Here is a 57,933-nt window from a genome sequence, read left to right as displayed (position 1 = left end):
CTGTTTGGAAAATCTCTTTGTCACACAAGATTAACCAACACGTAACTGTGCCTTGACCTCTTGGAGGTAGAGGGCCAGTTCCTTCAATTGGCGACCCCGACGTGATCTTCGGCATTGAGAAGCGTGTCCAAAGGACGGACAGACCGGCGAGAGAGAGAAAGGGATCCCTGAAATCTTAAAGGTAAGCAGAACCTGTTGTATCGAACTCTGCAAATTGGCTTACTCTAAATCATCTCTCTTGTTGTGCTGAATCTCCTTTGTAGTGATAAATGTTGCAAAAGTAAAGACTTTCTGTTGAAAACTAAAAGGAGGGAAGTTGCCCTTTTAGTAACGTCTGGGACGTTAGTGAAGCAAATTGGTAAAATGTAATGTGGTACAGATGGCTGCACAGTCAGCCTTAGGTAGCCAGACAAAAGCCACCCACGCAAAAACCGCTGAAGCAAAACCACTAGCGAAACCCTCACCCAGTCCTAGCGCACCCCCACCACCAAACCCACATCCTAGCCAGCCGCCGCATTACATGTCCCTCCATCAGCAGTACCCACCTGGCCCATATCCCGACCCCCCTCCTTATCCTCCTCCTACCCCTAGTCCGGTACCAACCCCACAGGACAGTGATTATACAAACGAAGTTATGGCACCATTGTTTCAAGTGTTAGGTGGTATTTTGGAACTAGAAGAGGAAATAGAAAAAGAACGAGGAGCAGGTTCAGCCTCAGAGGCGGGTAGTATGTCTGATGTAACCAGAGAAACAGACAGGCTAAGGGAAGAACTGAGAGATCAGGCTGAACAATACAGGTTAGGACAAGCCATGTTACCACCAGACTTGCGTAATGGAGGCGTAAGAGGGAGAGCTCAATCTACCCCTAAACCCCACACAGAGAGTCCAGACATAGGTGATTGGATGCAGAGAACTGAGAGAGCCACAGAGAGACCCCATGCAGAGTATCAGGATGTTCACACTAGTGGAGAGGTAGATGAGGACGCTGATGACGAGGCTAGTAGAGCAGTAGAGGAGGGTGATGATGATGAAGACGAAGACATTCCTATCACTATAGAGGGAACCATGAGAACGCACCCCAAAGGAGGAATACATAGGAGACGGGAGGGTGGGGACGAAGAGGCGAGACCATATACACCCCCCAAAACTAGGTCACGTAAAGTTTATGGAATGTACGAAGACAAAGGTGACAAACAGATGAGTCAGTGCGTAGGCATGTTTCCCATTGTGGCCAAAAGCAACGGCAGAGACGAGTACCAGCCGTTCAACTTAGGTGACGTTCAAGCACTGAGTCAGCTCCTCCCAGGAATTCAAGAAGGAGGCGGAGTGTGGCTCACGAGCCTGTATAGCAGGACCCAAGGGAAGACTTTAGCTATGGGTGATCTCAGGGCTATTCTAGGTTTCTCGGTTTCGGCCTGGGCGCTAAAAGAATTAGAGGAGTCGGCCGGAACAGTCCAGGTGTTAGATAGAAGCCCACTCAACCCATATGCTACCTCCTTCGGCAATGCTATTAGACAAAAGTATCCCATACCAGCGGTAAGCTCCACAGCTTGGTGTTTAAGACTAAGAACGGGGAGAGCGGACGCACGTTCATAGAAAGAGCAAAGACAGAGTGGGTGGGGGCTACGGGGGTGAACCCAGATAAAGACACACAGCAGTCTCTGTTCAGACTAGCTCTGTTAAAACATGCTCCGGAAGGAGTCAAGAGAAAGATGCAAGAGAATCCAGATATGGCAGGGGCAACACCATCAAAATGGGAAACACATTTCTGCCATCATCAGGATGCAGAAACCAAGGAAGAGGAAGAGGAAAATGAGTCATTAAAAGAGATGGTAGCTCAATTGACTAAATTACAGTTGGCAGATGCACGGACTCGTGCGACAGATAAGAAAAAGGGAGGGAAAGAGAAAGATACCCAGATGGCTCAAATTGTAACACCTACTCCAGCCCCACCCCACAACCCTTATCCACTGCAGGGCCCGCCACAGGCTATGTATCAACCCCAGTATCAGGTTCCTTATCAGGCTGCCCCATATCAGCAACCTCCTTATCATGGGGGCCAGAACAGAGGCAGAGGGAGAGGAGGAGGCAGGGGGAGGGGCTCTGCCCAACCAAGAGGAGGCAGTTGTTTCATCTGCGGAAGCCCGGATCACTGGGCGCGTGAATGCCTCCAAAATCAACAACAGCAGATGAGAGGGCCCCCACAACAGTCATATCAGCCTACACCACAGACACCACCAAACCAACAGCTTGCTCCAATGCAGGCATACAGCGGGTACTCTGCGCAGGGACCTCCACCTGGTCCATATACACCAGGAATGTTCCCATAGGGGTGCCCGACGGAGATGGAGGGGCAGGGGCTGGCAGAGCCCTGTCTCCAGTTGACAGTGAACGGAAAACGAAGATGGTTCATGGTGGATACGGGAGCACGTTACTCCACCTTGGCTGAACCTATGTGTTCCCTTTCCTCTCACTATGTTTCCGTTTTGGGATTTTCCGGCACTGAACAAAGACTGCCTTTTACTGTTCCCCTTCCTGTCCGGCTTGGGAGACAGGTGATGGAGCACCCCTTTTTGTATGCACCTGATTGTCCACGTGATCTCCTGGGAAAAGATGTTTTGGCAGCACTGGGGGCTTCTGTACATTGTTCACCAGAAGCTGTGATAGTGAGTTTCCCCGGAGGAGAAGAAATGGTGTGCTCCTCCCCCTCCAGTGCTGATCGCATGTGCATGTTGAGTCCTGATACCTCACCTGACGCCCCATTACCCTGTGCAGACATATATTGGGTCCTGCTAGCCGACAGAAACCCTCTGATTGACTTCTATAACATGTGGCAACCATGGATTAGGGCTCTACACCCTTACCTCCCTGTTCCCGATCCTCCCCACTGCACTCTGAATTATGACAGGAATAATGATCTTACGTATCAAGATGAGTTCCAACAGAACCTGTTAGATACAACCTGGGGGATAGGAGTAAGAGATGTTTATATAGCACCAGCAGGAGTAGCAGCCGCAGTAAAACTAACCCCAGCACAAGAACAATGGTATCGCATGTCAGAAGAAGCTGTTCCCCATGTGTCCCTAGCCATAGCTCCAAAACATCAGGCTAAAGACTTAGGCCCCATGGTTAAAACAGCAGCCGCTCTGACAGACTGGGTTCCCACTTCCCTTTTGGGGGTTTCACTCTCACCATCCTCTAACATATATAGACTCTCCTTTTTCAATGCGGTGTCAGGTATTTGCAAACATGAGTTACTCACACGCCAACACGGTAGGGAAATGTTGGATGGTGAAGGAGCCACTTCCATGTTGGCAGCTCTCCCTTCCTCATTGTGGTCTACGGGCCCCTTTGATGTTGGCAGGTGCAGCATGGAACCGGTAACTTTCGAGATGAATACTTACTGCCCTATCTGGAGACCTCAGTATAAGCATAAAGTGGAAGCAGCCCAGGGTATTTCCCCTACGATTGAAGGACTGCTAAAGGCGGGAGTATTAAGAAAACCTTACTCTCAGTGGAACACTCCCATTTTGCCAGTACTCAAACCCTCCGGTTCATACAGAATGGCTCATGATTTAAGAGCCATCAATGAGCTGGTTTTGACCCCTGTTACACCAGTACCTAACCCCCACTCTGCTCTCTCAATGCTCACCCCAGCCCATACTTCTTTCACATGTATAGATTTGGCTAACGCCTTCTTTTGCCTGCCCTTAGCAGATCATTTATAGGACATTTTCTCATTTACATATGAAGGCCAAAGGCTGACATATAATGTGTTACTACAGGGGTTTATACTCTCCCCCTCTATTTTTAACGAAACCTTGAGAACTCACTTAGCCGGCCTTGAACTCCCTGAGGGGTGTTTTATTGTACAATATGTAGATGACTTGTTAGTGGCCGCACCCTCGGCTGAGGTATGCCTGTCACTAACTCATGCATTGTTATTGAGGTTACATACAGTGGAGGAAATAAGTATTTGATCCCTTGCTGATTTTGTAAGTTTGCCCACTTACAAAGAAAATAACGGTCTATAATTTTAATGGTAGGTTTACTTTAACAGTGAGAGACAGAATATAAAAAAAAATCCAGAAAATCAATTCATATAAAAGTTATAAATTGATTTGTATTTTATTGTGGGAAATAAGTATTTGATCCCCTAGCAAAACATGACTCAGTACTTGGTGGAGAAACGTTGTTGGCAAGCACAGAGGTCAGACGTTTCTTGTAGTTGGTCACCAGGTTTGCGCACATCTCAGGAGGGATTTTGGTCCACTCCTCTTTGCAGATCACCTCCAAATCCTTAAGGTTTCGAGGCTGTCGCTTGGCAACTCGAAGCTTCAGCTCCCTCCACAGATTTTCTATGGAATTAAGATCCGGAGACTGGCTAGGCCGCTCCATGACCTTAATGTGCTTCTTTTTGAGCCACTCCTTTGTTGCCTTGGCCGTATGGTTTTGGTCATTCTCGTGCTGGAAGACCCATACACGTCCCATTTTCAGTGTCCTGGCTGAGGGAAGAAGGTTGTCGCCCAACATTTCACGGTACATGGCCCCGTCCATCCTCCCTTAAGATGCGGTGAAGTCGTCCTGTCCCCTTAGCAGAGAAACACCCCCAAAACATAATGTTTCCACCTCCATGCTTGACGGTGGGGATGGTGTTCTTGGGGTTATAGTCAGCATTTCTCTTCCTCCAAACACGGCGAGTCGAGTTGATGCCAAAGAGCTTGATTTTGGTCTCATCTGACCATATCACCTTCTCCCAAGCCTTCTCTGAATCATTCAGGTGTTCATTGGCTAACAGACGGGCCTGTACATGTTCCTTCTTGAGCAGGGGGACCTTGCGGGCGCTGCAGGATTTTAAACCATTACGGCGTAGTGTGTTACCAATGATTTTCTTGGTGATTGTGGTCCCAGCTGTCTTGAGATCATTAAGAAGTTCCTCCCATGTATTTCTGGGCTGATCCCTCACCTTTCTCATGATCATCAATACCCCACGAGACGAAATCTTGCGTGGAGCCCCAGACCGAGGGCGATTGATGGTCATTTTGTGTTTCTTCCATTTCCGAATAATGGCACCAACAGTTGTCTACTTCTCACCAAGCTGCTTGCCAATGGTCTTGTAGCCTATACCAGTCTTGTGCAGGTCTACAATCTTGTCCCTGACGTCCTTGGACAGCTCTTTGGTCTTGCCCATGGTGGAGAGGTTGGAATCTGATTGTGAACAGGTGTCTTTTATACAGGCAATGAGTTGAAACAGTTGTCTTTTATACAGGTCACGAGTTGAGATTCAGAGTACTTTCTTAAAGCGAGAGGACTAATCTAACTGGTCTGTGGGGGCCAGAATTCTTGTTGGTTGCTAGGGGATCAAATACTTATTTCCCACAATAAAATACAAATCAATTTATAACTTTTATATGAATTGATTTTCTGGAATTTTTTTTTTTTATATTCTGTCTTTCACTGTTAAAATATACCTACCATTAAAATTATAGACCGTTCTTTTCTTTGTAAGTGGGCAAAATTACAAAATCGGCAAGGGATCAAATACTTATTTCCTCCACTGTAACTGTGGTTATAAAGTCTCAAAGGAAAAACTTCAGTGTTGCCGCGCCCAAGTTTCGTTCCTAGGTAGAATGGTGTCAACAAAGGGCACCACAATGTCTCCAGCTCATCGTGACTCAATACTCCACCATCCGAAACCACAGACAGTAAAAGAGATGTTATCATTCTTAGGGCTGACTGGGTATTCAAGACAATACATCCCTAACTACGCAGGCGACACTCAATTGCTCAGACAGATGGTAACCATGGCTGGAATGAGAAACCTCACCGCCGAGCTAGAATGGTCTACAGAGGCCGAGGAGGTGTTTATCAACCTCAAGCAGGAAATGGCAGAGGCTGCAGCACTCGTTCTCCCAGATTACTCTCAACCATTCCATCTAGATGTCTCAGAGCAGCTTAGTACAGCCCATGGTGTCTTATATCAGAAACACAGAGGAGCTAGGAACGTATTGTACTATTGTAGCATTTTGCTAGACACACAAGAACAGAGAGCCAGCCCCTGTGTCAGGTATGCAGCTGCTCTGGCAAAAATTGTAGACAAAGTAGGTCATATAGTCATGCACCATCCTCTACAGATTCTGACCTCTCACAGCACTGTAACATATGTCACATCCTCGTGTTTCACTCTCACCCCCCTCAGACAGACCAAGATCTTACAAGTACTCTCAAAACCACACATCTCCTTTGTACATGAGGGCTGTAATATGGCTGACAATATGACTGATGGCGAGAAGCACTTATGTCCAGAAAAATTGCTGCCCTTTGTAAAACTAAGGCTGGACTTAGAAAACTCCCCTTTAACGGAAACTGACCTTAGCTTATTTACAGATGGTTGCTGTTTCCGTCATCCCACCGAAGGGTTAAAAGCAGGTTATGCTGTGGTGTCTATGAATACAGCAAAAGAGGAACCATGTACTCTCGGTCACGGTCCTCTAAATGGGAAACAATCTGCTCAGGCAGCAGAACTCAAAGCTGTGGTTTGTGCTCTGCGGTTAGCGGAAGGGAAGGCAGTGAATATTTTCACAGACTCTGCGTATGTGTGCAATGCAATTCACAGAGATATGTCTGGCTTGGTGCAAGCGGGTTTTAAGACTAGTCAGAATAAACCTATGGCTCATGAGGAGTTGATGAAAGAGTTGTTGGAAGCAATCCAGTTACCACAGATAGCACAGGTAGCTGTGATCAAAGTGAAAGGACACAGTCAGGGCACTGATTTAGAGAGTATAGGAAACGAAGCAGCGGATGCAGCTGCTAAAAAGGCGGCAGGGTATTTACCTACTATGATGGTCATGACCACAGCAGATCTCGGTTCTGAGATAACTGATTTCTCCATCATACAAGCTCAGGAATCTGCCACAGCAGCAGAACGAACCATCTGGGAAGATAAGGGAGCTATAGAACAGTTTGATGGTATATGGTATAACGGAGATCAAATAGTTATGCCCCCATGTTGGATGTCCTCAATATTGACTCAGACTCATGGACTTGACCATAAAAGCCACAAACAGATGTTACGAGATCTCCGCCACTGGTGGATTCCCCGGAAACATGCTACTATAACTGACTTCTTGACTAAGTGTGAAGTATGTAGTGCATGTAACATCAGACCTACCATCACTCCTAGGGCTGGAAAACATCCTTCTCCCACTGCCCCGGAACAGGAAATCTTTATGGATTTCACAGATATGGGAGTAAGGGCTGGGGGGAAAAGATTCCTCCTAGTAATTGTGGACGCATTTTCACGTTGGGTGGAGGCCTACCCTACGGGAAAAGAGGACGCAAAATCAGTCATTAAATGTCTGGTGAATGAGTACATTCCGAAACATGGGTTTCCTAAATTGATCAGGTCAGATAATGGTTCACATTTCAAAAATAAAGACCTGCAATCTGTTGAAAAGGCTCTGGGACTACAACACAAATTTGGCACTGTGTATCATCCACAATCGCAGGGAAAAGTTGAACGAGCAAACCAAACCATTAAACTAAAGCTGCTAAAGATCGTTCGCACAACTAAGCTCCCTTGGACTGAAGCCCTGCCCATTGCACTGATAGGCATCAGAGCCTCGGTCAATCGGTCAACAGGATTCACACCATTTGAGCTTACGTGTGGCCGACCTTTCCCAGGGCCGTCCCAAAACCCCTCTCCCCTTCCTGACCTCGGTTACAGACCATACTATTTGAAGGTTAATGCTCTTGTGTCAGCTCTCTCCTATACAGGTGACAAACCTGTCACCCCTGTCACAGAGGACGTTCCAGGACCTGACCCTGGACCCCCGGAACACCTTTGGTTGAAGGTGTTAAAGAGGAAGTGGTCGGAGCCACGTTGGACAGGCCCACACAAGGTTCTGGCCAGAACTGCAACAGCTGTGCAGCTTGCAGGAAAAGGACTCAACTGGTGGCACCTAACACAGTGCTCCAGTAGCAGGACAGGACCAGAAGCAGAGGAGGCAGGCCCACAAGGAGCAGCCCAGGCTACGTGAAAAGAGGGTCACGTATGATTTTTTTTTATTTTTCATATACTGTATAAACTATGACTGTGATGAGATACACATAAGGGAAAGAAGGTTACAAGGTCTTGCCTGTATTTACAGTTAAATCAGGCTAACATGGTTGTTTAGGTGGACTCATCTAGGTGGTTTTTGAAAAACATTATATATCACATTGTATTAAAACTTGTTGCTTAGAATAAATGCTAAATAGATAAAAAGAGGAACCAGGGGTGGGGAGAATCCACCAGAGAGAAGTTTCAGTTCCTTTTCCAAACCAGTATAAAATAGGACCACCCGGGTAAAAGTTTTCAGTTGCGCGCAGGAAAACAAACTAGAAGCATCATGCAGTGCGGCAAACTGCTAGTGGCATTTGCTGTAGCATTTGTGTTCACCTCTTTTGTCCTTGTTCTTCTGGACAATCCTCGACCAAAAAAGGAGAAACCAGAAGGAACAGGGAAGAATATAACGATTAAACTAGCACCAAACGACACCGAGGCACATCAAAATCGCACTGAAACCGTAAATACAACTGCACACCATAGATCAAAAAGGTCCACGTGTCCTGAAGCCAGGGTCCAATTAAATTATACGCTGGGAAGTAATACCAGTTATCAGGTAGACTTATGTGATATCATTGACTGTTCAGGGGGTGGGGGTAAATGGCGGGGGTATGATGTCTATCTATGTGGTTTCCGCAGAGGGCACCAGTGGTGTCCTTCATGGTCATATGTATGGTCATATACTGGTCCTCATTGGGATCCAGATGGTTCCGCAGCCACTAGTACTCAAGGCTCGGCTCCCCTGAAGGAACACATAACCGTTATGCGAGGCTCACTAAGAAGGGTAAAGAGAGGACTACGCCAGGGACAAAACCCTCTTATGATCACCATAAGCAACCTACAAAAGAACCCCCTACCAAATTCCCCTTGTGGGAATAATGAAACCGCCAACATGATTGTGGGGGTGGACCATTCAGGCACAGACACCATGGGTTTGGTTAAAATTAATTTTAAACCCAAGGAAATCTCAACAACATCACCACCCCCGTCAACACCACCTCCTCCGTTAAAAAGCTTGGTACAGAAAATAGTTGAACTAGACTTTACCCAGTTGACCACGAATGATATAGTAAGGATAGCCACAGGATATGGGGATAAAAACATCTGGCTAGACTAGATGATATACACAGCCAGAAAACAGAACCAGGGTAATTGTATTGCCTGTTCTACAGCCCGTCCCTCCCTGTTCATGGTGCCAGGACCCGTACATTTGAATGATACCGATGGCTTAGACTGTTTAACTGCTATGTACACACCTGGTACAAATCTCACTAACTGTACTGCTCTGCTTGAAGTGTATCCCCTGATTCCCAACACCACCATTCCCCCCCTGTTTGTACCCAAAAAAGGACATTACGTATGTTTTAACAGAACAGGGGAAATAAATATGTCACTTGGGAATGGTTCATGGTGTGACAGTATGGTAGATGTAACCAATTGGACCAACTCCGCCAACTGGACTTTAGCTAGAGGAGACCTTTTCTGGTACTGTGGGAAGGGTACCCTGACAGTAGGCCTGCCGGCCAATTGGTCAGGTGTGTGTTCCCTAGTTAGACTAGCTGTCCCGATGACCCTAATTGGCTCAGAAGTGCACACCCGAAAGAGGAGAAGTTTCGATCTCCAGCTTAACAATCCTACATACGTCGATGCCATTGGAGTACTTAGAGGAGTCCCTAATGAATATAAACTAGCTGACCAAATAGCTGCAGGCTTTGAAAACATACCTGTAATAAGTGCTCTGTTCCCTATCACTCCTAACAAAAATGTTGACCGCATTAACTACATCCACTATAATGTTCTCCGTTTGACTAATCTAACCCGTGATGCGATTGCCGGTCTAGCTGAACAAATGGCTCCTACGTCACTGATGGTGATCCAAAATAGAATGGCATTAGATATGCTGCTGGCAGAGAAAGGCGGTGTATGCTCAATGTTCCAAGACTCATGTTGAATTTTCATCCCTAACAATACAGCGCCGGACGGGACTGTAACTAAGGCGCTAGAGGGGCTCCGGACGCTGTCTGAATCAATGCACGATGACTCAGGTATCAACAGCCCCATTAACAACTGGTTAGACCGTACCTTTGGGAAATGGAAGTCCATGGTGGTATCTCTATTCTCCTCAATCCTTGCTGTGTGCGCATGCTTAGTATTATGCGGTTGTTGCTGTATTCCATGTATTCGCCACCTCACTGAGCGTGTGATTATTTCTGCTGTGCAACGAAAGCATCCCGATGCACCTCCTCCTTATCAGATGGCCATGTTCCAAGCGGAGAGACAGGGTCTCCTGGAGATGGCGGAGGATAGTGAGGATGTCGACCCTGAAGAGGTTGTGTAATGATGCTTATAATAAATACATCTGTATGTAACATTATCTGTAGGTGAACTTAGTTAAGTTCAAAAGAGGGACTGTTGGATTTATTATGTACAAAAGTGCTTACAATGACCTGAAATAACCTGCTTATAAGGGAAGCTGAAAACTGTTGTATTGTTTCATGATTGCTCAATAACTGTCTCTCAATTATTAGCTTCTAAGGGCATAACTCAGGGTGAAGGAATGAAGGACTTGGGGCTGTTCAGTTGTTGTTGCACTGTTTTGTTCCTTGAGGAGGTGATTCGGTGACTGTAGATTTCTATATAGTCACATTGTAATAATCTCCGGCAGCATTTGGAGAGGCTTTGAACTACTCAAGGGCGAGGACAGAGGGGAGGCACATGGGACTGCATCTTCTGTTCTTTTCACAAGGTCACGGGAGGATGGAGTCAGAAGAAGAAACAAAAAAAAGAAGATATGCAGCAAAAACATCACGTGCCATAAGCTCATGACTATTGATATTGTGTAAACCATAAAAACGCTGGATCAAGGACAGCTCGGGGTTCAGACTTCGCAAACTGACCCATGCATTGTATGTTGTCAGGGACACGTTGATTGGATCCAGATATCTGTAAACTCTTTTATTTTACTTATGCAACATTGATTGTTCGGAATAAATTGAACCATTATGCTTTAACCCATCTGTTTGGAAATTCTCTTTGTCACACAAGATTAACCAACACGTAACTGGGCCTTGACCTCTCGGAGGTAGAAGGCCAGTTCCTTCACACATTAAGACACCAAGACCTTGAGGAACACCACAGAAAAAGCCATGCTGTGATTTGGTATCAAAAACTTTTGACATTTGGAGATTTCTGCAAGAATTGCATTTTTCGGCAATTAGATGGCGAGCACTTCTGTTGTGTAAACTGCTCAGAAACCCCCTTATTGTCAATCTACCTAGTAAGGCCATCCATCCTCTGAATGCTCTAGGTCGCTCACGTGTGGCTACGCTGTTCAGACTCCCTGTGGACACGTACCATCAGACTCCAACACCAACTACACGGAAGCACCAAAACCTCTTGGTTGTATCTAGTGAAGCCCGTCTTGCAAAACAGTGTTGGCGGTGGTCATAGTACGCGGGGGAGACCGTAGCTTTGGTCTCCAGGACCGGAGTCTCTGCTCCTCTGCCTGCTTGCCTTCACTCACACACCGCGCTCGTTCTCGCTCCACCTCTAGACGTGCATGCGCGCACACTACACACTGCAGGAGAGTTAGTAACTCTGAGAATATCTAATAAATGTACAGTGGACGTTTGTGCAGAAATAAATGCTGCAGCTCCTCCAGACCAACAGAGGTTTTACGTGTCTTATGAAGTGACGGGGCTCCGCAATGAGAAACACTGTCGTCTCGTTACCGACCGGGTGCTAGTGTCTCCCTGCTCTCTCCGGCTGGGGGCGGAGACAATAACGTTACTTGCTGCGGAGCCGCGCTGCCTGCGCTGAGGCAGGAAAAGCCAACACTAGGATCAGCAGTGATTCACGGAGAGACCTTAGTCTGGTCAGCTAACATTACTGCCAAGCAGGTGAAATATAGAGTGATATTGTGGTTTTAGCTGACGTGTGTCGCCTCACTGTGTTGACCGATGCTCGTTCATGTCTATTTAGAGCGAGCACAAGCGCGAGCCCGACGCTGACTTTTGTTGACTTATGTGCACATGAAAAGCTAGAAAGCTAGAATTACAGCGATGTCCATGTAAAGGTAATGTTACCAAGACTGTCAGAATGACAACACAATTAAACACACACACAGTAAATGCATCCACCTAAATCACATAATTTTACTGCATATAATCATAAAACATATTAAACACACATTACCTTGTTCCCGTACTGGCTAGGCGCTTAATTATCAGTTTATGATAACAATATAGCAGCGAAAATTGCGTGCTCTCCTTCCTTCAGTAAGTCTCCGTAGCAGTATCCTTCTTCCGCCAGGAGGTGGCATCAAAATAAAAGTCACGTAGAGTAAAAAGGGCGACTATCAAAATAAAAGCTTGTAGAAAGTAATTACCTTATAAACGGACCTTAATACACATTTAGGAGTCATTTACAACCAGTATGCAGAAATATTCAAATACATGTATTTAGAATACACGAAAATAACACATGTATACTGCACGCAAATAAAACTACATGGTTTTTGCCCCAAACTGCATGTGATTATCATAAAGTGGTTCATGTCTGTAAAGGGGAGACATAGAACCCATTTTCATTCACAGATCTTGAGGTCAGAGGTCAAGGAACACGGCCATGACAGTTTTTCCTCACCAAAATGTATCCCAACTTTGGAGCGTTATTTAGCCTCCTTCCCAACAAGCTAGTATGACATGGTTGGTAACAACTGATTCCTTAGGTTTTTCTAGTTTCATATGAAATCTATATCTTATCTCGCCGGTCTCAGAGGGTTAGGTACTGTTGTGATCTATTTTTACTTTACTTGAATATTTCTTTTTAATGTTACTACTTCTACTCCACTACATTTTGGTGGCAAATATTGTACTTTTCCTCGACTATTTTGACATCTTTAGTTACTACTAGTTACTGTAAGATTAAGATTTAATACAAAATATAAATCAACTAAGAAATGATGATATATTATTATAGGTTAAGCTACCCAGCAGTATCTACAGTACTTACAGACCCACCTTTACCAGCTGCAACTTTGAAGTGATGAACACATGAATGCATTATTAATTATAATCCAGTGATATATATATTATTTGAAATACTTGCACCTTTTATACCTTAAGTGTATTTCTATGTTTTTCTTTGTTATTTTACTTAACATTGACATTTGAATGCAGGACTTTTACTTGTCACAGTATGTTTTACACTACTGCTACTTTTACTTACATAAAATATCTGAGTACTTCTTCCACCATAGTATTATATTGATGTCTCTGTGGTAACGCACAGCCTTGAAGATATTTATTGGCATTTTGTGCTGAATGCTGTGGCTCCCTCAGAGGCCACACAGCCCCAAAGGAAACATTGATGTTGTGAAATGATCGATCGGCTAATTTCTATATCAACCACATTAATCAAGAATTGTGAAACCGGCTGCAGCTAGTCAGGTTTCATGAGCTAGATAGCTACTGCGTAATGGTCTATGGGTGCCGATTCTGTCAGATCTCAGCACAATAACCAAAGTTGATGATTAAGAAATTGATTGACAACATTTTTTTTGGAGCAAGTACAAAACTGCCATTCACAATGATGCTCTCACTTTAACAAACAGCAATTCTGCAATTAATTTACTGCACAATAGATTTGAAAGAACTGACCTCATCATTAATGCACATTATGTTAAGGCTCAACCTCATCCCTGCAATAAAATCAGACTATCAAGCCTCTGAGACGGTTATATGATGAATGTGTAGTTCAGATCAGCAGCCTGGAGTCACTACATGTAGTACAGACACTTAAGGAAATCTACTGTAACAAAGTAATAATACTTTGTTACAGTACTTTTTGGGAGTATCTGTACTATAGTTTTTATATTTCTGTCAACTTTCAATCTACTACATTTCCTCAATAAAATGTGTACTTTTACTCCGATACTTTGAAGTATCTTCATTTTTAGGTGGTGCACGTGTTAAGAGGAATTACTTAATCTAAAATAAAATCGTACTTGCGTGCTTTTTTATTAGCAGCATTTACTTTTACTTTCAATACTTAAGTATATTTAATATCAGAAAATTACTTTTGATACTTGAGTACAGAAATGACGATGACGAACATCACTAATGACCAACAGCAGGCTTATTCTGTCAGTACGACATGATTTGTTATTTTAGATTTGTCTTGTTTAATCATGCTTTAGCTAAATGTGGAGTGGTAATAAAGTAAATTGGCCTGATTTAATGCCCAAACAATTTCAAAATTGGAAATACAATGTGATTGTATGACTGGAAAGTGACAGCAGATGTCCACAAAGAGGCAGTGTTGTCTTTTTGTTGATTTAATTCACACTCAAACAGAGAAGCGTACAGAGTTGGTGACGGAGCAACAGTTTAAAAAGATGGTACAAAACAAACTGTTCTTATTTGACCAATTCAGAAAGAAGATGCACAAAGCAGTAATGTACTTAATGTATATAATGTCGTACAGAAGAGCAGGATGACATACAGTAGTTAATATCAGTAGTTTTTACATCTATTAAACAGCACTGAGTCTACACTTATTTTCAGATTTTAAGCTGTACTTAATTTGTGTGCCATGATACTAGCCTAGCCTTAAAGACTAGTGCTGAGTTTAAATTTGCTTATAATAATCTAAAGTTTATTCACAAAAAATGCAGTTATCAAGTTTATAGCCCTCTGCAGCAAAAAAAACCCAGCTGTGCCATAAGAAGCCAAAACATGTCACTTAAATCAGGGTTTCTCAAACCTTTGGGGTCCAGGGACCCCTTACAGAGGAGAACATTTTCCAAGGAACCCTTCTCAATCGTAACAGTGATTAAGCATAATGCTTACTACCATTTGTACTCTTAAAATGCCATAGGAGCTGATAAACAGAAACACTTTCCAATTTGAATCATGTTAAGATAAGATGAGATAATTCATTATTTGTCCCACAGTGGGACAATTTGTAATGTTATTATATGGTAATACCATTTATTTCAAGCTTTCAGAAAATAAACAGTAGCAAGACATAATCCTAATAAATCCTGATATTTAAATTTACTGCTTCAACTTAAAAATAATGAACTTATTGCTGCGTGTCACAATCATATCAGCGTTTCTATTCGCCCAAAGCTAATGTAAGTGGGAGTAATGGATAAAGTATGCTTGTTTTGGTCGTGGGGTCCCCATCTGTAGATATGCACTTTTTAAAGATAGAGCACAATTTTATTATTTATAGCAAATTATTTCGCGGACCTCCTGACAGTGTTACAGACCCTTGGGGGACACCGGGGACACCGTACCCCACTAATCGAATCGATCCAGCGTCTGTAGTCAGGAATCTTAGTATAATGATATCTTTTCGAGGCATCTGGATATTGACCGAATATGGACACCACCCCGTACGCCTTTCCATCTCCACAGACCAGTGGACCACCAGCGTCTCCCTGGAAGTACACACACAGTATGCAGTGATTGCTTCAACAACAGTCTATTAATTGTTTGTCCAAGTTATGGTACAAATATACATACCTTACCAGGCCCGGTCTCTCCCTCAGAGCAGTACACCTTGTCCTGAGCACACTGCTCACTGTCAACTAATGTTACGTTGACTTCCATGAGTACATTAGTCATAAGTGTTGAGTTCTGGACTGAACTTCCCCAGCCGGAGATTGCACAGTTTGTCGGCAGAGAGCCATCACCTTGGTCTGCGAGAGCAATGGGTTTCACATCTTTGCTGAATTTTGCTTTGGAGCTCAACTTGAGGAATAGAGAGAGAAAAAAATATATTTAAAAAATTATTAATATCAATCTGTGAAGTATTTTAATGCTTATTTTGGTTAATATATTAAACAGAGCATTTGCTAATAACATAATAAGAAACAAATTGGAAATCTCTGCAGTTAAGTTCAAGGATTTTAAGGATTTTAAATTCCTTTTCGTCTTTCCTTCTCAAAGACGCTTGAATTTAAAATCAAGCGTCTTTGAGTTCTTTAAAAGCGCTATATAAGTTGAATTTATTATTATCATTATTATTATTATTATTATTATTAAATAAAATTATTTTTTCTTTTACCTTGAGAAGCATTATGTCACCTTTATAATCATCTTCATTGAAGTCTTTATGTGTATATATTTTTTCCACAGATATAGTCTGTATTTCAGCTCTGTTTCGGGCATTGTGAACTCCCAGTAAGGCCGTGTACCTGAAATGACAAAAGTGCAGAAAAGTTATCTTTTTTTTCTATCAGAGAGCATTGTATTCTTGAAATAAAAATATTAAAAGACTTGAATTTATGTCACAATTCATGAAGCATATTTGTCAGATAAAAGATAAAGTGTGTTAAACTGACTTGGCTTTGCAGTGGGCTGCAGTCATCACAAAATCCTTGTTCAGAAGGAAGCCACCGCAGTGTGTCAATTTACCATCCTCTGTGCGCCCCTCCAAAAGCACCATGTAAGGCCGGCTATGTGGCTCGGCCTCCCGACTTCTAATGATTTCCCCTGTATGAACTGCGTGTGTGACCAGAACTAAAACTGACCAAAGAAACCAACAGCTTTAAGGCAAGGCAAGGCAAGGCAGCTTTATTTGTATAGCACATTTCAACAACAGGGCAATTCAAAGTGCTTTACAGAAACATTCAAGAACATTGCGACAAAATGCAAAAGAACATTAAGAAATAATTAAAACAGTTATAAAAACATAAAAACATTAAAACATTAAAGATTAGAAAATAAAAACAAGCTAAAAATAAAAGCTAGGATAGAAGCTAAAATTGCATAAAACTCAAAAGAGTAAAAGTTATAGTGCAGTGTCAGAATAAAAGGCACCCGCAAACAGGAAAGTTTTAAGCTTTGTTTTAAAAGAAGTGAGAGTTAGAGCGGTCCTGCAGGTTTCCGGGAGCTTGTTCCAGATATTTGGTGCATAAAAACTGAATGCTGCTTCTGCATGTTTAGTTCTGACTCTGGGGACACTAAGCAGACCTGATCCAGATGACCTGAGAGGTCTGGATGGTTCATAACACAGCAGAAGATCAGAAATGTATTTTGGCCCTAAACCATTTAGTGCTTTGTAAACCAGCAGCAGTATTTTGAAATCAATTATCTGAGAGACAGGCAGCCAGTGTAGAGACTTCAGAACTGGACTGATGTGATCCACTTTCTTGGTCTTAGTGAGGACTCTAGCAGCAGCGTTCTGAATCAGCTGCAGCTGTCTGATCGATTTTTTAGGAAGACCGGTAAAGACGCCGTTACAGTAGTCAAGTCGGCTGAAGATAAATGCATGGACTAGTTTTTCCAAATCCTGCTGAGACATCAGTCCTCTAATTCTTCTTATATTCTTCAGGTGATAGAAGGCTGTCTTTGTAATTGTCTTAATATGGCTGTTAAAGCTCAGGTCTGAGTCCATGACTACACCAAGGTTTCTGGCTTGGTCTGAACTTTTTAACATTACAGATTGTAGGTGAGCACTAACCTTTAATCTTTCTTTTTTGGCTCCAAAAACTACGACCTCAGTTTTGTCTTTGTTCAGCTGAAGAAAATTCTGGCACATCCAATTATTGACTTGTTCAATGCACTCACTCAGTGCTTGTATTGGACTGTAGTCTCCTGGTGATAGAGTTATGTAAATTTGTGTGTCGTCTGCATCGTTATGGTAATTTATTTTGTTGTTCTCAAAAATCTGACCCAGTGGGAGCATGTAAATGTTAAACAAAAGAGGCCCCAAGATGGAGCCTTGGGGAACTCCGCATGTGATTTTGTTCAGCTCAGATTTGCAATTACCTATAGACACAAAGAAGTCCCTGTCTTTTAGGTAGGATTTAAACCAGCTGAGTGCTATGCCAGAAATACCCACCCAGTTTTCCAGTCGGTCTAGTAATATATTATGGTCAACCGTGTCGAATGCAGCACTGAGATCCAGTAAAACTAAAACCGTAGTTCTACCACTGTCTGTGTTCAATCGGATGTCATTGAAGACCTTAACAAGAGCAGTCTCAGTGCTGTGGTTTCGTCGAAAACCTGACTGGAAGACATCAAAAGAGTTGTTTAGTGCCAGAAAGCTATTTAATTTTTGAAAAACTGTTTTTTCAATTATTTTAGACAAGAATGGAAGATTTGATATCGGTCTGTAATTATTTACTACTGATGAGTCCAGATTGTTCTTTTTGAGGAGTGGTTTGATGACAGCAGTTTTCAGGGCCTGTGGGAAGACTCCTGAAACAAGAGATGCATTAACAATCTGTAAAAGCTCTGAGACCATACAATCTGATACTTTTTTGAAAAGGCCTATTGGCAGAATGTCAAGGCAGCATGAGGAGGATTTTAGATGTTGTATGATTTCCTCCAGGTATGTCTGATTTACTGGATAAAACTGTGTCATGGTATTTGCGCCAGGTTTAAGTGGACGCAGGGGAAACAAACATCCTGTACCTGCTATGGAGGACGTGACTGCTTGTCTGATTTTGTGAATTTTTCCTGTAAAAAAGGAAGCAAATTCATTGCAGGCCCTGGAGGATAAAAGTTCAGAGGCTACTGACACAGGAGGGTTTGTTAGCCTGTTGACAGTAGCAAACAGGGCACGTGCATTGTTATTGTTTTTGGTGATGATGTCAGAGAAGAAGGACCGCCTTGCATTTTTCAGTTCTGAATTATAAATGCAAAGTCTCTCTTTATAGATGTCATAATGAACTTGTAGATTTGTTTTCCGCCACTGGCGTTCAGCTTTTCGACACTCTCTTTTTTCATTTCTTACCAACATGGTATTTCTCCATGGAGATTTTTTCTTAACAGAGACAATCTTCACCGTGGTGGGTGCAATGGTATCAATAACATTTGTCATTTTAGAATTGAAATTATCTACAAGCTCATTGACAGAGGTCCAGGGGAGGGTGGGTGTGGAAGAGAAAGCCTGAACAAATTGATCACTGGTATTTTCAGTGATATACCTTTTTGTGATTACCTCTGTCTTATCATTTCTGTGCACAGGAAGAGTACTCTCAAAGAATACACATGAATGATCAGACAGAGCAACATCCATCACTACAACCTTGGAAATGTTCAGGCCCTTTGATATGATTAAGTCCAAAGTGTGTCCCCTATTGTGTGTGGGCTCTGTCACATGCTGACTCATTCCATAGTTATCAAGAACCTGACACAGTTCTTTGGCCCCTCTGTCCTGTTGGTTGTCAACATGGATGTTAAAATCACCAACAATGACTACACAGTCAAAGTCAACACAAATTACAGACAGCAGTTCAGTAAAATCATCAAAAAAGTTTGCACAGTATTTAGGTAGCCTGTAGATATTGAGAAACAAAGCTCGAGAAGAGGAGTTCAGCTGAAGAGCGACATATTCAAAAGAAGCAAAATGTCCATAAGATATCTGTTTGCATTGGAGAGAATCATTAAACAGTATGGCAACTCCACCTCCTTTCTTATGCATTCTAGCTTCGCTCATAAAACTAAAGTTGGGAGGAGTTGACTCGATAAGAACAGCTGCACTGTTATTTTGGTCTAACCAAGTTTCAGTTAAAAACATAAAATCAAGCTTGTGCTCAATAATAAAATCATTGATTAAAAAACGTTTTCCTGCCAAAGACCTGACGTTTAACAGGGCTAGCTTTAATGTGCTAGAAGCATTATTATTATTTTTTGGGACATGGTTTGGCTGGCAAGGAATCAATGCTAAATTTGATAAATTAGCACAATCAGTAAAAATCTTCCTGTTTCTTTGCAGATTCACCATTCTTTTTCTACTACTTATTAGAACTGAGATAGAAGAAGCTCTCATCACACAGGGCCCCAGCTTATCCTGGAAACAGTCACGTGTATCATTAGCCTTGAAGCCTGGACCCAGCACATATCAATCTGTGCTTGCAACATTTTGTAAAGGAACATCCTTATCAGGCTGCGGAGACAGAGGCTGATTCCATTGTGGAGGGGATGGAGGTGGTAGGTGTCGTGCTTGTGGAGATAGTGCCAAAGTTGTTCGAGGTCGACCTCGTGGGGGGATCATGGGAGAGAAAATGGGTGTAGGGCGGGGAGTAAGTTTAGTTCCAGCATTGACCAGCTCCTTCATGTGGTCAGTGAACTCCAAGAGGGGGGAGGAGGGAGAAAGGGTGATAAGCGAGGATGAGGACGCCTCCTCTTGTCTCTGCTGTATCCCAGGGCTGGCTTGTGGTGGGGGGTGAAATGATTCTCCTTGAGGTCCCCTGGCACATTGTGTTGTGTCTTCCTCCAGTGGTGATTCCTCTTGTCTCGCGTCCTTGGCAGAGGGAACAGATGAATGACGCAGGAAGTAGAATAGGTTGGAGTTGAACAATTTTACTCCTGACGTGTTTAGGCAGAGTCCATCTGCCTTGAAGAGATGTCTGCGTTCCCAAAAAAAAGTTAAAATTGTCAATAAAATGCACTGAGTGGGATTTGCATGCTGTTGAAAGCCATGTGTTCAGTCCCAGCAACCTGCTGAATCTCTCGACTCCTCTTCTGATTGGCGGCAGGGGTCCACTGATAAACACCTGAGCATTCACAGAGCTGACCGTGTTTAGCAGACCAGTAAAGTCCCGTTTCAGCACTTCAGACTGTTGCTTCACAACATCATTCGACACAATGTGCAATACCACATTTTTCACATTTGGGTGTGCAGTCACAATATCCAGGATTCTTTCTGCCCAGTTGTTAGCTTTCCCTGTAGCCTTTTACCTTCAGAGTTGCTTTTGGTTCTTACCCTGCTGTGTGAAGAGTTGAGATTATCCAGGACATCAGATCGAGATCCAGGGTCCTGCAACAGTGGAGCAAATCTGTTCTCCAGTTGCAAACTTCTTTGTTGGGGAGGTTTGTTACTCATCCTTCCTTTCACAGTTGTCCACGGTTGGACCTTACTTTGTACAGGGGTTGATGAGGCACTATGCTCAGATGCTAATGCAGGCCAGCCGGTCGCATCATATATCTGAGGGTGCTGGGTTCTGCCTGTAAGTTTTCCTCCCATTTCCCAGGGACATGATTTACACTTTGGCTTTGCACCAAGAGCGTTCCAGGGAGGACTACTAGTCGATTTATTGCCCTCTTGATTCTTGGTGGTCTTGTTGGTGCTAATTAGCTTTCTATTAGCCTGTTCCAGTTCACTGTTTTGAGTCAGTGGTAGAGTGGTTTCATTCCCACATAGTCCATTCACCTCCGCATTCACTTCGAGCCGGATAATCTTTGTTTCCAGCACTGCTATCTTCTGTAGAAGTTTGTAGTAGTCATCCGTGGAGAAGGGAGGCATCTTGCTGCTGATTAGCTTTAGCCAAGCACCTCGCTCCCGTTCACTATAGTACAGGCTTGTGCTGCTGATAGGCCACGCTCACAAAGTAAAACAGTTTTTAAAATAGTGGTAGCCTTCAGTTTCTTTCATAAATTAAACTCCCAGTGATTTGTAAGTATCCAGGACCCGTTTTCCAAAAATTTAGTAGCGAAAGATAAGCATAGCAATGATAAAAAGAAAGCAAAGCGAAGAGCAACTCAGCGAAGCGTCTATAATAGCATACTATAATAGAGTTATATCAGTATATAATGAAATAAAAACTAAACTTACCTTGACTATGAAGAGTCAGCACAAGTATCAGTATTAGCAGCTCACGGTGGAGAAACATGGTGAGATCAGAGTCCAGCTGAGCTGCTGTAAAGTAGTGGCTCACATCACTGACAGTTCAGTCTTTAAATACTTCCTGTATCAGGGAGAGAAGGAAGTGTTTGTGTAATTTGCATATGCAAATGATGTGGCTTTAAACCTCGTCGTCTCTATCACCTCTGTTGGATTTATTATGTACAAAAGTGCTTACAATGACCTGAAATAACCTGACTGTTGGATTTGTTGTGCATGGAGTGCTTGCGAGGACAGGGAGGAGGCACACGGGACTGCATGTTCTGTTCTTTTCACAAGATCACGGGAGGATGGAGTCAGAAGGAGAAACAAAAAAGAAGATATGCAGCAAAAACATCACGTGCCATAAGCTCATGACTATTGATATTGTGTAAACCATAAAAACGCTGGATCAAGGACAGCTCGGGGTTCAGACTTCGCGAACTGACCCATGCATTGTATGTTGTCAGGGACACGTTGATTGGATCCAGATATCTGTAAACTCTTTTATTTTACTTATGCAACATTGATTGTTCGGAATAAATTGAATCATTATGCTTTAACCCATCTGTTTGGAAAATCTCTTTGTCACATAAGATTAACCAACACGTAACTGGGCCTTGACCTCTCGGAGGTAGAAGGCCAGTTCCTTCACACATTAAGACACCAAGACCTTGAGGAACACCACAGAAAAAGCTACCTAAATTATTTAGACAATGTGAAGTCAAGTAGATACTGTATGGTGCATGAGGTTTACATACACCATATGTTATATCAGTAGTGGAAAGTGTGATGGCCATTCCCATGCTCTATTATGTCTCATAAGTTGTTGCAGCAGTTTTGGGGTTGATACCATTTGTTACACAGATTTGGTGCTAAATTAACTCGAGAGTTGATAAAAATGATCAATAATCCCTCCAAAATACCACATTAAGACACCAAGACCTTGAGGAACACCACAGAAAAAGCCATGCTGTGATTTGGTATCAAAAACTTTTGACATTTGGAGATTTCTGCAAGAATTGCATTTTTCGGCAATTAGATGGCGAGCACTTCTGTTGTGTAAACTGCTCAGAAACCCCCTTATTGTCAATCTACCTAATAAGGCCATCCATCCTCTGAATGCTCTAGGTCGCTCACGTGTGGCTACGCTGTTCAGACTCCCTGTGGACACGTACCATCAGACTCCAACACCAACTACACGGAAGCACCAAAACCTCTTGGTTGTATCTAGTGAAGCCCGTCTTGCAAAACAGTGTTGGCGGTGGTCATAGTACGCGGGGGAGACCGTAGCTTTGGTCTCCAGGACCGGAGTCTCTGCTCCTCTGCCTGCTTGCCTTCACTCACACACCGCGCTCGTTCTCGCTCCACCTCTAGACGTGCATGCGCGCACACTACACACTGCAGGAGAGTTAGTAACTCTGAGAATATCTAATAAATGTACAGTGGACGTTTGTGCAGAAATAAATGCTGCAGCTCCTCCAGACCAACAGAGGTTTTACGTGTCTTATGAAGTGACGGGGCTCCGCAATGAGAAACACTGTCGTCTCGTTACCGACCGGGTGCTAGTGTCTCCCTGCTCTCTCCGGCTGGGGGCGGAGACAATAACGTTACTTGCTGCGGAGCCGCGCTGCCTGCGCTGAGGCAGGAAAAGCCAATACTAGGATCAGCAGTGATTCACGGAGAGACCTTAGTCTGGTCAGCTAACATTACTGCCAAGCAGGTGAAATATAGAGTGATATTGTAGTTTTAGCTGACGTGTGTCGCCTCACTGTGTTGACCGATGCTCATTCATGTCTATTTAGAGCGAGCACAAGCGCGAGCCCGACGCTGACTTTTGTTGACTTAATGGCCACAGGTGTCGCTGTTAACAAGCATTTCTGAAAGTTACAAATAGTCCCTTTAAGCCTTATATGTGCACATGAAAAGCTAGAAAGCTAGAATTACAGCCATGTCCATGAAAAGGTAATGTTACCAAGACTGTCAGAATGACAACACAATTAAACACACACACAGTAAATGCATCCACCTAAATCACATAATGTTACTGCATATAATCATAAAACATATTAAACACACATTACCTTGTTCCCGTACTGGCTAGGCGCTTAATTATCAGTTCATGATGACAATATAGCAGCGAAAATTGCGTGCTCTCCTTCCTTCAGTAAGTCTCCGTAGCAGTATCCTTCTTCCGCCAGGAGGTGGCGTCAAAATAAAAGTCACGTAGAGTAAAAAGGGCGACTATCAAAATAAAAGCTCGTAGAAAGTAATTACCTTATAAACGGACCTTAATCCACATTTAGGAGTCATTTACAACCAGTATGCAGAAATATTCAAATACATGTATTTAGAATACACAAAAATAACACATGTATACTGCACGCAAATAAAACTACATGGTTTTTGCCCCAAACTGCATGTGATTATCATAAAGTGGTTCATGTCTGTAAAGGGGAGACATAGAACCCATTTTCATTCACAGATCTTGAGGTCAGAGGTCAAGGAACACGGCCATGACAGTTTTTCCTCACCAAAATGTATCCCAACTTTGGAGCGTTATTTAGCCTCCTTCCCAACAAGCTAGTATGACATGGTTGGTAACAACTGATTCCTTAGGTTTTTCTAGTTTCATATGAAATCTATATCTTATCTCGCCGGTCTCAGAGGGTTAGGTACTGTTGTGATCTATTTTTACTTTACTTGAATATTTCTTTTTAATGTTACTACTTCTACTCCACTACATTTTGGTGGCAAATATTGTACTTTTCCTCGACTATTTTGACATCTTTAGTTACTACTGTAGTTACTGTAAGATTAAGATTTAATACAAAATATAAATCAACTAAGAAATGATGATATATTATTATAGGTTAAGCTACCCAGCAGTATCTACAGTACTTACAGACCCACCTTTACCAGCTGCAACTTTGAAGTGATGAACACATGAATGCATTATTAATTATAATCCAGTGATATATATATTATTTGAAATACTTGCACCTTTTATACCTTAAGTGTATTTCTATGTTTTTCTTTGTACTTTTACTTAACATTGACATTTGAATGCAGGACTTTTATTTGTCACAGTATGTTTTACACTACTGCTACTTTTACTTACATAAAATATCTGAGTACTTCTTCCACCATAGTATTATATTGATGTCTCTGTGGTAACGCACAGCCTTGAAGATCTTTATTGGCATTTTGTGCTGAATGCTGTGGCTCCATCAGAGGCCACACAGCCCCAAAGGAAACATAGATGTTGTGAAATGATCGATGAGCTAATTTCTATATCAACCACATTAATCAAGAATTGTGAAACCGGCTGCAGTTAGTCAGATTTCATGAGTTAGATAGCTACTGCGTAACGGTCTATACGTGCCGATTCTGTCAGATCTCAGCACAATAACCAAAGTTGATGATTAAGAAATTGATTGACAACATTTTTTTTGGAGCAAGTACAAAACTGCCATTCACAATGATGCTCTCACTTTAACAAACAGCAATTCTGCAATTAATTTACTGCACAACAGATCTGAAAGAACTGACCTCATCATTAATGCACATTATGTTAAGGCTCAACCTCATCCCTGCAATAAAATCAGACTATCAAGCCTCTGAGACGGTTATATGATGAATGTGTAATTCAGATCAGCAGCCTGGAGTCACTACATGTAGTACAGACACTTAAGGAAATCTACTGTAACAAAGTAATAATACTTTGTTACAGTACTTTTTGGGAGTATATGTACTATAGTTTTTATGTTTCTTTCAACTTTCCCTCTACTACATTTCCTCAATAAAATGTGTACTTTTACTCCGATACTTTGAAGTATCTTCATTTTTAAATGGTGCACGTGTTAAGAGGAATAACTTAATCTAAAAAAAAAATTCTTACTTGCCTGCTTTTTTATTAACAGCATTTACTTTTACTTTCAATACTTAAGTATATTTAATATCAGAAAATTACTTTTGATGCTCAAGTACAGAAGATAGATAATTTAAGATTTTCACTCAATATTCTAATAGGTGACTTTACTTCTACTAACGTCATTTTCTGGTTAGATGTCTGTACTTTTATTAAAGCGTGGCTTTCACGTACTTCATCCACCACCACTAGCAAGTAAAAAATTATAAAGCTTGGCAGGTGTTTTATATGTTTAGGACCCAAACATATCTCAAGGTTCTGTAAGGGAAAGACAGCGTCATGTTAACTTGTTGAGGGAGACAAATGTTCTTAGTTGTGAGAAGAGTGAGACACAGCCCACTATTTAAGATCCAGAAACAGTTGGAGTTGAGAAAGCTCCCATGTTACTATGTAGTTTTAGTAATCTATTTTATTTCAGACTCTCCTCCATAAGAGACAGCATCAGCATGGCAACAGCCACCAGTCCCGTCTGATCTGCACCACTCTGTGTTGAATTATTTCTTTCTTTTGAGTGTAATTTTAATGTACGGATGACGAACATCACTAATGACCAACAGCAGGCTTATTCTGTCAGTACGACATGATTTGTTATTTTAGATTTGTCTTGTTTAATCATGCTTTAGCTAAATGTGGAGTGGTAATAAAGCAAGATGGTCTGATTTAATGCCCAAACAATCTCAAAATTTTAAACACAATGTGATTGTATGACTGGAAAGTGACAGCAGATGTCCACAAAGAGGCAGTGTTGTCTTTTTGTTGATTTAATTCACACTCAAACAGAGAAGCGTACAGAGTTGGTGACAGAGCAACAGTTTAAAAATATGGTACAAAACAAACTGTTCTTATTTGACCAATTCAGAAAGAAGATGCACAAAGCAGTAATGTACTTAATGTATATAATGTCGTACATAAGAGCAGGATGACATGCAGAAGTTAATATCAGTAGTTTTAACATCTATTAAACAGCACTGAGTCTACACTTATTTTCAGATTTTAAACTGTACCTAATTTGTGTGCCATGATACTAGCTCATACTAGCCTAGCTTTAAAGACTAGTGCTTGGTTTAAATTTGCTAATAGTAATCTAAAGTTTATTCACAAAAAATGCAGTTATCAAGTTTGTAGCCCTCGGCAGCAAAAAAAAAAAAACAGCTGTGCCATAAAAAGCCAAAACATGTCACTTAAATCAGGGTTTCTCAAACCTTTGGGGTCCAGGGACCCCTTACAGAGGAGAACATTTTCCAAGGAACCCTTCTTAATCGTAACACAGATTAAGCATATACTTACTACCATTTGTACTCTTAGATGCCATAGGAGCTGATAAACAGAAACACTTTCCAATTTGAATCATGTTAAGATAAGATGAGATCATTCATTATTTGTCCCACAGTGGGACAATTTGTAATGTTATTATATGGTAATACCATTTATTTCAAGCTTTCAGAAAATAAACAGTAGCAAGACATAATCCTAATAAATCCAGATATTTAAATTTACTGCTTCAACTTAAAAATAATGAACTTATTGCTGCGTGTCACAAGTTTCTATTGGCCCAAAGCTAATGTAGGGAGTAATGGATAAAATATGCTTGTTTTGGTCGTGGGGTCCCCATCTGTAGATATGCACTTTTTAAAGATAGAGCACAATTTTATCATTTATAGCAAATTATTTCGCGGACCCCCTGACAGAGTGTTACAGACCCTTGGGGGACACCGTACCCCACTGACTTAAATGAATCAAATCACATTCATATATTTTCAGTCTCAACTTGTCAAACAAAAAGCTCCTTTGTATCATTTGAAAACATCAAAGTGAAGCATATTTTCAATAAATCTGTGCAAAGCAAGCAAGTCCAGACTTTGGTCTGACAGTCTCATTGCTATAGAATAAGTTGTGAAAGCTTATCAGCATCTCAATTATCAGCTCTCTAATGTTATACAAACAATCAATTCAAATGCTGTGTGTTGATCAATCAATTTTAAGGCTTCATGTACCAGGGCTTTCTCTAAGGCTTCATAATCGAATCGATCCAGCTTCTGTAGTCAGGAATCTTAGTATAATGATATCTTTTCGGCATCTCTTGATGGAGTAAGGACACCACCCCGTACGCCTTTCCATCTCCACAGACCAGTGGACCACCAGAGTCTCCCTGGAAGTACACACACAGTATGCAGTGATTGCTTCAACAACAGTCTATTAATTGTTTGTCCAAGTTATGGTACAAATATACATACCTCACCCGGTCCAGTCTCTACCTCAGAGCAGTACACGTTGTCCTGAGCACACTGCTCACTGTCAACTAATGTTACGTTGACTTCCATGAGTACGTCAGACATATATATTGAGTTCTGGTCTAATCTTCCCCAGCCGGAGACTGCACAGTTTGTCGGCAGAGAGCCATCACCTTGGTCTGTGAGAGCAATGGGTTTCACATCTTTGCTGAATTTTGCTTTGGAGCTCAACTTGAGGAATAGAGAGAGAAAAAAATATATTAAAAAAATTATTAATATCAATCTTTGAAGTATTTTAATGCTTATTTTGGTTAATATATTAAACAGAGCATTTGCTAATAACATAATAAGAAACAAATTGGAAATCTCTGTAGTTAAGTTCAAGGATTTTAAATATAATTATTTTTTCTTTTACCTTGAGAAGCATTATGTCACCTTTATGATCATCTTCATTATAGTCTTCATGTGGATATTTTTTTTCCACAGATATATTCTGTATTTCAGCTCTGTTTCGGGCATTGTGAAGTCCCAGTAAGGCCGTGTAACTGAAATGACAAAAGTGGAGAAAAGTTATCTTTTTCCCCATCAGAGAGCATTGTATTCTTGAAATAAAAATATTAAAAGACTTGAATTTATGTCACAATTCATGAAGCAAATTTGTCAGATAAAAGATAAAGTGTGTTAAACTGACTTGGCTTTGCAGTGGGCTGCAGTCATCACAAAATCCTCGTTCAGAAGGAAGCCGCCGCAGTGTGTCAATTCACCATCCTGCGTGCGCCCCTCCAAAAGCACCATGTAAGGCCGGCTATGTGGCTCGGCCTCGTGACCTCCAATGATTTCCCCTGTATGAACTGAAAAAAAGTGCATGTGTGACCAGAACTAAAACTGACCAAAGAAACCAACAGCTTTAACAGGTTTAAACAGCATACTATAACAGAGTTATATCAGTGTATAATGAAATAAAAACTAAACTTACCTTGACCATGAAGAGTCAGCACAAGTATCAGTATTAGCAGCTCACAGTGGAGAAACATGGTGAGATCAGAGTCCAGCTGAGCTGCTGTAAAGTAGTGGCTCACATCACTGACAGTTCAGTCTTTAAATACTTCCTGTATCAGGTAGGGAAGGAAGTGTTTGTGTAGCTTGCATATGCAAATGATGTGGCTTTAAACCTCATCGTCTCTATCACCTCCAGAGCAGGACAAGTGTTAGATTTTCATAGTACAAGCCTAAATTATTTAGACAATGTGAAGTCAAGTAGATACTGTATGGTGCATGAGGTTTACATACACCATATGTTATATCAGTAGTGGAAAGTAACCAAGTGCATTTACTCAAGTACTGTACTTTAACTTCTGAGACCCACAATAGATCTGTTTTTGTGTTTTTTAGGGGGTCACAGGAGGTCTTTAGGTGGAGATAGCAGGTCACCAGTAGATGTCACATCAAAGTAGTGCATATAATCTGAAAGCTGGGAACCTGAAGATGATTCCATCAGAAATAAATATAAATTAATTAATTAATTAATTAAATTAAATTGTAAAAGTGTATAAGGGTGATATACTCATATATCATATATTATGATAGAAGTATGTGATGGCCATTCCCATGCTCTATTATGTCTCATAAGTTGTTGCAGCAATTTTGGGGTTGATACCATTTATTACACACGCCTGCGATCCGGCATGTCTCAAATGGTTAAGTATCTTTCCAGTATTTCCATTTTATGTTACTTTATACTTCTACTCCACTACATTTTGACATCTTTAGTCACTAGTTACTGTACAGATTAAGATCAATACAAAATATAAATTAACTAACGGTTAGGGCTGGGCACCGACCTCCGACGGTTAGGGCTGGGCACCGACCTCCGACGGTTAGGGCTGGGCACCAACCTCCGACGGTTAACGTTAGGCTAGGTCGTCGGGCAGAGAGTCGTGAGAGTTTAAACAAGATTTCGCAATTTGCAGGTTACCATCTAGATATGACCACTGAGTGCTACTGCTTACTCACCTCAGGTGCAACAACAATCCTCACAGCAAAAGTTGTGCAATCTACATTCATATCCCCCTATAAGCTTTTACTTGCATCATGCATAAGGTGTAGGGGCCTCACCACGGGGGCCTGGCCTCCCAACAATATGGCACTTTGCTTTACTGAAAGAAAGGGAACAAATACACAAAGAAGTAAATCCAGTCAGTTTGACAATGCTTACAGAAGAATGATAACTCAAGCATACACTAAGGAGCAAAACAGCAGCAGGTGACCCTACAAAAGGACTGACACCATGCAGGGCTCACCATGCTTCATCCTAAAAGTATACATTTTTGAGGTTGTGACCCTCCTCACCACCTCTGGTACGGGGCATTAACACATGGGATCACTCAGAAGAAGTTAGGCAGGACAGCAATGGGGTTCCAACACACAATGGACTCAGCCAACACAGAAGAGATCAAGGCTAGAAGTATGCAGTGTAGATAGGCTGACTTGTGCATGTTAAGGGATCACTTTAACTACATACCTGTAACACCAAACACTACCAGTCAGGACAGGGTCCAAAAGACTGAGCATAGGCCAACAGTTGCCTTTTATAATGTGGCCCTAATTAGGGAATTGGTTGGGGGAGGATTCACGCCTGGGGCTGTGTTCACCAACACTACACGTGATACTGCATTCACCATTCCCCACCACACTAGTTGCCTACCCAGTTACAAATGACAGCAAGGATTATCAGGGAGTGTCTCCATGTCTCTAAAATGCCTGTTTACCCCCCAAAGTCCAGCCCAACTCAGCACATCTCACATGCACGTTCCAGGTTAACTCATACCAGTAATTTTCACTTTTTGCCTTTACCGACATCTCACCCGATTTATCTCCCTTCATCAGAAAATAAGACCTCAAAAAAGAGAGATAACTGAGGGGGATGTACTGCTGTTTCTCATCTCATGGCAGGGGAAATGGTTTGTGATATTTATCTGTACTTTCTGTTGATTACAAAGAAGATAAACGATTCCAGAGCATCTCAAACGGATGTGACCAAGCAATACCCAGATACACAAAACCCAGAATAAACTATAATCAGACCCTGCTGTACCAAAAATAAAGATTTTATTTTGAATTAATTAAAATGGAAGAGACTAATTTAAGAGTACCAAGTGTGGAAGGCTTACTGCTTATGCAGGCCAAAGAAAACGGACGCATTAAAGAAAGTACAATAAATAGATGAATCAATAACAAAAAACAATGTAGTTATGTAAAAAAGAGGTTATTTGTCACAAAATATATATTCAAATTAATGAATACACCGTCACAACACACCATCCAATTGACTGTTCGCTAAACCATTCCCTTTTTATTTGACAGAGACAGACTACAGCTCCTTAGCTGTACCAGAGTTAGCTATAAGCTAATTTAGCTTAGCAAACTTAAAGCTGAAGTAGGCAAGATTGGAGCAAATATGATTTAAAAAAGTTATTTTTATAAAACGGTCACTATATCCCGACAGTGGTGCATGAGACAGGTAATCTGACAAAAAAAATGTGCCTCTGTGTCCTCCGTTTCTCCTAATGGCATCTGCAAGATTTCTCCGCCCGCACCCAAAGGAAAACGACCAATCAGAGCCTCCGCTGAATGAACAGCCAATAGGAACGCTCTCTCTCTGAAATGACCTGTGATTGGCCAAAGTCTCCCAAAGCCTGAAAACAGAGCCATGAGGAGGTGCAAAAGTCTAGTTTTCTCTCAGAACACTTGAATTACAAAGGTTATTACCGAATTTTTGCCTAATGATGCCAAAAACGTTCTGCCTACCCCGGTTTTCATTACATATTTCTCCACGTGCTAAAACAGTGTGGGCCTTTCAAGAACAATACTCAGTATCTAAAGAGTTTAAAGAGTGGTGTCGGTCACCTTTCCAAAACCAAAAACACAAGAGCTAAAGTATAAGGAATAGATTAAACTGTTGGTTTATCTGCCCTAATGTAAACTGTAAATGATAGCATGCCCGCCTAACTAGCTATCTACCTACATTAGCAACCAGCATCATTTCCAAAGGCAAGGTCATCAGCTTCTATAGGCCTATATGATAAAGTATAATACTTTATTATCCAGTACAGGCCTATTAATATGTAGGGTTACAGGTGATGTTTAGAAAAAACTAAACATTAAAGCATAGATATAAGTACTGTGTTGGTTGTCTATAGTAGGCCTAATCATCCAAACCATCTTCCCTCCTCTCTCTCAAACACACACAGAGTGAGCGAAGTGGCACTCCGTCCGTGTCTGAAAAAGCCTCAGTCCTGTATCCAAAAGTCAAAATCTATTGATAAAAGAGCTCATAATAATTTCCAAAATTACATCTAATGAAATATTCTGCTTCAGTCCATATTTGTCAGTTTCACTGCAGTTAAAAACGGATTTCTCTGCACATTTATATAAATAATGATGAAGGCAGTGGGTGATGAGGAGAGACCAGTGTGTATTTTATGTCTGCAAACTCTGGCAGCTGACAGTATGAGACCCAACAGATTAAGAAGACTTTTAGAAACATTACATCCCAGTCACGTCAATAAAAGAAAAGTGTTTTGATAAAGTATAACCCTCATCCTACCAACCTGTTTAACAGGCTAGGACTTCTGACTGAATAATCTATAAGAAACAACCATCATAGGAAAAATTTTATCTTATTTCTTCTCAAAACATTATTAGTTATATAATTAATGTCATCTGAAGAAAGTGAAAATATGCTTCTTCCTCCAAAGTGGGGAATGATGGGAAAAAGTTTGAGAATGACTGCATTACATTAACAAGAACAACGATGACAGCATTAACTACATTTTAATTTAGAATACTGTACTAAAATACTATCTAGCTCTGAACTGCAATATATAAACAGTGCTGTTTCTTTATTTTCATGACATCATACTAATTCAAAATACTGACTTTTTGACATGTAGTTTTAGCCTTTGCTTTTTAGGATACATCATGCACGTACTGTATGTTATGTAGTCATTATGTGCATAAGTATGATCCTTTTAAGATGGTTCTTCATTTTCCGCAATTGTGAGGCTCACACCATGAAGCTCCCTTGAAGAGAGTGGGAAATTATAGTTTGTGATGAGCAGTCGTGTCCTGCTGTGGTCCTCTGGGGATGATGAAATCCTCATTATACCTGCAGCTGTTTTGCCCCAATTTTTGTGTTGTTGTTTTTTCAATTTGCTGTTGAAATGCTATTTTTTAATGGCAAACTTCCCTTTTTAACCCTTTTTTTTATCATCTAGTCTCATAGACATTGGGCAGGAACATTGGCCCAGCTCTGGTCACATGTGATTCATCTTGTACTGAGAAATATAAATGAAAATCATTAACCACATCCTCTGACAGGGTTGTGACGCAATGGAAAATCAACTGCTGCTTATCTCTCATTCTATTTTTTTTTTTTTTTTTAAAATGGTACATGTTTAGGTGCAACAATCGCTGGATCAGTTTCCGATCATGACAATCGGACCTTTTGCCGTCCAGATGTTAGACTGGTAAGACATTCAGCACCTTGTTAAGTGGCACTAATGACTCTAATGCTCCAGCTCACACTCAAAGGACAGTCAGGAGGCCTGATCTGAAGTCAAATGTATGAAAATATGGAAGACAAGAGGTGTCTAAAGTTGGGCCTGATTTTTTCAGTGAGTGTGGTGAAATGCAAAAACTGCAACTCCTCACTGTTTCACCAGCTTTTTATGCAATAAAAACGGGACCATTTGAACAAACCATTCACTGTGTGTTTATACTGCGGTGCATTTGGGATATGAAGCTGGTTTGTTTGTGAGATATGAACTTGCATCTGATTGACCAGCCGTTGTTTGTGTCACGGTCAGGGGCAAGACCTGTAATACTGCTGAAATAATGAATAATCATATTCTTATATTGCTGATAATCAACCAGCATGTTTATTTAAAAGTGGGTGTGAAGCTCCTGAAAGAAAATTATATTTTAAGGGAGCTGACATGCAGCATTCATACCAGTATGTCACTTAGGGTGCATTCACACCAGATCAGGGTTGTGCGGATGTCTCGGCGAGTCACTTTAAAGGCCCATTAAAGGACCAGTCTTTAACAATTAGGGGGATTTATTGGCAGAAATGGAATACAATATTAATAAGTATGTTTTCTTTAGTGTATATCACCTGATAATAAGAATCATTGTGTTTTCGTTACCTTAGAATGAGTTGTTTGTATCTACATATGGAGCGGGTCCTCTTCATGGAGTCCGCCATGTTGCCCCGCCATGTTTCTACAGTAGCCCAAAACAGAAAAACCAAACTCTGTTAACTTTTCCTGCTTGGGACGGAGTCGGTAACGTTACTCGCTCACGTCGACGCTTCTCTCTCTCTCTCTTGCTTCACCACTCACTCCCACTTCTTTGCGTTTCCACCGTAGATCTCCTCACCTCACCAATAGATACCGCCAGATCCTACACACTGGACCTTTAACTGCGATGATTAATGTCTTTTGTTCCCTCTTGGCTCGCCAGTTACATAATTGGCCACCACAGCGTGATGTCGGGCAGCCTTAAAGGGAGAGATGCCCCCAATTTAAAGTCAAGCCAGAACTACCAACCGAGCAAAGCAGGCAACTGCCCAGAGGCTCCTGACCTCCAGGGGCCATCGAAAGCCCTAGATTTATTGTGCGTCTGTTGGGTTTGTGGTAATTGGAGGTTTGTTGGTGTTGCAGAAAAAAAGGTTCACAATGTTAATTGAAAGACAGACTGAGAGAAACCACCAAAGAGCAGTGACGCCAGCATCTAATGGCCTTTATAGGAACTTGCCTCAATATGCTTGAGGCACTTGCAAAGTGGCTTCAACATGGATCGAACTGATCCACAACTATAATATAAGGGCACGGTGACTTGCTTCCAAAAGCAGGTGACAGCCCACAGAAGTAGAAGGGTCTCTCTCTGAAAACTCCCATGTTTCTATGTAGTTTTAGTAATCTATTATATTTCCCCAATATCTCCTCCATATGAGACAGGATCAACAATCATCAGCCACCTGTCTCGTCATATCTGCACCACTCAGTGTGTTGACTTCTTTCTTTATTTTGAGTGTACTTTTGCAACACTGGTACGGATGATGAATTGGATTGAGGAGAGTTTTAGCTGTGAACCTCTTCTTGCTGCATCAATACACTTTGTCCACAAGGAGGCAGTGTTGTCTTTTTGTTGATTTAATTCCCACTCAAACAGAGAAGCATACAGAGTCAGAACATAATGAGAGAGAAGCAGTTTATTGTTTAAAAAGAAACTTCTCATTTGATCGAGTCAAAAAGAAGATGCACAAAGCAGTAATGTATATACTGTAAGAGCAGGATGCATGGAGTCTACACCTATTTCTCTGATTCTAAGCTGGACTTAATTTGTGTGCCCAAGTCTAGCCTTGAAAAAACCTGCATGTGCTTTGTTTAACTTCAATTTCATCGCCCCAGCAGCAGAAAAAAGCAGCTGTGTCATAACAAGCCAAAACATGTCACTTGAATGAAATAAATCACATTCATACATTTTCAGTGATTTGACTAAACATTTTCATTAAATCTGTGTAAAACAAGCAAGTCTCATTGCTATGGAACAAGTTGTGATATTAGCATCTTAATTATCAGCTCTCTTATACAAACAGTCAATTCAAATGTTGTGATTTGATCATGTAGGTGTCACATTTACCAGAGCTTTTTTATGCTTTTGTCATAGTCAATTTGATCCAGCTTTTGTAGTCAGGGATCTTAGCGAAAAAATACATGTCCGGCCCACCTGAGCTTGGTTTGAATTTGGTGGACACCAACCCGTACGCCTTTCCATCCTCACAGACCAGTGGACCACCAGAGTCTCCCTGCAAGTACACACACACAGTATGCAGTGATTGCTTCAACAACAGTCAATTAATTATATGGTTGACCATTTGTTTGTCCATGTTAGGTTACAAAAATACATACCATATCCGGCCCAGTCTCTCCCTCAGAGCAGTACACGTTGTTCTGAGCACACTGCTCATTGTCAACTAATGTTACGTTGACTTCCATGAGAACAACAGACTTATATTTTAATTTCTGGTCTGTTTTTCCCCAGCCGGAGACGATACAGGATTTCGGGAGCCATCGAGGGCCACCACCTTGATCCGCCAGAGCAATGGGTTGCACATTTTTGGTGAATTTCGCCTTGGAGCTCAACTTGAGGAACAGGAAGACATAAAAATACACAAATGAATTATCAATTCCAGAGCTCACATTCTCCTGCTGTCTAAAACATGTCCTGATATTCAGTGATATGCATGGATACATGTATTTCTCTTGATTAATGCATTCAATAGAGCATTTGCAAATAACATGAGAAACAAAAATTGGAAATTGATCAAATAGATGAAAGCTAACTACTTCATTCTTACCTTGAGAAGCATTATGTCATTTTTGAAATCAGTTGCGTTGTAGTCTTTGCGTGGAAATGATTGTTCCACAGATATACTCTGTATTTCAGTTTTGTTACGGACATTGTGAACTCCCAGTAAAACTGTGCTGGAGCTGAAATGACAACATTAAATACGAAAAATATTATCTAAGAATAAAATTATTTATTTTTCTCTGAGAACAATGTATTCCCAAAATAGAAATATTACGAGACTTGAATTTATGTCACAATGTTTGAAGCCGTCATGAAGCATATTTGCCATTAGATATAATTTAAATGGTGTATTTTTAAAGGGGACATATCATGTTCATTTTCAGGTTCATATTTTGGGTTTCTACTAGAACATGTTTACATGCTTTAATGTTCCAAAAACACATTATTTTTCTCAAACTGTCTGTCTGAATATACCTATATTCACCCTCTGTCTGAAACGCTCCATTTTAGCGCCTGTCTCTTTAAGACCCCCTCCTGGAAAAAGCCCAATCTGCTCTGATTGACTTGCAAAAAAAAATAGGTAGTTCTCAAGCTGTGGACGATATATTCTAATGAGCCTGCATGTGCAACCCGATCTCACGGGAAAGCGTATAAATATCACGACATTACATGGACATGGGTACGCATTTTAGCCTTTTCGCATGTCATTTGTACGCCACGCAAACGTCCGCAGTTAGGTAGAGGCAAGAAAACTTCTTAGTTAGGGTAAGGAAAAATGTCATGGTTGAGCTTAAAATAAGTAAGTAAACTAAGTAAAACACATACGGAAACAACTACAGAAAACACGTTACGAACGTCAATTAAAAACGTGACCCAAATGTGAATGGCTTGTTGAATCATATGTTTTCTGATCTAGACAGCCAACAAAAAACTTACTGGGTTGTCTTATTTCACAGTTTGTGGGTTGGTAGGAACTCCAGATACCCAAATGTATGAGCACACGCTCTGAAAAAGTGAGTTTTTACTGTATGATATGTTCCCTTTAAATTGAAGTCTCAATGCATGTTTTTAGGTTATTGTTGGGATAAATCTTATCAAATAGGAAAACATAAAGTGTGTTAAACTGACCTGGCTTGGCAGTGGGCTGCAGTCATCACAAAATCCTCGTTCAGAAGGAAGCCACCACAGAATTTATTTTGACCATCCGGCATTTTCCGCTCCAAGAACACCATGTAAGGCCGGCTATGTGGCTTGGCCTCGTGACCTCCAAAGATTTCCCCTGTATGAACTGGAGGAAAAATGTAGTTTAAGGTGTATTCTATAACAACCTAGATGAAAAGGTACACATACAGCTGTAAAGATGTTACTAAATTTACCTTGACCATGAAGAGTCAGCACAAGTATCAGTATTATCAGCTCACAGTGGATAAACATGGTGAGATCAGAGTCCAGCTGAGCTGCTGTAAAGTAGTGGCTCACATCACTGACGGTTCAGTCTTTAAATGCTTCCCTCTATCAGGGAGAGAAGGAAGTGTTTGTGTAGTTTGCATATGCAAATGATGTGGCTGTAAACCACATTCATGAGGAGCACATTACTGGCTTATTGTGTCACAGACAACAACATAATAATGGCCTTTTTCCATCTTGCAGAACATGACAAAAGTTTAGTCTAAATTCTTTAGACAATGTGTAATTTAATATATATGTGTAATATGTAATGTAACATTGTATTTAAGCTGGGATGAAAATTAAATGAAACTTTTTCAAGCCACAACTGAAGTTACTACCAGGGCTGTCAATCGATTACAATAGTTAATTGCGATTAATTGCAAATTAATCACACATTTTTTATCTGTTCAAATTGTACCTTAAAGGGAGATTTGTCAAGTATTTAATACTCTTTTCAAACATGGGAGTGGGCAAATATGCTCGCTTTATGCAAATGTATGTATATATTTATTGGAAATCAATTATCAACACAAAACTGCATTTAGCATAAAAAATATGCTCAAATCATAACATGGCAAACTCAAACCCAACAACAGCTGTCAGTGTGTCAGTGTGCTGACTTGACTATGACTTGCACCAAACTGCATGTGATTATCATAAAGTGGGCATGTCTGTAAAGGGGAGACTCGTGGGTACCCACAGAACCCATTTTCTTTCACATATCTTGAGGTCAGAGGCCACGGGACTCCTTTAAAAAATGGACATGCCAGTTTTTCCTCGCCAAAATTTAGCGTAAGTTTGGAGCGTTATTTAGCCTCTTTCACCACAAGCTAGTATGACACAGTTGGTACCAATGGATTTCTTAGTTTTTTTCTAGTTTCAGATGATGACAACCTAAAAATGACAAGTTGCGTTAATGTGTTAAAGAAATTAGTGGCGTTAAACGGGCTATTATCGTGTTAACTTTGACAGCCCTAGTTACTACAAGTAATGCTTTTCACTAAAGACTTGTCGTTTTTCAAATATCTTTCAAATATATGAATTCCCTTTTCCATAATTTGACATCATGAAAAGCCACCTCTTAATTACGTCTATGACTGCAGCTTAACTTGTAATTAAGTCAAATGGTGCAAGCTTGAGCAGATTCCAGACCAACGTAGTGATATAATGGGTCATAATTTATCCACTGATGCGTTTGTGGTAACATTCACAGCCTTGAAGACATTACATGTTCAAAGCCGTGGCTTCCTCAGAGGAGCCTCTATGTCTGTCACACAGCCCCAAAGGTAACATTATTCAGATGTTATCACGTCATGAGACAGAGTGTAAAAATAGGATTTTTATGAAAGTGTGGTTCGTGGAGCTTGAGGTGAAATGCGACCCAGGAGCTACTGGAGGAATGAAGAAGTCATTAGGTTGTTGGAGGGAAAACGAGATCAGTCGGCAGATTTTATAAACCAGCAGAATCTTTCAGTCAGTCTCACTGTCATAATTTCTTTATTAGAAAAATGTATTTGTGAGATAAATCAAAAATTCATAATGTGTGTTCATAGCTTGTGGGCTCTGCAGACCTATTTGTTTCAGTTTGGCAAATATAAAGGAAAACACACTTGTGAGCTACTGACATGTATTTTTGTAAGAGATGAAACGGGGAAGCTGGATATTAGCTCAGAACAATGATTGAGGATCAAACGTGTACGAAGCTCTGTAAAGAAGAGATATGAAGAGATTTGCTTAAAATAGTGATGACTATTCCCCTTGAGTGTATAATATTCAAGCCTGAAAGTATGCAGCTTACTGACCACAGAGGCACAGATACGTCTGTTACATCACTTCCTCAGTCTAGACTCAAGTATGTCCCTCTTATATCTGAGTCACAAACTTTATCGGAATTGTTTTGAATGTTGGACAATAGTATGTGTTGAAGAAGAGAGGGAAAAAAGAAGAGGAGGTGGGAGAGGAAGAGGGGGAAACAGGTTTTTTGGGATGCGAGCTCCTGGAGTCCAGGGCAGTAATGGGAATTACAGGAGGAACTAGCTTGGTGGAACGGGGCCTTTACGGTTAGCCCGTCACTTTTATGGGGACCGTGGGGCTGAGAGGGCTGGCTGGTTTAGCCATCGGATGCAGCAACAAGGAGAGAGGGAATGTAATAGCAGCCGCGCAAAACCATCAATCACAGCGCAAATTACATGTTTATTAAGAAGAAAGGAAAAATGACAACAATAAAAGCCAACAGACGGAGAAACGGACATTCCTGGAGCAGTGGTGATAGATCAAACAGAGGGTTTAACGGAAAAGAAACCGGGCCTCTTAAGGTTTTCTTATAGGTGGTTCTAGCATGTTCCACCTTTGACTTTATCCGCAATCTGAAAATATAAGAGAATTGGGGCTGTCAAAGTTAACGCGTTCACGCAGATTCGTTTTAACGCCACGACGCGGGCTCAGTTTTAAAGCTTGAGTGAAGATACTGGTATCATATTAACCCAGAAAACTTGGTACCAACCATGTCTATATCCATACTGGCTTGTCAGGAAGGAGGCTAAATAACACTCCAAACTTATGCTAACTTTTGGTGAGGAAAAATTGGCATGGCCATTTTCAAAAGGGGTCCCCTTGACCTCTGACCTCAAGATATCAATGAAATTATGGTATTTTTGGCATACTGCATTTGACATATTATGTATTGGGACATATTAAATCTTTTCTGGCATACTAGATAGTGTGGTATTATGGGTACTGGAAGGCACAGATGCTCTCTCTCACTGCAGGATTAAGGCTTACTGAGTGTGTTGTGGCTCAGCGTTCTGGAGGAGGAAGCGGCCAAACATAAGCACTTTCTGTCCACAAGAAAGGACGGAACGAGTCTGGATTCCAAGACTTTACCTCAGCGTCTGTGATGGGAAGACATCACCGCTGTCAGGAGAAATAAGACAGTTCCCAGACAAAAGTAAGACAGCCTTCCCAAATGGGCTCCACACACACATTTTTATGTTTGCTAAACCCCAAAGACAGCAAAGCTCAAGTATCGCAGACCTCACAGGATGGTTATGAGCTACTTACTTCCAGTGGCGTTTTTAGGTGGGATAAGATGGTGGCAACAACGACTTTGGACAGAAGCCACACAGTTTACAGTTTTTCTCAATTTTTACACATGTTTTCTGAAAGCATACCTCATATTCTCAGAATCCAAACACACACACACACAAAGGGCAAAAATCCACAAATCTCCTGCAAAATGAAACTCTGCCTTCAAAACAATGTTATGTCTTTTCAAAATGGTATTTTGTATTGAAATGAAACACACACCATTATATGAAAAAACATGTCTAAGAACCCGTTGAACACTGATATGCTCAATGTAAAACACTACGATGAACGGACAACCCTGGTATGAATGTGTTATCAGGTGACTTATGCCTTTTGCATGTTCATGTTCAGGCAGACTTTCAAATTTGTGCTGCAGAGAATAATCCACATCTTCCACTGTGAGCACAGTTACCATCTTCTTTAAAAGAAACACTAACTTCTGCCAACTACCAGCAAATGAGACAACAGTACATGGCAAATAGCCAATCAAATTGCAGCAGGGCAACAGGCAATCAGCCCCACATGGCATCAACTTTGTGCCATCCGCTTTCATCGCCAAAGGCTTTGGACATGCATATTGTTGTTTTCCCACACTCAAGGGAGGCACTTTATATTGTGAGTGTGAGGACTAGAGGTATGTGCTCTCTGAGTGTTCTCTAGTTCTATTGTTTAAAAGTTATCTATTCGATATCCAGAGCATTAATATAGCAGCAAACAACTGTCTACGTAAAGCTATAGAGGAGTAATGTCTACCTGAGCAGAGAATGAAGTCACTCTCCGACCGCACATGCTTTTAGTGCATGTTCGTGCTCTGATACGGCGGTTATAGCTGATAATGCCGTGCCGACCGACGTAGCACTCACCCTCCGGTTCCCCCTCAGGTAAACACGGTTAACACGGTGCTTAATGAACATGATTTTCTACTGAATAGTTGTGACTTAAATCAGGAAATATCAGATCAATCGAAATAGCACTAACAATCTGTTCAGGTACCTGACAACTACTTGATCGTTTTCAATATTTAAGAGACAAAATTCAGGCAGCACTTAAAAAAGCATTGAGGGTTCATTTGAACATTCCTTTTGAGAATTCACACCAAAATCGCAATTTCCCACAGTAACCCAGAACCATTGCTGTGACTAAGACCACGTTAAACTGCTATCTTTGCTGCTATCATGTTGTTGACAGTCATCTACTCTTCCCTAAACAGGAAACTACAGAACAAATCGTGCACGTAGGCATGTGGTTACTAAGATTGCAATCAGTAATGAAAGTTTCCCTCTGTCAAGATGAAGAGATTGAACATACAACTGCATTTTCATTTTTGCTGATGCTTGAATTTAAACATCCTTTATTTGAAGATTGTTAAGTGTACTACTTAATAAGATGTGAAAACAATCCCACAAAATACTCATAACAATGACTTTATACCTCAATACTTAATGTCAAGGCCTCCCTACTAGTGACTAGCAAACAAATGAAAACGTCCACTAAAGGTTTGTTTTCAGACCCTCAACCACTTGTTTTAAGCATGCATAAATAATTCATGCATTTATCATCAATATTACAGTAATACTACAGCGACAGACAGAGCTGGCTGTTGATGCCTGGATAGAATTTACAAGAAGAGAGAGAATAGAAAGTGTTCTTGGGTGCACCTGTGATTTCAATAAAAGATTTTAGGCTTTGACTGTTTGTACTCAATTAAAGTTGCTGTGTTGTTCAAATGACCTTTGACAGACATTTGACAGATATTGCATAATGAAAACATCCACTAAAGAGGATGTTGAATTGAGGACTTATTTTTATTTTGAGGGGCATCATTGACCCAACATACTTTCAGTGTGATTTTGCAAAACGTTCTCACTCCCAAGTCGTCAAATACCGACAGCTTGGTCAGTGGCCCTACGCAGCAAACTGTGACACAGTGGGTACCTCTCTAGTGTCAGTTTGCATGTTTCGTCTCGTTACATGCATAGTGTCTTTTCAAAATAAAAAAGTATGGTAAGAAAAAAAATCGATGTTGACTTAGTTTCACACAGGACACAAACAGCAGTCCCCTGGGTGAAAGTCTGTATATGTTTGTTAAGCAACTTACGTATCTGGCGTTAGTTAAGCGTTAAATACGGGAGTTACTTAACAAAACTCAGGTAAAATAAGTCAACTTTGACTTGGTTTCACAAGGGACACGAACACGTTCTCATCCCAATTCGTCACATACGGACGCTTTGTCACGCCACTTGGTGTCACATTTAAGTAAGTTTAGGAAAAACTACATGGTTGGGTTTCAAAATACTGCGTTTGTAAAGTGAAAATGAAACTGAACGTTGTGAACACAGGACGCGAACGAACAGCTGATTGATCTCCTGGATGACAGTCTTGCCTTTCTTGGTCCCATCCACCTCCCCTTCCACCTGCCTTTAGTGTGTCTTTTCGCTCTCTAAACTACGTCACCTCACTCCCGGCACACTTTTCTCTGAGCGTTTACTGTTGCCGCAGATGGGTTTACATTGTAGTTAATGGGACGCCCGGTGCGTGTCATACGGACGCTAAAGGGTGCCTTGTGAGGCGGTATCGAACGCTGACGACCGTGACAAAGCCTCGGTATTTGACGACCTGGAAATGAGAACGGGCTGGAGATACGAACAGCGGTCTCCATGGGTGAAAGTCCTGTGTTTGTTTGACCCATCCGTCCACCCCGACCTTCTCCCTAAGTGGACTTTCTCACTCTTAATACTACATCAGTTGCTCCGACTGTCTAATAATGATGCGGATGGGTTTACATTGGAGTTAGCAATATCAGACGCCGAGGTCCACTGACCAAGCGCCAGTATTTGACAAGTTGGAAGTGAGAACGGGTTGGTTTTTGTGTAGTGCAGCTTTTCCAGACTGACATAGCTGAAGTGCCTCATTTCACTCGGTAATGTAATATGACTCTACGGTGCTGTGATTCGTAATGCACGAGAGTTTCATTAGAAATCCACCAATAAGTGGTGACTACTGTTGTGAAACACAGGAAAGTTATGTTTTTCTCATGAAATCTCATCTCTATGGCAAAGAAAACACTCTTTTCCTTTGAAAGAAAATCATGTGTGTACGTGTGCTGGACATATTAGATAAAGGAAAGAAATTTAAGGAAGTTCACTTTCCCACCCCGGACTCACATTTCTCTGTTAAGACTTCTGATGCAAACTTTGGCTCAGTCGTACCGCACTCACTAAAGCTTCAGGAGATTAGATCTTGTGATTCAAACATTAGTGTGATCTTTATACAGACTTATGTTGCAGCTTTCCGTAAAGAATGTGCTGTTATTACCAAGCAGCAGATCTCATATGAAGCCACGCTCTGTTTGTTTTTGTCTCATACATCGAAGTTGCGTGTGTCTCAGCCACATACAAACTGCATCAGGGGCACATCCTTAATTTCCTGTCTGCAGTTTTTTTCACAAATCACAGCTGGCCAGTGTGGTTGTGTAAGCACCCAGTCAAAATATTGACCCAAACAATGGAAATATGAAAAGCCGGACAGTTAATGTCAATATGTCATTACTGAAGAAAACCAGGTGACTTCTCGCTAAAAATCAAGCCTCTACTCAAGTAACATGGCCGGCACGAAGGAGAGAGAAAACCTTTGGACTGAGCTTCGGACGACATAAATTATGTCAGCTCTAAGGGTGTTTTTCTGTTCAGCTTGAAGCATTTCAATCCAAAAAACATATGGTGTCTATGCACTTCAGACATGGGATTCATATTTAGATGTATCAGATTTAAACCAGTATAATGAGAGAATGGGAATTTTCTTCTTTTAGCCACTTTTTCATTTTGTTGAAGAATGAAGTTTTCCCAATAAAACGGTTCAGCCTCTTTTCTTTTTTTTTTGCAAGAAAGGTGATACCAGTAGCTAAAAGCTTTTGTGTCTTAAGTTGTGCTATTCATCAGGACTTTGAAGAGGACCTGTCAAATAAAAGGAAACGGTAGAAACCCACTTGCGATTACTAAAGTAAACAGCGTGTTTCTGTTGGCTTATTTTAGATAATTCACAGTCCTGCTCCCCATTAGTTACTGTTGCTTTGCCTCATCAGGCCATTTTCAAATTCAGTCGAACGCAACTCGTATAGCTCAAAGGTGCTACGAGGAACTTTAATTTTGTGTTGATATTGGCGGTCCCTGTGGACAAATATGGTAGTGTTTCCGAGCACCAGAGTCCCTTTAGAAAACCTCTCATTTTACTGGAGCAGGGTCTGACAGTCTGCCCTACTTAGTCTTGGTTCTGGTTCTCCCGTGCCTCCCTTCCCTCCAGCGGGCCCAGCAATACGGCCTGGGCCTCCAGCAGTGTGGTGTCAGTGTTGGCTCCCAGTGGGGACCGGCGGAGCAGCGAGGCAAGTTCTGCTCCTGACCGGAGGAGGAGTCACTGCTGCTGGGTGGGAACTCTCTACCTCCCGCTGGGGCTCAGACTGCAGGTCGAAGGCAGCAGCGAAGCCGGATCTGGGTCTGTGCGCGATCCGACCCGGTGACCCCGATGAGAAGCATTAGGAATAACTATAGCCGATAGAAATAGCCAATCTTCTCTGATGGTCTTGTTTGCTTATCTAGGTCATATAGAGGCGTCAGTATAAAGTTGAGACTGTTTCATTACCAGTTAAAAGTTCCTGACAGTAACTTTAATGTCTGAGAAACAGTGAGCTCAGCTGTGACTTTCACATAATCATGTGTGGCTAGCAATGTGTCCATACGTCGGTGGTGACAGAGAGTGTCTTACCCTTCAGTATAGACTTTATAGTTTCCCTTGTGGTGTCATATAATTGCACTGGGTGTCTTGAGTAAGCAGTCAGACAAGGTTGTACACTTGGGTGGCAAGCTAGCCATCTACGGTGTAGAACCCAAAATACGCTAGTCCTCTTCCATTTTTATTTATAATCTAGTTAGACGCACATGCTAACATTTGCATCTAAGGCCTTAGATGTTAAAAACTGATATTTTCCTCTACGTTTTGACCTCTCGTCCACACGTAAAACGGAGCGTTTGAGAATGATGACATCCTCTCCTCATTTCGCGCATACCCATTGTTGCTTTGTGTAATGAGCATGCGCCAGAAACAATAACGGAGATGGCGAACTACCAGCTTTTTAACGTTTTGTTTGCAGTGCTCGGACTGATTACTACTTAACATTGGAAAAATGTTCCAGTCACAGGAGGCCACAACAGGAACACATTATACACGTTGAGGCTGAATGGTGATTGAATGTGTTTTTGGGAGTTTGAAGTTGAGGTTTGGAGCACTCGGAAGGACGATGGACATAAACCTGAATGACCTCCCTTTCGCCATTTATAGATGTAAAGAGACAGTTGATGACAGCGGAGTGATGACCAGCAATCCCAGCCCCCCACCAACAATAACTGTTATCAAACTGACTGTAATTAAGCTGAAGGAAAGGGAGTGAGAAGGGTGGGAACAAAATTCCTTGACCCTTGATTTCACTTGTAGTGACGTAAATTTTACGGTGAGCAAAGACACGGGCCTTTTTCCACACTATGTAAAAACCTGACTGAGCCATACAGAGCCTCCAGGAATCAAGAGATATAACAGGATAACAACAACAGCCCGCCCGCCCTCTCTCCTACACTCAGATATGCATACCCGCATCCATACACAGAATACCTTTGCAGCGTGCAGTGTCTCCTCATCAGTCTGTCTGAACACAGATCCAGTGTTCTGACCGCAGAGAGCGCCTCTGGAAGAAAAACGTGTCGGTCAAACAGTGTGGAAACAAAAACAGACCTTTGAAAGGGTGCTGGATAGGTTTTCACTGTGGTACAAAAGAGGTCTGGAAGCAGCAACAGAAGACTAATACATCAGCCCTTTTCACGGAGAGCAAACTAGGGGTCCGATGTAATAGATAGGAATGGTAAACTGATATTTAGACATTCCCGTTAGCCCCGGTAGTATAGCCGAGGGAAATGATCGAAGTGCCAGATGTGGAAGTTAGAACTAGTTGTGTCTGACAATGTCATATTGGGTCACGTATCCACCATCCTGTTCAGCTCAGGATCCATTTCTGTTTTGTTTTTTGCTTTTTTTCTAGCTAGCAGTGATGTGAGAGAGGTGGAATTGAAAAAGTCATCATCACTGTAAGAAGGAGAGGTCCCAGAGGGAAAGGGATGACAGGTTGCCTCTTTGATTCTTAGCCTCATCCTCTAAGTCATAACTCTTCCTGCCTTCTCTGCTCCGGGGGGCTTAAGTGAATTTCACAAGACGATGTTTTGCATCTGTTTTTACATGGCTGCTTCAGATTTGGTGTGTGTGTTTGCATTTTACGAACACTGGAAATGGCGTAACTTAAGTATGGATGCTACGTGACAAAAAATACATAATTAGCTTTAGGAAAAGATCGTAATTTGCGTTCAAATAATTCCGGAAGTGCTGTAACTTAAGTACGGATATGTGACAAATAAATCAACTTTGACTTGTGGTTCAGCCCAGCCTCACAGCAGTTTGTGATATAGCCATGATATACAGTAGTCATGAAATTTGTATTGATTCGTGTACATATACATGAATTTTACTTTTTTTTGTGATGTAAGCATGAAATCAATTCATATGTAATCCACCTAATAGTGAACTGGGAGGTATAACAAGTGGCAAATGCCACGTAGAAAGGAGGTCAGGATGGATGGGTGGGTTAAAAACACAGGACATTTGCCCAGGACTTTTCATCTGTGAAACCACAAGTCAAAGTTGATTTGTTTGTCATGTGACTTCCGTACTTAAGCTACAGGACTTCCGGAGTTATTTCAACCCAAACCAAAATCTTTACCTAAACCTAACTAAGTAGTTTGTTGTCATAACCAATCATAACCAAGTCGATCTATACCTAAACCTAACTTTTAGTGGTGTAGTTTTATTTTTGAAAAGACTAGAGCATGTTGGACATTCATAGGAAAACACACAAAAAAGACATTGTTAAAAGTCGTGATGAGCATCACGAAAAAAAAAGGGAAATTCGTGTCTATGTACATGAATCAAATTTATTAAATTTCGTGACTATTGTTGTGTGGTTTCACACGGGACACAAACACCGGTCTCCTAACAAAAGTCCTGTGTTTTTTGACCCACCCATCCACTCTGACTTCCTCCCCACGTGGCTTTCGCAGCTCTTGATAATTCCTGGGTTCACAATTACGTGGATTACATCTGAATTGATTTTGTGCAGAACAACACGAACATTTTTTTAAATACGTGTCTATGTACACGAATCAATACATGTGACTGATTTCACAAACTGTAACACAAACAGATTAGAAACGTTCCCACCATACTAGATGTGTTACATTCATTTCTGTAGTGGAGATATGAATCAGGCCACACTCTCGAACTCCTCTACTGAAGGCGTCTTGTTTTGCATTTTGGAGATTTTAGATATCTAAGATTTGTGTGAAAAATATACCGTTATCTGTTTGTGCAAAGAAGGAATATCTGCAGTTTATTGGGGCCAAGCTTTCAATTCACTTCTTCACTTTTACACAGGAAACCTTAGTCCCACCAGATGGAAAAGGACACTGGTATTCTGAGTATTTGGCAGTCAGTGGGGGAAGAAAAGGCAGATATTTGAAGGTATTTGGACACATAGTGGACAGACAGGAGTTGGATAAAGAGGATGAGAGGGAGAACAATAGACTGTGTATCTTTAGCGTGGCCTGCCTTGGGGTGGAAGAGGAGTCAGACAGTCTGTGTTTGTCATTAAAGGAGATTTTTCAATGAAGAAAACAGATGAGCACTTCTTATCGAATGATTCCTGACAGTGATCAGACAGAAAGTGCGTCTACACTGTATGAGTCTGTTTGGGTACATGCCTTGTGTAACCTTTTATGAACTGTTGTTCTAGTGAGAATGGTTCATTTTCTCCCTCAGACCACCCGTGCGTACCGCAAATGTTTTCTTCTGTTTGACTGGAGTTACAATAACACTCACCATTATAATCTCACAATAACCAGAGCCATTTAATTGCTTTAATTTACATGCCTGAAGGTTTTTTGTTCGGCTTTGTTGTGCCGTTATTCACCAAAGCCAGCGTGCCCCTTTTCTTTATAGTTTAGTAGTTGAGTAGCATGACATCAACAGTTCAGTCACTTCCCTTAAAGGAATACTTCACCCAGAAAATGACCATTTGTATAGCAATTACTCACCCTGTGTTACCTTGAATTCTTGAAAAAACTTTGTTTTTCTCGTATGCCTCCACAATGAATGGAGAATCCAAAAGTGGAGAAAGGTCTTGAAGAAATTAAGTAAATGGAGGCCACTTTTAACAACAGCAAAATATCGGTTTACAAACTCTCACACAACTCGTGCAGTTTAATCCAAGTCTCATTTATCCAGTTGTATGCTCACTATTTCCCAAACACATGCATCTTCGCTAAAACTTTACTATTTAAAAAGGTCCAGTGTGTAGGATCTGGCAGTATCTAGTGATCAGGTGAAGAGAGTGCAACCAACTGAAGCCTCTCCCGTGTACCAAGCATGTTGGACAGCTTCGGTGGCTGACGCGAAAACGCAAATTGCCCTCACTAGAGCCAGTTGCAGGTCATTTGGAGCAGGCGGCGACGGGAGCGAGTAACGTTATTGACTTCGGCCAAAGCAGGAAAAGTTAACAGAGTTTGGTTTGTCCGTTCTGGGCTACTGTAGAAACATGGTGGACTCCGTAGAGAGGGGACCCGCTCCCTATGTAGATAGAAGCGGCTCATTCTAAGGTAACGAAAACACAACAATTCTTATTATCAGGTGATTATGCATTAAAGAAAACATATTTATTAATATATTTAATATCCACCACACACACACTTTCTTTCTTTTGGCGTGTCATTTGTACGCCATTTGGTCCATATTGATTGCGATGGAAACGCGTCTGCGTGAACATACTACGCTCCGAGCTAATGACATAGAATAAAAACGTGAGGAACTGTAAATGGTGAGCAGGAGGGGAGGTGGATGGGTCCAACAAACACAGGACATTCAGCCCGGAGATTGGTGTTCAAAACCGCGGTTTTGTTTCGTAAGTTACGTTAGTGACGTTACGTTGTTTATGTATGTATTTAACTTAGGTAGTTTACGTACTTATTGTTAGCCAAAACCATGAGGTGATTTTGTACTGTAGCTGTTACCGTAGTTTTGTTGCGTAACGTACAAATGACACACGACAAGGCTAAAATGCATTCTAATGACGCAGTATATCCTTGTAATGTTATGTTATTTATACACCTTACTAAGAGATCAGATTGATTTTGGGAAGTAGTAAGTATACGACTGGATAAATGAGACTTGGATTTTACTGCACAAGTTCTGTGAGAGTTTGTAAACAGACGTTTTGCTGTTGTTAAACGCAGCCCACATTTTCAGTTCATCAAGACTTCTCTCCGTTTTCGGATTCTCTGTTTACCGTGGAGGCATGAGAGAAAACAAAGTTTTCTTCAAGAATTCAAGCTAACACAGGGTGAGTAATTGATATACAAATGATATTTTGTGGGTGAAGCATTCCTTTAATAGCTGCTATTTTTCACCGTCACTCTTGCTGTTTACTGACCTAGCTCTGACCCCATTTGGCTGGTAAATCAGGGCCATTTAGCACAACTGTTCAAAAAGAAATAGGAATGGAATAAACAGTGAAGTAGCTCAGAGCTGATGGGATGGGATACCTGAGGGGTCGGAGATGACTGTTCCACTAGGTATCTCATTCCCATTATTACCCAATTGAGGAGGCTGTTTGTGTTCCCTCCCAGTATGCATTTAAACACACACTGATCATTGCAGATCACCTCTTTCAGTCTATTTGGAGCAAAGTTATGGCTCCTGTACTTTTAATTTCTTTCTAAAAAACAAAAAAAGACCTCTAGATTACATTTTGCTGCAGAAGCTGATTGTCAAGATTGCTGAGAGTCTGACGATAAAACTGTGAAGTCACTAGGGATCATCAGAGAACTACGAAGTTTTATAAATGTCTCTTGTTTATTAACTTTATATGATTTCAGATTATTTGATATATTATATGCAAATACATACCACTCCAATCTTCATAAAACTTTATTTACTGCAAAACCTGCAACTTTTACAAACTAATGAAGCCTCTGTTCCACTATTCAGGAAACTAAACATTCTTACAGATATGTGTGTTCATATATAGATATATGTTTTTGCCTTTTTCTTTACCATCATCGTTTAGCATATTCTTCAAATTGAATTCTCAAATTCACTCATATAATACAAGACAGGTTGATCATCTTTATTCGTGTAGTTATTTGTTTTTTGTTGGATTGTTGTCTACTGACTGGTTGGTTTTTCAGCTTAATTTGTGCTTTTATTATCTTTTTTTTGTATTTTAAAAATTATTTTAGCTTAATTTTGTTGTTTGCGTTGAGGGGAGGTAAGTTGTATAAAGCCTGTAGCTTATTGACCTCTCGGTCACATTTCTTATTTTAATAAGTTTTATCTGTGTGCAAATACATAAACAAACAACATCAAGATAAAATCATTCACCACGGGGCTGTTATTTTGCTTAACTGATGTGGTAATAAATTTCCCTTCACTGTGAATTTCATCACCAGGCCTTTATTGGATAGTTGATAGTGTAGAAGCAGACAGGAAATGAGGGAGAAAGAGTTGACATGCAACAAAGATTAGCTTAGATGGTATGCACCTTAACCATTTAGTACTATGGCACCTTATGCATGACCTCTAGGAAGTTTAACTAACAAAAGCATAAAGAAATGACACATTCAACATGTTTGTGTGGTGAAATGTCAGTATTCATTCATTCATTCTTACAGCATATATTCATGCAAATGATTATATTGATGCAGAAAAGCCTCATCCACAGGACGACCGCTGGAAATAAATATTGTTTCGAGTCGTACTTCTTTAGTTTCACATGCTTAAAGGATGAACACTAACCTGTTTCGCCACAATGATTGATGTCTCAAGCGTCTGGCCTTCAGCAGCAGTCCCAGAATGATATTCCTTTCAAGGTCTCCCGAGTTTTCATATCGCCGGCCACATCATGATCTGGGAAAAGAAATTGAGAAATAAAGCAGGAGATCCGCTGGGGTCAAATGCAATAGCAGTGATGTAAGAATCTTAAACGATCATAAATTTATCATTTGTCACTATGAGAGTTTCTTATCCAACAGCTCTCATACACACAATTACAACACTAGAGAATATTTAATCACCGTAGATGTTTGTGACTCATGAAGGCTTCTCACGTATTATGGAAAAAAATATCAAGGTCAAACTATTGTCTGAAGAAGTGAACTTGCTACCATATCTGCAGAAGTGTTTTAGCTGCACAAGCAGTACGACACGTGGAAAAGGAGAGTAAGCAGTCAGGATTGAGAGACGGTATTTGGAGCAGAAGAGACGGCTTAAACTCACCTCTTTAAAAAAAAAAAAAAAAATATTCATAACTGCAATTTCAAACAACCATGTGCCATAAGTACGGACTCAGCAAAACCCAAACAAGAATTAATATTTAACGTTGAGGAAGTGGAAATTTCATATTATCCCCATTTGTTGAAGTCATTTCAGTGTTTTACTCATTTGTTCTTCTTTTCCAATCTTCAGCACTTCTCCCCCTCTCTAACCCTTCTGACAAGTTTAAGTAAGAAAGTGTGTATGAGGACATGTAATGAGGTTTCGTTAAGTGTCAGAGCAGCTGCTGCAGTTATGATTTGATCTGAGGTTTCTATGCACAAGTTTCTGGTGACCTCTGTTTGAAATGATGCTCGCATCTATCTAATAGTTTACAAGAAGTATAGATCAATATCATAAACCACTTCCTCTGCCTGAGTTGTAAAGCAGCAGACTATCACCCCCAGGTTATCTCTCATCAACCCTGTCTCTTACAACTACACTGCATTCTGAGTTCTTAATTCCTCAGTTAAGGGAAACATATTTTCTTACAAATAACTGTCGCAGTTTTAAACATGTGGTTAACGTTATAAATTGCAACAAAACATTGAACACCACAAAACTACTTGGTTAGGTTTAGTAAAAAACATCATGGTTTGTTACGTTATCTAAGCTACGGATGTAAATTTCAATAAGTGAATGATAACTTTTAATTTCAGTTCTATTGCCTGGATCCAGACCATAGACTGTATATAAGAAGTGGATGTAGTCATCGTGACGTCACCCATTGGTTTGTGGACTACGGTTTTGAAGCCTCGAGTTCTGCCATCTTGTTTTTTGCAACCAGAAGTGACACAAGAAGGTGGAGCTAAGTACAACCGAATGCTGAATAGGCGACCAAAATGTTAACTTACATTAACCAGAAAACACACTGTGAAAGAGTTAAAGTTGTAAGATGAAAACACGGACAACTCCCAGACCGGACAACGCCGTGGTAGCAACCTGTCAGTCACAAGGTAGCCACGCCCTGAAGCATCCCCTGCTTTATGGTCTATTTGACTCTAAATGGGACCATAATTTACTAAATGAACATCATGCTGTATTGAAGAAAAATTTAAACTAACAATTGAGACCATAAACTCATGTTTACTGAGGTAATAAATCAAGAGAGAAGTAGGCTCATTTTCTCAAAGACTTCTATACAATCAGACGTCTTTTTGCTACCAGAGGAGTCGCCCCCTGCTGGCTATTAGAAATAATGCAAGTTTAAGGCACTTCAGCATTAGCTTCACTTTTCAGCCGCCGCCTGGTCCAGACCTTTGAATCCGTCCACTCCACCGAGTTGACTGCTTCGTCTGGCATCATGACATGAAACGGCAGTTTCTCAGTTGAAAGAGTAGCTGTTGTCAAGCTGTGCGGCATTTCTTCTCAATATCGCCCGGCATCACAGTTTGTTTTTACTTTGCTCCGCTCCACTCCACTCTTAAAACCCTGCAAAACCAGTAGGTTGGCATAGCTATGCATCAGTGTCGACTTGAAATTACAGTAGATTCAGGCGGATACGTTGTTCTCTAGTCATTGGTTAGGTAAATTACCCTTCTCCACGGCAATCGGTTAGAGTGGAGGCAAAGTCAGACTGAAGATGGAAATGGTGCGTAATTAGTTGTCAATTCTGTCTGATATCAGGCAATATCTCTCATTCTCTCAGGGCTTATTTTCAGTTATATATGTTCGATGGCCAGAATCACTGGATCCCATTCCCTTCAGTTTCTTATGAGTCTGAAATTGGACAATCGCTGGACCTTTAGCCCTCCAGATCTTTGACTGGAAAGACACTCAGCACCTCATTAACTGTTCCACTGTGGCTCTAATGTTCCTAGCTCACACTGAAAGGAAAGTTGGGGAGACATGGACGCTTCCCCGGGCAATGCACAGGTTATTCCAACCAGGTAGCTCCTGCTCTGACCTAGATTTTAGCGCTGGTGTAGCTTATTATATTTGCCACATCTGAAGAGAAATGAAGGAGCATGTGGAAGACAAGAGGTGTCTGAGGTTGGGGCAGAATTTGCCCACAGTTACCACAGACTGGTACTGGTTGGTATCTGGGGCTTGAGGCAAAATATAATGAAGCCGCCATGTGTAGCCTGATGTGTGTGCACTGTACGGGTACTGAGAGGTGATAATAGAAGACACAGAGTGGAAAGAACGGGGATCTGGGGGCCAACAGCTCATCTTTTTCCCCTCTAGTGGTTTCATCCAGCTGTGTTCATAATAAATGTGGTATATTTTTGTTGTTGGGTTTACAGTTAAAGTAGCTGTTCAAATAAGTGTCCCTTTTCAAATTGGACCCAATAGACAGAGTGAGGATTTGTCGGCATCAGCGAGTTATCTGGTGCAATCTTCTTTCTCGATGAGAGAGATTGCCTGAGCTGCGTCTTTGCAGTTGCACCCTGATCTCATTCCTCACCACACCGAGATGTGGGCACTTTAAGACGTGGACTCGTGACGCGTGCATTTTTGCAGATCGGTATCAGTTTGAGTTGCATTTTGTGATGGAAAAATAACACAGTAAAGGATGTTGAATGCTGGTTAAATATAGAGCTGCTGTTGTTGAGGACAGCTACAACACTACTATAACAATACTATGACCCAATATTGCTATTTTTTTCTATGTAGGCCATGTCCACACTAATGGGGAAAAACATATTTCATCACTCTGTTTTGGCCTTCGATGCACACTAAGCTTTTGTTTTCCATCCACTTAAAACCATTTGAGACAAATTCAGGTTTGGTTTCAGATTAAAGGCCTTTGCACACCAAGCCTGTATTTTTCATTTAGCGCATTTAAAAATAAATACGACCTGACATTGTGTCACGTTTACACACAGGCTCAGGAACTTTCGTCTGTCATTAAAGTTTCGTAACGGGTTAGATTTTTGCATTAGTTTTTGCACAACGCGGTAGGTGCAGTTTGCCCCGTCTGAAGCATTAGAATGGTAGATAACCACTGATAACTCCCATACAATCAGCTGATAAAATTCAAAATGGGTGCAGAGGGTTTTTTGTTTGGCCCTGAACCTTTAAAAGTGAGGGGAACATGTCCACCCCCACCATCCCCAGTGGAAAGCATCCCCCTTGCATGACAGTCAATCCATTTGTTAAACCCTACTGCGCATGGAACCACTTTAACACAAAAATATTGTTTTCAAATTTCTCCCCATTTGTGCAAACATTGCGTGAGTTTCCCTGAAGATGGTATATAAACAGCCAACATGCTGAGTTTCACTCCACGAGACCTTTTGTTTCTGAATGTTCACTTTCCCAGATGGACGGGTCCCCCCTCACAAATCGATCCCTCCTCCTCCATGAGTCCTGCGTGTTCTCATCCTCTGGCTTCAGAGGCTGTTTGACCGAGGGGCTGTGATGTGGTTAGAAGCTGCTGGCCAACGCAGATTTCCTCTTCCCTTTTAATGGTCTATCAAATGGTCTGTTATGGAGCTGAGCTTTCTTTTCTTAAATCCTTACATTCAGTGAGACCAGCTTAAACATGAGATTCATGGACATGTCTAGGTTGGTGTTGTTTTAGTGATCTTTTACATCTCCTCTGGTTAATTCCACCATCCCCTCTGATGGAAACATGTTACATCTATTGATACTGGGATGTAATTTAGGCTGAATTTACTCTGATTGCTTCTGTTGATCTCCTAAGAAGAAAAACTATGGAGAGGTATACGTCTCAGAAGCTTACAGCCTGGGAGGTATGTCTCACAAAATGGACTGTTTTATAATCTGTCTCCAATAAAACAAAGGGACACGCACACGAGTTAAATTGTTGTCTGCTCTGTGAGAGAGCCATTATCCAGTCTCTGATCTAACTTGTTCCAGACTGTAATATTCTTTCATAAAATGCATTGTCTTGGTTTTGCAAGGACCGGGGAGTCCAACGTGACCCTTTAAGAGCACTGTTACGGGACACGTGCAGGTCAGCGAGGCTTGAGGTATCCTTGAGAAGAAAGACCTTTAGTTTGAGCCAGGGATGGAATCTGCAGCAGCAGCAGCAGTCGGTCAACAGACGGGAACAGGCTTAACACGTCTCCATGGGCCACTTTACAATGCAATGTTCCAACAACTGTTTTCCTCTCCGTCATGGGGCCCAAGCTACCAATATTTTTTAATACACCTGAATTTATGCATCATGTATTTCATGTCACCTCCTTTATGATCTGCCATCTCTGGTAAGAGTGCAGTAGAGCTGTGCTTCCCAACCTATTTTACTTGAAGACCCCCTACTTGCATCTAAAGACCCAGACACACCAAGCCGACATCACAGAACTAGCGGCGACGAAGGCCATCAGTGGAGTCACGTCACGTCGCCTTTGTCTTGGCCAAAAGTTGCACTCGAACACACCGCAAAGACGACAGCTAACGGACAGTTAGCAGGTACGTTCTGCACCTGCGTGAGAGGAAATAATTCTCCACACCAGCAGGTGGCGGTAGTCTGTATTCTTCAATCAAAAAGGGAAACCAGAAGACCGAGGACGGCGGATATTCAAGCTGTTGGTATGATATTTACATGAAACAAACTATGATTTTAGTTATAGCTGTGCAAATCTAATTTTAACAACGTCAGAGCAGACAAATCCTGGCGCACCCCCTGTGATCTTTGGCGCCCCCTTAAGAGGGGCCCGGACCCCAGGTTGGGAACCACTGCGGCAGAGTTTACGGTGTCAGATGTGTTCTGTGCAGACAAAGACACACATGTTGTGGTCATTTTTATTTTTATTTCATCAGGCTGAATTGGCAACTGCCCTCATAAAGTAGTTCTCAAGGCGAAACAAATTACGGGTTGTTGGCCTGGTGGAGCCAAAATGATTGTTTAAGTTGCTGGTCTCTGTGTGCCCCGGGGCTGGATATGAATAATATGTCGGTGTGGAGGAGCTTGATGTATTTCAGAAGGTCTGGTGAGAAGACGTCTGCAGACTGGGGGGGGCGGGGGGGAGGGGTCAATTGATTATAGGCCTGTGAGTTGAACACTGCGTCCTGTATAGTGGATAAACTGCTGATCATGGTGAGGTGTGTGTTCTATTTTTATTTTTAAAGATTTACGCAGGTTTGTGAGCTTGTCTCTCTCTATCTGCATGTTTTCATTTTTGGCTTCATGGATGAAATACGTGTTTTCGTTGTTTATCTGTGCTTGTTTGTGGCGGTACTGAGTTCCCCAGACTTTAGTTGTTCAGTCAGAAGACTGAAAAACAGTTCCCATCCACATAATAATATAAAATAAAATGCCTTCTTAATAATAATAATGAACAAATGCCTCTTCAATAATGAACAAATGCCTCTATATTAACAAACAATTAAGGAAACTGAAATATTGGTTTGTGTTTTTCCTTTTACCCTCCTTTAAAGTTTTCCCAAATAAAATACACTAAGAGAAATGGGTATAAAGGGTTTCATTGAAAATCAACAAATGAATAGAATACAAAAATACAGCCTGCAGGCATTAGGCTATTGTAAGGCAAGCCAGATCGTTGCACAAATAGTACCTAAACGTCCCAGTGCAGGTAACCCAATTGGTTGGCACTTAACTTGTTTCCCCAACTAGGAGAGTCAACACTCTCAACAAACAAAACACAAAGATCACAGAATCCCAAAAGGGCCCAAAACAGACCAGAGTTTCTGGTAAAGCTGATAACACATGTTGCATTGAGTGAAGGAGAGATCAGAATGACAC

General features: G+C 41.3%; 2 protein-coding genes across 2 annotated transcripts; both read right to left on the bottom strand.

Annotated features, from left to right (window-relative positions):
• Positions 1 to 15,193: 15,193 nt before the first annotated feature.
• On the bottom strand, positions 15,194 to 29,006 carry LOC119488278 (granzyme B(G,H)-like). Its single transcript, XM_037769790.1, has 6 exons — positions 28,870 to 29,006; positions 28,585 to 28,744; positions 28,309 to 28,438; positions 27,897 to 28,124; positions 27,737 to 27,811; positions 15,194 to 15,483 (listed from the first exon to the last, which is right to left on the bottom strand). Exons 1-6 carry the CDS (start codon positions 28,925 to 28,927, stop codon positions 15,352 to 15,354), a joined length of 783 nt encoding a protein of 260 aa, XP_037625718.1. The 5' UTR covers positions 28,928 to 29,006; the 3' UTR covers positions 15,194 to 15,351.
• Positions 29,007 to 35,148: 6,142 nt separating this feature from the next.
• On the bottom strand, positions 35,149 to 37,764 carry LOC119488279 (granzyme E-like). Its single transcript, XM_037769791.1, has 5 exons — positions 37,646 to 37,764; positions 37,398 to 37,557; positions 36,316 to 36,448; positions 35,867 to 36,100; positions 35,149 to 35,763 (listed from the first exon to the last, which is right to left on the bottom strand). Exons 1-5 carry the CDS (start codon positions 37,701 to 37,703, stop codon positions 35,608 to 35,610), a joined length of 741 nt encoding a protein of 246 aa, XP_037625719.1. The 5' UTR covers positions 37,704 to 37,764; the 3' UTR covers positions 35,149 to 35,607.
• Positions 37,765 to 57,933: the final 20,169 nt, after the last annotated feature.

This window comes from Sebastes umbrosus, chromosome 5 (assembly GCF_015220745.1).
Source record: "Sebastes umbrosus isolate fSebUmb1 chromosome 5, fSebUmb1.pri, whole genome shotgun sequence".
Taxonomy (NCBI): domain Eukaryota; kingdom Metazoa; phylum Chordata; class Actinopteri; order Perciformes; family Sebastidae; genus Sebastes; species Sebastes umbrosus.
Note: the sequence above shows the minus strand (reverse complement) of the source record. Positions and strands in the feature narration are given on the sequence as shown.

Excerpts from the sequence above, each read along its gene's own strand:
- LOC119488278 (XM_037769790.1), bottom strand. The coding sequence starts at position 28,927 with ATGTTTCTCCACTGTGAGCTGCTAATACTGATACTTGTGCTGACTCTT. Across the intron at positions 27,812-27,896 it reads TAGAGACTGGACCGGGTGAG|GGAGACTCTGGTGGTCCACT; the intron begins GTATGTATATTT and ends GTGTACTTCCAG. Across the intron at positions 15,484-27,736 it reads CCTTACTCCATCAAGAGATG|CCAGATGCCTCGAAAAGATA; the intron begins CCGAAAAGATAT and ends TTCGGTCAATAT.
- LOC119488279 (XM_037769791.1), bottom strand. The coding sequence starts at position 37,703 with ATGTTTATCCACTGTGAGCTGATAATACTGATACTTGTGCTGACTCTT. Across the intron at positions 36,449-37,397 it reads GCAGCCCACTGCCAAGCCAG|CTCCAGCACAGTTTTACTGG; the intron begins GTCAGTTTAACA and ends TTGTCATTTCAG. Across the intron at positions 35,764-35,866 it reads GAGAGACTGGGCCGGATATG|GGAGACTCTGGTGGTCCACT; the intron begins GTATGTATTTTT and ends GTGTACTTGCAG.